This window comes from Chenopodium album, chromosome 1, assembly GCF_948465745.1.
Source record: "Chenopodium album chromosome 1, dcCheAlbu1.1, whole genome shotgun sequence".
Lineage (NCBI taxonomy): Eukaryota > Viridiplantae > Streptophyta > Magnoliopsida > Caryophyllales > Amaranthaceae > Chenopodium > Chenopodium album.
In genome coordinates, this window is record NC_137834.1 from 77210092 (window position 1) to 77275246 (window position 65155).

At 37.1% G+C, this 65155-nt stretch overlaps 1 protein-coding gene and 2 non-coding genes across 3 annotated transcripts; 2 read left to right on the top strand and 1 right to left on the bottom strand.

The window, feature by feature from the left end:
• Positions 1-14192: 14192 nt before the first annotated feature.
• On the bottom strand, positions 14193-14299 carry LOC145564953 (small nucleolar RNA R71). Its single transcript, XR_014094936.1, has one exon. It is a non-coding gene; the product is annotated as a small nucleolar RNA R71 (small nucleolar RNA).
• A 7262-nt stretch (positions 14300-21561) lies between these two features.
• On the top strand, positions 21562-21668 carry LOC145565612 (small nucleolar RNA R71). The gene has a single exon (XR_014095063.1). It is a non-coding gene; the product is annotated as a small nucleolar RNA R71 (small nucleolar RNA).
• A 15794-nt stretch (positions 21669-37462) lies between these two features.
• Positions 37463-46852, top strand: LOC145557943 (large ribosomal subunit protein uL15c). Its single transcript, XM_081619118.1, has 3 exons — positions 37463-37970; positions 43207-43358; positions 46468-46852. The coding sequence occupies exons 1-3, from the start codon at positions 37532-37534 to the stop codon at positions 46684-46686; spliced, it is 810 nt and encodes a 269-aa protein (XP_081475244.1). The 5' UTR covers positions 37463-37531; the 3' UTR covers positions 46687-46852.
• Positions 46853-65155: the final 18303 nt, after the last annotated feature.

Below are 65155 nucleotides of genomic sequence, written 5' to 3' on the forward strand. Positions count from 1 at the left end.
ACGAACTCCATAAGAAATATGATGAGCTTCCACTTCCAAAAGAAGAACCTAAAAGAGAATTCACACCAGTAAGAACGACTTATGAGGCAAAGCACTTTCCCTTACAAGTCACTGAAAAACCCAAGAAAAGCAATAGAATTTACACTCCAATTGGGATCCCGTATGCGCAAATGTTCGAAATGCTCTCCGAGAGTGGCGAAGTCAAACCTCTCGAACCGAGACCATTCGAGTCATTAAAAAGGACAGATAGATATTACTGCCAGTATCATCAATCAGGGGGTCACACTATAGGAAACTGTTTCAAATTCAAGGATTTGGTACAGAAAATGATTGATGAAAAGAAACTAGTCCAAGTTCAACAAGAAGAGGATACAACCATTAATGGAGTTTGGGACAGTAATGAAGAAGATGTCTATCTAAAGGACATAGTAGGACCTTCACCTTCCGTGTCATACACCACAGATGACATTTGGGCTGAAGAAGATTCATCAATAGATGTCCTCACAAGATCTGGGAGAATGCAACCTGTCGTTTCAACACAACCTATGCCAACCGTACATCAAGTTCCCATACCTATCATCGAAGACAACGACATTGTTAAACAGTTTAAGAAGACAAAAGTTGAGATGAATGTGTGGAAACTTCTGGCAACATCTCGAGAGCATAGGTTGGTTGTAATGAATGCCTTGGATAAAATCGGGATAGATTTTGACACTACTCCTGAGGGATTAGCCAACTTCCTCACAAGTGACCTTCCTAGTCCAATTAATTTGATCAATTTTTCTGACAAAGATTTACCCCCAGAAGGTGACAAACATTACAAGGCATTAAACCTCACGGTAGTCTGCAAAAGGATGAATGTTCCTATGACTCTTGTAGACAATGGATCGGCTATCAATGTATATCCACTTAGAACTGCGAGGATGCTCGGCATAAGGGATGAAGACTTAACTCCGTCCACACAAGGAATAAGAGCCTATGATAATACTCGTCGTCAAGCTCTTGGCAAGATTACCCTAAATGTAACGGCAGGAGCAATAGAACATGCTACTACTTTCCAAGTAGTGGACATCAAAACTTCATTCAACTTATTGTTGGGACGCCCTTGGCTTCATGATCTAAAGGTCATCCCTTCATCTCTCCACCAACAAGTGAAAGCTATAGTTGGAGGGAATTCCAATCACCATCGATGCTTCGCCAATGAGAATCAAATCCATAGAAAATCCAATTATTAATGTGGAGCACGACGAGGATGATGAAGACTTATGGGGCTTTAACGAAGAAGTCTCCTTAATCTAGGAGGATGAAAGGACATCTCTTTGCCATGACCCCCATTCCAACATGACCGTCAACGCCATGCTGAAGAAACAAGGACACTTTCCTGGGATGACTTTAGGAAAGAAGAAAGGAATAGCAAAACCGCTGGAGTCACCTGGCCTCCCTAAGTTAGATACTTTCGGACTTGGTTTTGAACCGACTCGGAAAGATCTCAAGCGAGCCCAGGAAAAGTTGAAAGCACGTAGGGACGCTCGCATTCAAAAGAAAGCAATTCCAATGGATCAGTACCCTCTTACGCTTAATGGTCAGTTTATAAAAGAAGGAGAGGACTATCCATGTCATGAATTTCCCGAGCCATTTGTTGTAAACGGCATAAGACAGCCGGGATTCGAGATTTTCTTGGATTGCTACTTCACTGATGAAATCCCAACTCCCGTCCATAAGGAGAAAGCACCCCCATGATTTGACTTTAACGTCATGGGATTACTGTTTGGGCGAGAAAAGAATGAGCCAACTCACGAAGAAGATAACTCCTCACTCATTCAAACGGTCCTACAAAGTGAAAGCTTCGATCCCTCGAAGCTAATTACTCCAGCTGAAGGATCACTACAAGGGTGGCGCAAGACTATAAAAGTGACTACTCTAAGCGGAAGGAAGATATCAATCACGACAGGGCAAGGACCGATGTTTGAAGAGTCGTCTGAGTCAGAGTCTTTCCCTTTAGAGTCTTCTAAGTCTTTAGTAGTGACACCTCCCCCTCCTATTTCTTCTCCTAGGATAGTTACTGATCCAGTCCCTGAGGACATATCACTCTTTGATGTAATGATCTCAGAGTATAATAATATTTCTCATTCTCCTGACTTCTTGTGTTCCTCCCTAACCCAAGATGACGAGCATTGCTTAGCTAACGATGAAAAAGACAAAGAAATTATTAAAGCAATGGAAACACTCGAAAAGAAAACACCGGTAATTGAAAAAACCGAAACAGTTGATATCTCGAATGATTCAACTCATAAAAGAGAAGTTAAAATCGGATTAACATTGAATAAGCAAGAAAAAACCGATTTAATTAACTTACTTAAAGAATTTATCGATGTATTTGCTTGGTCATATGAAGATATGCCAGGCATTAATAGAGAAATAGCTCAACACACTATACCACTAATTCCAGGAATGAAACCTGTAAAACAAAAGTTGCGTCGAATGAAACCCGACGTAGCACTTAAAATAAAAGAAGAAGTTCAAAAACAAATAACTGCAGGTTTCATCAAGGTATCCAAATACCCCGAATGGGTCGCCAACGTCGTCCCAGTTCCAAAGAAAGACGGAAGGGTAAGGATGTGTGTCGACTATCGAGATCTAAATAAGGCAAGTCCAAAGGACGACTTCCCTTTGCCACACATCATATTCTGGTAGATAACACGGCAAACCACGCACTTCTCTCGTTCATGGATGGGTACGCAGGTTACAACCAGATTCTCATGGCAGAAGAAGACATGGAGAAAAAAACCTTTGGGGCACTTACTGCTACACGGTAATGCCATTCGGGTTGAAAAACGCGGGTGCTACTTACCAACGTGCAGCAACTGCTTTACTCCATGACATGATGCACAAAGAAGTCGAAGTATATGTCGACGACATGATTGTAAAATCAAAAGACCGTCCAGGCCATCAAGTAGCCTTAAGGAAATTTTTCGAAAGGCTAAGAAAGTATAACATGAGGTTGAATCCATCAAAATGTGCTTTTGGAGTCACCTCAGGCAAGCTCTTGGGATATGTCATAAGCTCTAGAGGAATAGAGGTAGATCCAACCAAGATTAAAGCAATCATGTCAATGCCACCGCCCAAGACTGAGAAGCAGATTCGAGGATTTATTGGCTGGTTGCAATACATAAGTAGGTTCATATCAAAACTGACGACGATATGTGAACCAATCTTCAAGAAGCTCAAGAAGAATGTACCAGTAATATGGGATGACGAGTGTCAAAAAGCCTTTGAAAAGATCAAAGCCTATCTCGCAAATCCTCCCGTATTAGCAACAGCACTTCCCGGAATACCTCTTAGGTTATATTTGACGGTTACCAAAGAGACAATGGGAGCCATGCTAGCACAAGAAGTAGAAGGCAAAGAGAACGCAATCTATTACCTAAGTAAAAAGATGCTCGAATACGAAACACGCTATACACCGCTCGAGAAATTGTGCCTCGCCTTGGTGTGGGCCACAACTAAGTTAAGACATTACATGTTGGTGCATACCGTTTTCGTAGTCTCCCGATTAGATCCACTCAAGTATCTGTTCGAGAAATCTACACTCAATGGACGCATTTCAAGATGGATAGTCAATCTAGCCCAGTTCGATGTAAGGTTTATGCCACAAAAAGCTATTAAAGGATCTGTGGTGTCAGACTTTCTAGCAGATTTTCCAATAGAAGACTCGACGCCAATACAAGACAATGAATTTCCAGATGAAGACTTAATGGTCACTGAAGATGATACTTGGACCTTGTATTTCGACGGAGCCTCAAACCAAAAGGGATGTGGCGTTGGAGTACTACTAGTATCACCTAAAGAGGAGCACGTTCCAATCTCCATAAAGCTTGATTTCGACGTTACCAACAATGCTGCTGAATATGAAGCGTGCGTGGTAGGCCTTGAAACAGCTTTGGCATTGGGAGTAAAGAAGTTAAGAATATTCAGAGACTCTTCTTTGATCATCAATCAGATATCTAAAAGGTGGAAAGTAAGGAGCGAAAGCCTAGCCCCTTACCAAACCTATCTGGAAACTCTTACCAATAAGTTGGAGAAGGTAGAATACACATATCTACCCAGAGAAGAAAACCAATTTGCCGATGCCTTGGCGAGATTAGCCTCAATGGTTAGGATTCCCACGAAAATCGAGCAAATGCCTCTAACTATCGAAAAAAGGCACAAACAAGCATATATCCAAGCTATAGAAGACGACGACTTAGTCCAAGGCGAAGAAGAAGAAGAAGAAGAAGAACCATGGTACACGGACATACTCAACTATGTCACCAATGGAGAATACCCTCCTCATGTTGACAAAAGAGCAAAGCGAGCGTTGAGACTTTTGGCTTCTCAATATGTACTCATAGACAACGAGCTACATAAAAGGGTACCTAAAGGTCGAGCTCTCTTATGTGTAGGAAAGATGGATGCACAAAGAGTAATGAGAATAGTTCACGAAGGAATCTGTGGCACTCATGTAAATGGCAAAATGTTAGTCCAGAAAATAATGCGAGAAGGATATTATTGGACTACAATGAATAGGGATTGCCATCAATACGTAAAAATATGCCCTAAGTGCCAAATTTATGCCAATTTACAACATGTCCCTCCATCTTTGTTCTACACCTACACATCGCCATGGCCATTCTCTACATGGGGAATTGACATAATTGGCAAAATCACTCCCCAAGGAACAGGAGGCCACGAATTTATCTTAGTAGCAATCGACTACTTTACAAAGTGGGTCGAAGCGCAATCGTACGCTAAACTCACTGCAAAACATGTAGCACTCTTTATCGAAAGAAATATTATCTGTCGATATGAAGTCCCACATGAAATGATAAGTGACAATGGAACTCACTTTCAAGCCGAATGTGAAGAACTGCTACAAAAATATGGCGTTCAACATCATCATTCTTCCCCTTATAGACCTCAAGCGAACGGAGCTGTCGAGGCAGCTAATAAAAATTTAAGACTATCATCGAGAAAATGACAGAAAATTATAAGGATTGTCCTGACAAACTTCACTTCGCATTGTGGGGTTATGGCACGTCAATCCGTACATCAACAGGAAATACGCCATTTTCCTTGGTATATGGAATGGATGTCGTACAACCTGTTGAATTAGAAATACCATCTCTACGCATTGCGCTAGAGAGTAAACTCGATGAAGTTGAATGGACTAGGGCAAGATACGAAGAATTGATTCTACTCGACGAAAAACGACTAGAAGCTCTACATCAGACTCAGTGTTACCAAACTCGTATGGCTAGGCATTTTAATAAGAAGGTCAAGACAAGAAATATCAAAGTAGGAGATTTGGTATTAAAAGCACTAAGGAAAAATGTTTTAGACCCAAGGGGAAAATTTAGACCTAATTGGTCTGGACCCTACATTGTCAAGACAATCCTGTCAGGAGGTGCAGCAAAACTAACTAATATGGATGGCAATGAATTCTCAAACATGACAAATCTTGACCAACTTAAGAAATACTACCCATAATTACTTGAGTAGGATACTCAAGAGAGCTACGTTCAGCCTGATTCCTTAAGAAAGGATTTGTAGGCAACCCTTTACGGGTGCGGCCACTTTATTTTTCGACATCTCCGCGTTCCAGAATTAATTAAAATTTCAACAGAAAATCGGCGAATTATTGGCGTCGTAGAACAGAACCTAGCGCCAGCCAGAAGTCATCAGCGCCAGCCGATGGAATTGGCGCCTGGCGCCAGACTTCAATGGGAGGCGCCAAATGCCAATAACTGGCGCCAATCTGGAAATAAGCTCTGGGCGAATTTCGGTGTTTTTCGAAAAATTTTCGACTTCCGTACTCGAAGAATTTCTGGAGAATTGATTTTTTTTCGATTTTCATTGCTTTAATAAAATAAATTTTGAAGTAAACAATTTAATTGAAAGCTAAAATTTCATTAATAAAATAAAATTACATTATTAATGGAATTTAAATAAAACTAATATAAATTAACTTTAAATAAAAATTACAATCTAAGTCTAATAAATCTAAAGCTAAGCAATGCTCTTAATCTTTCTTTTCCTTTCTAGCTCTTTTCCAATTCTTGTCTGCTTCCTCCTCTTCATCCATAACTTTAGCTAGTAGGCATCCTTTAGAGGACCTACATTCAATTTTGGAGTAGATAGTCTCCCCTTCAGCTAACACTCCATGCTTCTTTTCCACCCAGGCCTTTTTATCTGTGGTGTTAGCTTTCCTTTTTCCTTTGTCTTTGGTAGTACCTTTCTTCCTAGGCATTGCAGGTGTTTTGAATTCAATTCTTGCACCTAAGCGTTCCTTGGCAGGAGTCACCCTGTCACCTAGACGATTCTTCACATCGGTTCTACCCTGATCAATCGAAGATTTCTTCAGCAACCACTTCTTTACATCATTGGGCAAAGAAGGAGGGACCTTTTGGGTAATCACTTCCCATAAAGGTCTAGCGCTCCAGTAAGCATCGAATCTATCTACTTCTTGAGAAATAGGGTACTCAAAGGGAGGACGAAGATCTCCGGAAGGAATATTCTGAAGCAAGCCGTATTGTCTTTTTACCCTGCAGGGGTAATAATAAGTTACACGAGACAAGCTTGGAAGACGGCAGTGTAACACCCTAGAAATTCCTTTATTTTAAAATACATGTTTTGCCCTGTATAAAACTTTAAATAGGAATATCTAAGACATTACCGCCACCGTGAAAACGGTTAAGGCAAATATCAAAGATACACAGCGGAAGACTAATTTTAAAAACCTTTCCAAAACGAACCAACTTGAAAATCTAACCAATCGAAAGTAAAGTTAAAACCAAAATGAGTGAAGTAAAATGAAAATCAACCTACAACTTGGAACCATTAAAGACCCTTATTAAAAACCAAACCAAATCCAAACTTGATATTAGCTCCACATATAAATATTAGCATAAATAATTAAAGCAGAAACACATTGTAACTAATATAAACTAGCATGATTCGCTCTTCACTCGTGCCCCATCATGAATATGCCTCAATACCTGAAAAGCTTATCTCTACTTGTCTCCACTACTCTCCATTAAAAATGGGTCATCATAGGGCCAAGATAAAGACATGGCCAAATACACAAACACACACACAATCAGCAAAGCTGAGTACATAAGCGTAAATTAGCCACACTAACATGCTTTCACCTATCAACACACACTTACCTCATTGCACATGTTCACAAGCATACACACCAATCAACAAGACACAATGACTAGACACTAATTAATTCATTTTGCATTGATTACGCATCGAACGGGTTTCCACCTATTAACCTCCCCCAAATAAATTTGAGGTTAACTGACACGGGAGCTAACCGTGCCAGCAACAAACCTGTGCCACACATAGGTGGCGGAATTCCAGCGCATAATAATAATAAAAAGGAATATACAGCGTCCTGTACTCCGTTAGAAGTTATGATCAAATATAAAGTCACATAACTCCCCCCATATGTTCATACTCAAGGTATATACGTTCCAAGAGTTTTGGTGCGTAATCTCTTTCACTTTACGTTATTTACATATTATTAGACTTGGTGATGACTTTCAAAGCATAATAAGTCAATCAACAATAATAATTCAATCAAACAAACATACCAATTTAATTCTTGAATAATTAGTGACCACATATTATTTAATGTTGAACCCTTTTTAATTCTACCTCAGTGTCAAAGACACCTTAAACGCATAATGCGCCAAAAATCCTATCCCTCGGTGTTAAAAACACCTTAAGTGCACAAAGGCACCAACATACAATTTATTCCTTGTGTACCTAGACACTTATATAGCTCTTTCCTCATGCTTAAAGCATCAATAAAAATTATTTGAACCATAATAAAATTCCTTTTCAATATTCCAAACATAATTAAACATGTAGTTTAATTAATCATGCCTTCTAACATGCCATAAATAAAAATGTGGTTCAAACACAACATGCCAAAAATACAATTTTCCAATCCATAAACCATCACAAATAATTCATGCTTCACCATTCAATCACAAACACCATAAACTCACAATTCCATACATAAACCTTAGCATGATTCTACTTATAATCAATTACAAACAAACCTAGCATGATTCTACATCACCAAATTATGCTAAGTACGCGTACGTACCTCAAATAAGCTCTTAAAATAACCGAGTACTCTACAACAATTCTCGAACCAAGTCTCCTACATAAAGGGACAATAATACTATATTAATTACCCTTGTATACACAATTTCCAGCAACTTAAACTCACTTTAAATAACTTATAATAATCTGAAAATTATTTAAAAACCCCTAATTAAACTCCTTTTTAATGGATAATCACACCCTTTTATTAAAAATCACAATTATACTACTTTAAATAAAATTCCAACATTTTAAACTAATCAAAAATCCTTTAAAACTTCATCAAAATACATCTTTATATTTAAATTATCCATAGGAACATTAAATTATCTCTTACCCCTTTTAATAACGTTGTTTTCACTCCAAAAACACTACTTTTTTATCAAAATCGGAGGAGTTTAGAACCTGATCGGGATTAAAACGAGATTAATATTAACGAACGGAAATCTAATTATTAAAACATGAATTTGCGTGTTCATATAAAAATTCCAGCATACTTTTTAAGGCTTAAACCCCTTAAATAAATCTGAAAATTATATTAAAACCACTTAAAATATTCTCTTCTTATGGGTAATCAACTCCTTTTAATTAATACACAAAAGTAGTATGTAAATAAAAATTCCAGCATTATTCTATTAACAAAAACCCATTAAAATTTCATTAAAACTCCATAAAGATACAATCTTTAAGCTTTATTACCACTTACAATCAATGGGTATGTAAAACCCCCAAATCAATTGTAAGTTAGAACCCTAAAAATCAACACTTTAATAATTAAAACCCTAACTTTTAATACTTCATAAAATCTGAAAATTAAACACTTTATAATCTAAAATTTACAACCTTTAATCATCAGAACACAATTGTAGAACATACTAATCATGTTTAAACAATTTAAAATCAAAACCCCAAAGTATATATTATAAGAATAATTATTAAAACAAAATAAAAGAGGAGAGAGAAGGGAAGAACCACCGTGGGTGGTGGCCGGCAAGCCGGCGGCGGCGTAGCAGGTGGTGGCAGCCGGCGATGGGCAGTGGCAGCCGGTGTTGAAATTTGGGTGGGTTTATGTCACCCAAAACCCACGTAAATGCAAGAATAAAAAGAAAGAATAAGAAAAGGAAAAAGGAAAAGAAGAAAGAAAGAATAAAAATAAAAAGAAAATAGCTTACCTTGACCATTTGACCTTTTTGGGTGGTAAAATTTTGGGGATAAGTAGAGTATTTATAGTGTAGAGTAGGTTAGGGTAGGTTTGGGATTCATAAAAATAATGGACTTAAATGATGAAGTAGGTGGCCCAAAAGTAAAAATAAGATGATTGGGTTCAATAAAGATGGGCTACGTTTGGATTGAATACTTATTGACCCAAATATAAATACTTGCTTTATTTATATATCAATAATTAAAATAGTTTGACCCAAAATATATATTATAATTAAATAAATAATTTATAAAATACATTAAAAATACGGGGTATTACAGGCAGAAATGTTGCTTGTTAACACCAACCATCCTTTCTTTTTTCCACCATGGAACGACCCACTTGATAGTGAAATCACGTGATTCAAAGACTTTTCTCCACCCATGGCGCCCAATTTTAGGGATGCGCTTCTTCCTTCTCACAAAGCAATTGGGAGTATACTTTTCAATGTCGTCCGGAGGGCTAATTAATCCTAGCCTCTCCATTAGCCACATCTGTGAAAAAATTGCAATGCAAATAAATTATTATTACAATACAAAAATATATTTTTTTATTTCTGTAATTAAAAACATTATTTTTCTACCTGTAATAAAATTGGAGAGCCGCGAAAAGGCGCTTTTGGGTCCCATTTCAATTCATCTAGACTAATCATGGTCTCTCCAACTATTAATGGCATTAGATTTCTCCCTGATTCAATTTGTTCTAGTACAGTGGTTATAATTGATTGACCCTCATTATTTTTACCACTACTAAGAAAAAATTGGTTAAGCATGCAAAATAAGAACGCCCTTCTTCTATATATATGAAAAGATTCAGAAAGAGGTTTATCAAAATAATGGCGTGCAAATTCTTTCAAATTAACTATGTTTCCATCTACTATTTTTGATAAATCCCTTTCCTTTAAATTAAAGAAGCGCTCAAAATCCTTATAATAATATGCATATACTCTAGGGATTGCTATAAGGTCTATTGCAGGGAAGCCTAAGATAGCACCAAATTCCTCCGGCAAAGGGCTAATCTCATCATACCCTATTCTGAAACAATGAGTATCAACATTCCAAAATTCTAAAGCGGTATGTATGAAGTCTTGGTCAAGATCTACCCCTTTGATGCCATAAATTCCCCCCAAGTGAAATAAATCTAATTCTTTTCTCTCCCTCGCATTAAGAGATCGACACCATTCGTGAGTGTATTGGGTGAAGGTTTTGGTGACTAAAGACATGATTATTGTTTTTCTAAAGACGAAAATTATTTTTTCGCTGGAATTATGAGAAGAATCGACTGGGCAGGGGGATTTTTATACACAAATTGCGAGAAATTTCAATCAGACTGAAATACGGTATCAGCGTCAATTGGCGTCACAATCCCGTGATTGGCGCCAACCGCCAGCGCTTGGCGCAGTGTAGCGCCTAGCGCCACGCGCCATAGTGTGGCGCCAACTGGCGCCAAGTTTCCAGGCCAGCCGCGCGTGCTCAGCTTGCGTTTTTAATATTAAACTCGAGTCGGTTAATGACTTTATGGCTCCGTTTAATTTTCCTAAACATCTTTTTTATCCTTTTTCTTAATTAATTAAATATAGCTATTATTTTTAATTTATATTATTCCTTTTGGACTTTATTCTATTCAATTTTTTCCTTTTTTATTTTTTCTTTTTGGGGGAGAGAGTCGGATACCCTCCATCAATAATAAAAATGACGGAATTTTTGCGCAAAATTGTTGTCACACTTTTCTTGCACACACTAACATACACATAACAATCAAATAAATTCATAATAGCATAAATATACAAAATGTGTCTATAAATAATGAGTCAAAGGCAAAGTTCTATAAAAAAGTCAAAATAAAATATACACAGGAACAAACTACGACGCCGGAGGACGTAGGCCCATCATGTCATAAAATTGCGCCGTACGAGGAGTCACCTCTCCACCAGCTCTAGCTCCAGCTCCAGCTCCAGTCTCCGTAGGAGGAGGAAGACTCAATATAGGACCACTCCAGCCAGGATCAACCTGAGGCTGAGGCCGCTGAGGCTGCTGCGATGACGAGCCTACCTCGTACATCCCACCACCTCTGAAAGCCGAGGTAGCCTCTCCTACCGGTGCAGCATGAGCACCCTCAGAAGAAGATCCCGAGCCCTCTGCAACGTCAGCTCAAGCAGCCTCAGAGTGACCGCCTCTACCCCCTGACGAAGTGCGACGACGTCTCGAGCTAGACCTCGCTGGATCCCTCCGCCCCTCAGGTCTCGTGCGGGTGTGAGAAGCGATAGGCTGACCCTGCAAAAAGAGTTAAATCATAAACAAAGAAAAATTGAAGCAGCAATGCAAAAATAATGTGTAAAGAAAGGCTACCTCTCGGATGAAGTCATCCCGACGGCAAGTGGCCGCGTTCCTCATCCGGACAAGCTGGCTCCGGAAGGCATCTATGCATCGTGCCATCGCCGAAACCACCTCGCGTGAAAACTGTCAGAAAAATAAGTCAGTAAATATACATGTGATGTGTCTATTTTATATAGTATTTTACCCCCATCCCTTGGTCATAATTAGTAGTGTTTTTGGCTCTTTAGAGCCACTTTTATTACTAATTGGTGTTTTCTAGTGTTTTCGTAGATTTGGTTGACTTTTGCAGGGATTTATGCTTTTGGAGTATTTTCCCGAGATATTTTGGAGCAATCACGAACATTGGAGAAGCACGACCAGATTTTATAGCCCAGGGCCGGTTAGAGCCATCGAACCGGTGATTAAGGGCTCGGTGTAGGTGATACCAGGGCATTTGGACCGAGTATTCAAGACCTAGAGAGGAAACCCAGATTGGCCCGAAGAGTTGGAGCCCAATCGAAGTCCAAATAGTGGCCCAAATGAGCCGCCCGGCCAAAAAGGCTGGCGCCCGAAGGCGCGCTCGGCCAGGCGGGAGAAGCTTTGGCTGGCGCCCGGTGACGCGCCCGGCCGGGCGCAAGTTCACTATTAGGGAGCAAAAAGGCACGCCCGATCGGGCGCGTGTATTTCTTAGGAGATGTTTAACGTAGTTTTAATTTGTTTTAATTTAGGATTTTGTACGGAGTATAAATACTCCTCCGTAATACGATTTTAGGATCCTTCTTCTTCTCTCTTTTTGCTTTTTCTTTACTCTCTTAATTATTCTCTTAGAATTCTCTCTCTAAACCTTTGTTCTTAATTCTACTCTTAATTCCAGATTTATTTTGGTAACGATTCCTCTTCTCTTAATCTTAGTTATTTATTCTATTCCTTTGATCATGTCTTATTTTATTGCTTTGATTTGTTTAGTTTTTAATATGTGTGAGTAGTTTTATTTCTAGGGTTTGTGGGGATCCATAAATAATATGAAGGGGTAAATTGTTGTTGTTAATTATCAATGCTAGATTAATTTCCTATTGATTGATTTAATGCTCTGTGACTAGATTTGCGCAGATCTTTTATGCATGAGTTTAACAATATTGATTCGAGATTCGACAGATGAGAATTAATGTTTAGGTCTAGTTTCAATTGGCAGGTTAATTTATAAATGGTTAAGTCGAGATTCGAGAGATGAGATTTAATACCGGTAAATTAATTGTGTGATTGTAATACGTAGCGAAAGCCCTTTACAATCTGGTTAATTGATGCATTGATGATTGACTATTATTGATTATTGGTATTGCATGATAATTTCTTATTGAATTGTTTTAACGTTTTACAATTGCGGCTTGTAAAAGTATAGCAATATTAAATTGATGAATCGAGCAGATATTAATTTGATATTAAAGGCTATTTTCAATAAGAACTTAGATATAGTAAATTGCGAGAGCCTGTTAGATCTATGTTGATTAATAAATTGCGAGAGCTTGTTAATCGTGGTATTTATGAAATATCAATGATTGATTACTATGTTTTACCCTGGAGTATTATTTATTGGTGAACCTATGCCCTAGATCCTTTTATTCATTGTTTTCTCCCTACTCTTAATCTTCGTAGTTTAGTTTCCTTTAATTACAATATATTGGTTACTTTATAATCTGGATTATTTTAATTAATTAGGAATAGAAAGACTCGTTTCTCTGTGGATTCGACCCTACTTCCCTATCTACGTTAGTTAGAGGATTTAGGAATTACTTTTGATTAGGGGATACGACTTTACCCTGTCAAAATTTGGCGCCGTTGCCGGGGAAACGGTTTTATTTTTATTTCAGATTGTTTTTGTAGTCTAGATTATTTCCCTTTTGTCTCAGAGAGCGTTAGTTCTCTGAGACAAATCTCATATTTGCTTCTAGTTTTTGTTTATGCCCAGGTGTTCCAGATCAGGTTACATCCCATTCGATCCTGAGATCGAACGTTCCTTCCATAGACAGAAAAATTTCTACAAGCAAATCCTGGCGGATTCTGGTGATAATAACAATAATCATCGAGATCCTCCAACTGGTTCTAGCGATTCAGAGACATCATCAGACGCAGAATCAGAGATGACGGCTCCAAAGAAGCTTAGTGATTATTCACAACCAAAGCTTACGGATTTTCCACATCTCACCCCTACTCCGGCTCTTGATGGGGTTCAATTTGAAATCAAACCTCAATTTATAACGATGATAGAGAGGAAGCAATTCAGTGGAGCCAAGGGTGAAGACCCGAATCTTCACATTGCCGACTATTGTCAATATTGCAACACCATTAGGCAAGCCGGGGTCACTCAAGACCAAATCAGGGAGATTCTCTTTCCCTTCTCTTTAACTGGAAAAGCTAAATTGTGGTTTAATGGCTTAAATAGAACTACACTTGGTATAACTGACTGGGAAACTCTTGTTTTGAATTTCTATAACAAGTATTATCCTGCAGAGAGAACAGCAGTACTACGGAGTGCGATTCAGAACTTTGCCCATGAAGCCGATGAATCTTTATATGAGGCTTGGGAGAGGTTCAAGGACTTACAAAGAGAATGCCCTCACCATAATTTAGCGCAATGGCAGTTAATCCAAGCCTTTTATAACGGCATTGGAAATTCCTCTAGAATAATTTTAGACTCTGCAGCTAGTGGGAGATTCATGAATCTCAATGTTGATGATGCAGGTCAGGTTATTGAAGATATGGCGATACACAATTCCCAATATGGGAATCCCAGAGGATTTGCTAACAAGGGGAATCATAGTGTCGACTCTGTATCCTTTTTGCAAGCTCAACTAACCTCTATTTGCCAAAAATTAGATAATATGAGCACTGCTAATGTAGCTAATGTTTCTGCAATTAATAATAATTCTAATGAGGCTTTCTGTGAAAATTGTGGTATTGTAGGTCATTGGGAGCAAGATTGCAGGAGTTCCGTGGAGCAAGTTAATGCCTTCCAAGCTTATAGGCAGAATAACCCATACTCCAACACCTACAATCCTGGGTATCGGAATCATCCGTACCTTTCCTACCGGAGCACTAATGTTCAAATCCACCACCACAAGAACCACAGGCGCCACAGCAGCAGAAATATTATCATCCCAATGCTAGCCAGAAGAACCAACCACAATAAACCCCCTCATCTTCCGACCCTTCTCTGGCGGAAATAAGAGCAATGTTGGTTAATATGCAAAAGCACATGGAGAGCAGGGATGCGACAATTGATCAAATTCTAGCGCATAATAAAATTATGGATAATCAAATTGCGCAACTCTCCGCTACTCTACAAGCCCGCCAACAGGGAGCTCTGCCGGCACAGCCGACTAGGCCTACGGATCAAGCATTGGCAATTACTCTAAGGAGTGGTTCAAACTATGAAGGGCCCTCTAAGCCCGGAGTTGATAAACCTATTTTATTAAATAATGCTAATCTTGATTCCATTAAACCAAACAATGTAGTTGATAGCCCTGCAGGGCTAAAGGATAATACTAACATATCTAATTCTACATTGCAGGGTACAACTCCAGAGAAGGTGGCTACTCCAGACAAGAATAATAATGCTCCAAAGCCAATTATCAAACTTCCTTTCCCAAATCGTCAATTGAAGACAAACTTGGATAAGCAGTTTGGTAAGTTCCTGGAGGTGGTAAAAGATTTGAAGGTAACAGTTCCCTTTACTGAATTGATCACACAAATCCCCTCATATGCAAAATTTATGAAAGAAATATTGACGAGAAAAAGGTCTATTAGTGAGGTAGAGACAGTAGCTTTCACTGTAGAGTGTAGTGTCGTACTTCAAAATAAGTCTCCACCTAAATTAAAAGATCCGGGTAGTTTTTCTATCCCTTGTCATATTGGAAATCTCTTGATTGATAATGCATTATGTGATTTGGGTGCTAGTGTTAGCGTCATGCCATTATCTGTGTGTTCTAAGTTGAATATGGGTAAATTAAAAGCTACCAATATAACTCTACAAATGGCCGACCGTTCTTTCAAATACCCCTTAGGTGTTTTAGAGGATGTCCCCGTTAGAGTAGGTAAGTTTTATATACCTGTAGATTTTGTTGTTCTTGATATGGCTGAGGATATGCAAACCCCAATTATTTTAGGTAGACCATTCCTCAACACTGCTGGAGCAGTCATAGATGTAAGAAGTGGTAAGTTAACATTATCAGTAGGGGATGATAAAGTTGTTTTTAATCTGAATAGGATAAATTTGGGAATAAGTGAGAGAAAAGCTATGCTTAAAGGAGCCATATCCTAATAAAACACATGATCAAAATAAATAATGATCATACATCTCCAACAACATAACTAACTCCAACAAAAACCAAATATACTCCAATCATAATAAACAATCCCAACTCTTACATATCACTCATAAAATATAATAATGAAGAAGGGGAGTAAATAAACAAACTTTATTTTCCAAACTTGAACTTTTTCATTGAAGCTCTATTATTTTTCTTTTGATCGACCTCCAACTAGAACATTTGAACATTTTTCTTTTCTTTTGAAGTTCACTTATTTTTTTCACATTTTTTTTCTTTGAACTTCTCTTTTTTTTTCATAATATCATGCTTTATTTTTTTCAAGAAAATATAACTCTCAAACTCATCAAAAATAAACATGATCAAAACAAAACAACTTCTCAAAACCCACCCAAATTGTGCAAATAATAAGCACACTACAAACTCCCTCACCTAACTCACTAACAGCTCCCCCAAGCCAAGCTTGGGACTAGTAACCAATGGAGCAAAATAGGCTTGTAATATGGCTAGTAAACACAAAAAGTCAAGGCAACAACATGGGTAGCAAGAAGGGAACAAATGTATCTACAATATCTGGAGGCTACCTAAAAGAACAAATGTCTTTGTCCTCCTCAATGTGCATAATAATGAATCATATAAAAATTACTAATAGTTGCAAACCAATACTCAAATTCATTGACATACCAGGAATTATGGAACTATCACACATTCCTTACCAAATCAACTAGTCAAGCACTATATTCACAAGTAGTTGGACAAAATTGACGCATGTTAAGGTTTCAAGGCAATCAAACATCAAATCATGATCAACTAATCCACAATGCTTATCATCAAATACCAGGAATCAAAACAATCTTTCAAGTAAGGGGCACAGGGAAGCATAATTTACAATTCATTGGAACGTATTTTTGGATTTTTTATTTTTTCAATTTTTTTTTATTTTTATATATATAAGAAAGCAATAAAAACTAACCTAGAAAGCAAGAAATCTAACCTAAGAAAACACACCAAAAATAAAAGAAAAGAGAAAAAGAAAGATACCAAAACCAAAATCTCCCCCAAGCCAGAATCAGACAATGTCCTCATTGGCTCGGGAACTAGCCCATCATAGCTAGTCCTGATCATCCTCATCCATCGAGCCGAAACCCGCACCTCCACTGCCACCTGCACCACCTGCACTAGAAGAGCTACCACCAAAATAATCAGCATGAAAACTCCCCCCCGCCGGTCCCCCGAAAGGAATGTCCTGGCCGTACCCATAGATGGAAGAATAGTCAGTGTAAATACCACGGGCAGTGGGATCCCTATCGTATCCCTGGGGTGGAGGCTGAAACCAGTCAGGGTGAATAGCGTCGTCGGGAATGTTGCCCCGACGAGCATAATCATCGTACATAGGGTAGAGAGCTCTACCCTTGTTCCTCTCTAGGTACCCTAACCTCTGGTCTAAGGAGCCTACCATCCTCCTAAGGTCAGTATGGGAATGCTCTATACGTCCTAAGGCCTGGCCTATACTCTGAAGATCCCAAACTGGGTCAGAGTCAACATGAGGGACGGAGTGAGACATGCGAGGTGGAGAGAATGCCACCTCGGGGTGAGGCTGGGGTGGTGGAACTGGTGGTGGTGGTGCCTGCCCCCTAGCGTTGGCAACTAAAACATCATAAGTGTAAGAAGGTTGCCCTGGGGGAAAGGCGGTCAAGTCAGGACTGGGAAGGGGAAAAATGGGCAAAGGTTGCTCGCTCCCAGTCCGAAAAAACCAAAAGGGTGTCTGCTCGCTATCCGGTCTAACCCACCCCAACTCCTCAAAATACCTAGCAGTCATATAGGTATCTGATCCACAGTTGGTCAGCTGGTGGGGTCCGTCCACTACAAAACCGGCCTTTTTCACTGCTATTCGAGTGATAAGGCCACCTAAATGGATAGGGGTCTTGGATGTGGTGCTGGCCGTGGCATGCCTACTCAAATGGTGAACTATAAACCTTCCTATGTTCAATTTCCCGTACCCATACACATAGTGTCCTATGACAGCTAGTTCGTTAGTTTGGGCATTATGGGGCTCGGCCCTACCTAAAAAACACAAACCCGCAAATCTTTGCCAGATTTTTGGGACAGGGTGGTGAATAGGTTTGGTACTAGCATGTTGGGGGTCGAGAGTAGGCAAACCAGTCAAAGCATTATAAATGTCACCCATTTTATAGTCTGCATGCCATTGGTGAGATAGTTCAGAATTTAATTCAAATATTTTACAAAATTCTACAAAAGTTAAACTAATATTTCTATTGTTCAACCTAAAAAATAAATTTGGCCCATTTCTACTACTAACAACATTTAAAGAAGACAAGAATTCACAAGTAAGTTCTCGGAATGTAGGATAGTGCATATCAACAAATTTTCTCATGCCAATGTCATTTAAAAATCATTTTACAAAATCAAACAAACCAAATGATTCTAGAGTAGGGCGGTGTAACCACCGAGAATGAATTACCTCACGACCGATTAAATGTTCTAGCCGCTCCTTTTGCTCTCGGCTAACAATGCGGATCGTCGGCCAGTATGGGAGTTGCAAATCTGGGTTGTATTCCTCCCTTGAACTGGAGCTCCTACCGAAAATGGACCTAGCCCTCTTTGAAGTCATGTAGAAAATGGGTTTGAAAATTTATTGAATTAAATCTGAAAAATTTTTATATGGAAATGTAGAGGATGAAGAGAGGATCACAAATATGTAAAGAGTTTTGAATTTAGTTAAGGGATGAAGGAGAAATCTTAGAGAAAAGGTAGACAGAATTTGAGTTTTAGAGAGAGAAAGTTATGGAAAAGTAAGAGTGAAATGAGAAAAACCGAAGGAAGAAGAAGAATAGAGGCGTCGGGTATCTCGCGCCCGGTCGGGCGGTGGGTCGCCCGGTAGGGCGATCTAATCTTTAGTTACTGCTGAGCTCTCGCGCCCGGTCGGGCGATCTATCGTTCCGATTTTATCCAACTCTCGCGCCCGGTCGGGCGCCCATCGCCCGGTCGGGCGATCTAATGTTCATAATTTTGCCTCTTCTCGCGCCCGGTCGGGCGAGAGTCGCCCGATCGGGTGGAAAATTAAGTCCGTATACGACAAGTTTCGCGCCCGGTCGGGCGCCCTTCGCCCGTTCGGGCGAAATTACTTATTTTTTGACCCTTGCTCTCGCGCCCGGTCGGGCGAGCTTCGCCCGATCAGGCCCGAGGCTAAATCGTCTAATTATTATTCTTCTTCTTTTCTCCAAAATTTGGCTAACTCTTTTCTTCAAACCTGTACAAACACTCATAAAACTCATTAAATTCCCTCATCTCTCCTCTCATAAGAAAAAGGAAAGAAAAACTAGTCTAAAAAGCATTAAAAATACGGGTTGCCTCCCGCAAAGCGCTGGTTTATCTAGGTCTCGCACGACCTTCTTACCAAGTACAATAACTAGGACCCTTGGCCTAACGCTTGATCGGGTGGTTTCTCACCCGGTCTAGCGGTGTTTAGGCTGCGATGCGGCTTCCTAGCATACCCTGTGGGACGCCAAATCACCTTATCTGGTGGATCCTCCTTGACTTTGACTGGGGGATCTTCAATGATACGCACTAAAGATCCTTCCTTGATCGAAAATTGCTTCAAATTGTCATTGCATTCAACACTTGCAACTCGATCTGGCGGAACACTTACCGTAGGCTCAAATTGCACAACTTGCTTGATCGGTTCCACCTTTTCATCCTCAAAACCAAGACCAACATTGTAGAGTGCTCTTTCTATTGCATCGACTTCCTTCTGCCATTTGTCTATCTCATCTGAAAAGGATACAACACAAGATACCGCCTCCAAGGGATCTTTTTCAAGAGCTTGGGGCTTGTTAGAATAATTTTCAACCACATTAACACTGAAACATTTCTCCTCAGTCATGGAGCTTTTAGGGGCATTATTCAGATTAAAAACAACTTTATCATCCCCTACTGATAATGTTAACTTACCACTTCTGACATCTATGACTGCTCCTGCAGTGTTAAGGAATGGTCTACCCAAAACAATTGGGGTTTGCATATCCTCAGCCATATCAAGAACAACAAAATCTACAGGTATATAAAATTTACCTACTCTGACGGGGACATCCTCAAAAACACCTAAGGGGTATTTGAAAGAACGGTCGGCCATTTGTAGAGTTATATTGGTAGCTTTTAATTTACTCATATTCAACTTAAACACACAGATAATGGCATGACGCTAACACTAGCACCCAAATCACATAATGCATTATCAATCAAGAGATTGCCAATATGACAAGGGATAGAAAAACTACCCGGATCTTTTAATTTAGGTGGAGACTTATTTTGAAGTACGGCACTACACTCTGCAGTGAAAGCTACTGTCTCTACCTCACTAATAGACCTTTTCCTCGTCAATATTTCTTTCATAAATTTTGCATACGAGGGGATTTGTGCGATTAATTCAGTGAAGGGAACTGTTACCTTCAAATCTTTTACCACCTCCAGGAACTTACCAAACTACTTATCCAAGTTTGTCTTCAATTGACGATTAGGGAATGGAAGTTTGATAATTGGATTTGGAGCATTATTGCTCTTATCTGGAATAGCCACCTTCTCTGGAGTCGTACCCTGCAATGTAGAATTAGATGTGTTAGTATTATCCTTTAGCCCTGCAGGGCTATCGACTACATTGTTTGGTTTAACGGAATCAAGATTAGCATTATTTAATAAAACAGGTTCGTCAACTCCGGGCATAGAGGGCCCTTCATAGTTTGAACCACTCCTTAGAGTAATTGCAAATGCTTGATCCGTAGGCCTGGTCGGCTGTGCCGGCAGAGCTCCCTGTTGGCGGGCTTGTAGGGTAGCAGAGAGTTGCGCAATTTGATTATCTATAATTTTATTATGTGCTAGAATTTGATCAATTGTCGCATCTCTACTCTCCATGTGCTTTTGCATATTAACCAACATTGCTCTAATTTCCACCAGAGAAGGGTCAGAAGATGAGGAGGGTTGTTGTGGTTGGTTCTTCTGGCTAGCATTGGGATGGTAATATTTCTGTTGCTGTTGCTGTGGCGCCTGTGGTTCTTGTGGTGGTGGATTTTGAACATTAGTACTCCTGTAGGAAAGGTACGGATGATTCCGATACCCAGGATTGTAGGTGTTGGAGTATGGGTTATTCTGCCTATAAGCTTGAAAGGCATTAACTTGCTCCACGGAACTCCTGCAATCTTGCTCACAATGACCTATAATACCACAATTTTCACAAAAAGCCTCATTAGAATTATTATTAACCGCAAAAACATTAGCTACATTAGCAGAGCTAAGATTATCTAATTTTTGGCAAAAAGAGGTCAGTTGAGCTTGTAAAAAGGATACAGAGTCGACACTGTGTTTCCCCTTGTTAGCAAATCCTCTAGGATTCTCATATTGGGAATTGTGTATCGCCATATCTTCAATAACCTGACCTGCATCATCAACATCAAGATTCATAAATCTCCCACTAGCTGCAGAGTCTAAAATTATTCGAGAAGAATTTTCAATGCCATTATAAAAGGCTTGGATTAACTGCCATTGTGCTAAATTATGGTGAGGGCATTCTCTTTGTAGGTCCTTGAACCTCTCCCAAGCCTCATATAAAGATTCATCGGCTTCTTGGGCAAAGTTCTGAATCGCACTCCGTAGCACGGCTGTTCTCTCTGCAGGATAATACTTGTTATAGAAATTCAAAACAAGAGTTTCCCAGTCAGTTATACCAAGTGCAGTTCTATTTAAGCCATTAAACCACAATTTGGCTTTTCCAGTTAAAGAGAAGGGAAAGAGAATCTCCCTGATTTGGTCTTGAGTGATCCCGGCTTGCCTGATGGTGTTACAATATTGACAATAGTCGGAAATGTGAAGATTTAGGTATTCACCCTTGGCTCCACTAAATTGCTTCCTCTCTATCATCGTTATAAATTGAGGCTTAATTTCGAATTGAACCCCATCAAGAGTCGGAGTAGGGGTGAGATGTGGAAAATCTGTAAGCTTGGGTTGTGAGTAATCACTAAGCTTCTTTGGAGCCGTCATCTCTGATTCTGCGTCTGATGATGTCTCTGAATCGCTAGAACCAGTCGGAGGATCGCGGTGATTATTGTTATTATCACCAGAATCCGCCAGGATTTGCTTGTAGAGATTTTTCTGTCTATGGAAGGAACGTTCGATCTCAGGATCGAATGGGATGTACCCTGATCTGGAACACCTGGGCATAAACAAAAACTAGAAGCAAATATGAGATTTGCCTCAGAGAACTAATGTTCTCTGAGACAAGAAGAAAAATAATCTAGACTACAAAAACAATCAGAAATAAAAATAGAACCGTTTCCCCGGCAACGGCGCCAAATTTTGACAGGGTAAAGTCGTATCCCCTAATCAAAAATAATTACCTAAGTCCTCTAACTAAAGTAGATAGGGAAGTAGGGTTGAACTCCACAGGGAAACAAGTCTTTCTATTCCTAATTAACTAAAATAATCTAGATTATGAAGTAACCAATATTTATATGTGAATAACAAACTAAACTACGGAGATTGAGAATAGGGAGAAAACAATATATAAAAGGATCTAGGGCATAGGTTCACCAATAAATAATACTCCAGGGTAAAACATAGTAACCAATCATTGACATTGCATAAATAACATGATTAACAGGCTCTCGCAATTTATTAATCAACATAGATGTAATAGGCTCTCGCAATTTACTAGATCTAAGTCCTTATTGAAAATATGCTTTAATATCAAATTAACATCTGCTCGATTCATCAATTCAATATTGTTATACTTTTACAAGTCGTAATTGTAAAGCATTAAAACAATTCAATAAGAAATTATCATGCAATACCAATAATCAATAATAGTCAATCATCAATGCATCAATTAACCAGATTGTAAAAGGCTTTCGCTACGTATTACAATCACAGAATTAATCTACCGGTATTAAATCTCATCTCTCGAATCTTGACTTAACCATTTATAAATTAATCTGCCTATTAAAACTAGACCTAAACATCAATTCTCATCTGTCGAATCTCGAATCAATATTGTCAAACTCATGCATAAAAGATCAGGTCTAATCTAGTCACAGAGCATTAAATCAATCAATAGGAAATTAATCTAGCATTGATAATTAACAACAATAAATTACCCCTTCATATTATTTATGGATCCCCATAAACCCTAGAATTAAACTACTCACACATGGTAAAACTAAACTAATCAAAGCAATAAAGTAAAACATGATTAAAGAAATAAAATAAACAACTAAGATTAAGAGAAGAGAAATCGTTACTAAAATAAAGCTGGAATTAAGAGTAAAATTAAGAACAAAGGTTTAAGAGAAATACATCTAAGAAAACAATTAAGAGAGTAAGAAAGAGTAAAAAGAGAGAGAGGAAGAGAGAGATATCTCCTAAAATCGTATTACGGAGGAGTATTTATACTCCGTACAAATCCTAAATTAAAACAAACTAAAACGACGCTAATCGTCCCTTAATGAATACACGCGCCCGATCGGGCGAGCCTTTTTGCTCCCTAATACAAATCTCGCGCCCGGCCGGGCGCGTCACCGGGCGCCAACCTTAGCTTCTTTTGGCCGGGCGGCTCACTTGGGCCACTATTTGGACTACGATTGGGCTCCAATTCTTCGGGCCAATCTGGGTTTCCTCTTCCGGTCTTGAATACTAAGTCCAAATGCCCCGGTATCACCTATACCGAGCCCTTAATCACCGGTTCAATAGCTCTAATCGGCCCTGGGCTATGGAATCTGGTCGTGTTTCTCTAATGCTCGTGATTGCTCCAAAATATCTCGGGAAAACACTCCACAAGCATAAATCCCTGCAAAAGTCAACCAAATCTACGAAAACACTAGAAAACACCAATTAGTAATAAAAGTGGCTCTAAAGAGCCAAAAACACTACTAATTATGCCCAAGGGACGGGGGTAAAATACTATATAAAATAGACACATCAGCTGCTTTGAAATTGAACATGAACAAGGCCTATGATCGGGTTCGCTGGGATTTTTTAGTTCATGTTTTAAAATTCTTTAGCTTTCCTCCACACTGGATTCATATTATACACCAGTGCGTCTCTACATTCTCTTATCAGGTGTTGGTCAATAGGGATGCGTCTCTGTAGTCAACTAAAAATGTCTCCCCAAAACCAAACCCGTTGATGAACACCTTTCACCGCCATTATTGGTCAATTTGAGTATTTAATCTTTGGAGTGCTTAAATCCATGTTCTATCCAATATACTTCATGAACCAATCCAATTTCTAGCTCATTTCCCTAAACCATAACCTATTTTCCACTTTTCGTGTCCACATCGCAAAACTGAGAGAAACTGATTTTATGGATATACAATTTTGATCCAATTATTAATTTTTTGGATAGGCCTTTAAATAATATTTCCAACCATATATCATAAGCCCAATTCCGAGCTACAACGAAAAAGATATGAGCAAAACACTAAACTCGGCCCAAAACCGACACCCTTCTACTAAAAAGGCCATATCTTAAAATCTAAAAATCATTTTGATCTGATTATGATTGGGTTGGAAAGTAGACTTGATAAGCTTTCCAATGATATATTATATTCCTCATTCCGAGTTACGGATCAAAAGTTATGATGGTTTTAAAAACGGGTAAAAACTTGGAATCACCGCGCACAGTGCAATTCCACCGTGTCACGGGAAATTGCACCATCTGACGGTGGGAATCCCCGTGACACGGTGCCCTTGCTGTGACGCGGGGTTATTCCGTTTCCTATTTGCGTTCTTCGTACCTAAACAACTCCCGCGTCACGGCATTTTCCACCGTGTCACGGGAATTTACACCGTCTGACGGTGGGATTCCCCGTGACACGGAGCTGTTTCCGTGTAATTTCCGCGTCTCCCATACCGTGACACGGTGTACTTTACCGTGTCACGGTGGATACTGCCGTGTCACGGTACCTGTGTCGTGTCACGGAATCTTCTCGTGTCTTTTCCGCGCAAACCCTTCACGTGTTTTTACTCCCGTAGGTCAAATATTTCCCGCGTCACTCTAATTTTCCCCGCGTCGCTCCAATTTCCCCCGTGACACGGTAGAATCTACCGTTTCACGGTAGAATCTACCGTGTCGCGGTAGCCTTTTTTAGGGTTTTTATCTTTTTAGGGTTCCGTGTGTCCCCTTTGCTCATTTTCCCTATAAATAGGACCCCCCTTTCTGCAGTTCGGGGCACCAATAATCATTCTCTCTCACCTTACACCAAAAAAATCATTCTCTTCTCCCTCTTTAACCTAATTTCTAGCCTCCTTATTCTTCCATAATAATTCCCCTAAGCACTCCAAGGAGTCTATACTTAACCCGAGGTTTCGTCCTTAAACCAAGGCGTGAAAGGTACAAATAACTGAGGGTTTGGACCAAATCAACTCTACTTTTAATTTAATTTAATTTCCATTTACTTTATATTTTTATTGAAGTTACTAACAGTTTATTCATGATGTAGCAATTTAAAGGAACGCGCGGAATGTGAGTAATTAATTAATTTAATTACTCTTATTTTATTTTCTTATTGCTAGTACCATGATTAGGTTATTTTGTATTTAATTTCACTAACGCTATTATTGTTGAATTGCTTCCAATATTAATGTTTATTCTATTATTATTTTTATGATCACCATATTACATGTTTAAAGGGAATATGTAATTGAAAATCACGCCTAATAAGATAATTTGGACAACCGGTTTAGGTTCCTTTTTAATCTTGTTGTTTAATCAAGTGATCACAAATATTTAAGAATTATGTGTTGCATTAATATTCAACCAATTTAGCATAATAATAGATTGGACCAAATTGAATCTTTGTTTGTATGCCTTTGAGATTGCAGGAATCATTTTTCACTATAAGAATCGAGTAGAGGCCAATACGGGCGAATGTGACTCCATGACTCACTTCGTATCATCATCCCTGATCCTCCTTTCGTGGTTCCGAACCATATGGTGTTAGTAATCTCATGGATTATGAATGGGGTGTAACATTCACGGGTCAATCGTTGTTGCCTTCGTTGTCTCTTATTCGTGGTTGCCTTTTATGATCCGTGAACGGTTCACAAGTTCCTTAAAAACTTGTTGGCGGCTCCCTACTTTCCTTGTCCCTAATCGTATATGTCAATTCCCACTTCCTATGAGTTCCAAGCATATTCACCACATGCTTTTAACGTAGGCGCACTTCGAGCGACGCCTACAATTTGGCGACTCCACTAGGGAGGATTCTTGGTTATTTATCGATTTGAGTGATCGGTATTTAATTAAGATGAGTGGATGAGACTTGAAAGATTCTTGAAAAATTATTCCTGTGATTAATTTGGCATTTTTGCATATGCATAGACGTTTTAACGTCGCATTTAGGTCTGTCCCGTAGGAAAAATTGAATAACTTGGTTGCGCACGAAGGAAAACAGGGCACCAGTCAGATCTTCTGACTGCCGTGTCACGGTACAGTGCACCGTCTGACGGTGCACAGTACCGTGGCACGGGAATTTTTGCCGTGTCACGGCAGTCCTAAAATCAGTCCGGTGGCTTATTTTCTCTTCTCACAGTCAACTTCCTTCAATTTTTCTGAAAAAACGTATGTGTTCTACATACGTCTTAGCCCCGGGGGATTTAAGCTCTATCAACCCAAAAACGCTCATGGCAATAAGGGTTCATCCGAGTTATTAAATCCACCCAAACCATGGAGTCGAGTTCGATTTCATCACGAACTCGCGGAGCCGCCCGTTGGCATACACCCTCAAGGGAACCTGCCTTGCTAACGCGTCCAAACTCTTAACCATGGTACCCTATTGACACCAAATAAACTTGACCATAGTCGAACATAGAACTTGACCTTAGGTTGCGAACTATTCTTTGCATCATTGTGCCTACATGTTTTATGTTTGGTCGTTTTGATCCTAACCTTAACGATCTTTCTTTGTCTATGGTGGATTATTGTATGACTAACAATTGCTGATGGACCGTACTCACTTAGTAATTAGCAAAAAAAAAGGGGGGGGGGGGGGGGGGAAGGGTTGCCGTGACACGGGACTGACCACCGTGTCACGGCACAGTCCACCGTGGCGCGGTGGACTTGCAAAAAAAAAAAAAAAAAGTCTGCCGCGCCACGGGAAACTCTACCGTGTCACGGCAACTTTCCACCGTGACACGGTGGATTTCTAAAAAAAAAAAAAAAAAAAAAAAAAAAAAAAAGGGAAGGGTTGCCGCGACACGGGAATGTCCACCGTGTCACGGCACAGTCCACCGTGGCACGAGAAAATTCACCGTGTCACGGCAATTCCCACCGTGACACGGTGGATTTTCCAAAAAAAAAAAATCGCGTCAGTCAAGTCTTCCGTGTTAATTTGGTCCTCGCGTCAGTCATTTTGGTTATTGTTCACATGTCTAGCCATGCGATCATACCACGAGTCTTATAACATCACTTAGTCACTCACGAGTCAAGTATAGTCCACACACTTTCTTTATATTCCGACTCGAGTCGTGCACCAGGTCGTTTATGATCGTATATTAGGTTCATGCACCCTTTTTTCGTCATAATAAAAAAATGAGTGGAGTTTTCTCACCTGTTTTCAAATGTCTATTTTTTTTCCTTCCTTTCCTATCTTGAGCAATGAGTCAAACAATTAAGTGAATTATTTTATTTCACAGTACTTGGTCAAGGAACAGGGATAGATTAATACGGTTCGAGTCATTACCGCAACAATCTCTCAGATCTAATAGGCGTTCAAAGAGAACTTTGCCATCTCCATTACTCATCACCTTACAATGGCCACTAAAGAAGATATTGAGAACATCAACAAATCCATCGAGGCACTGTCTTCCATGATGCAAACCCTTACCACTAGGGTCACTACCACGGAACAAAACAAGGTCACTGTTTCCACCCTTGACAAACTGAAGGAACAAATGAGTAAGATTTTTGAGGATTTCACTTATGTGGAACGGCCTCCCACTCCTTTGGATGTGAAGGACAGAGTCCCTGAAAAGTTCTCCACTGCTGATATTCCAAAGTTCAAGCCTACTGACAATCCAATATTCCATTTGAAGGCGTTCTCTGCAACCATGGCTCTTAAGGGATTGGACGTAACACTCTTCCCTACGGTGTTCCCTCTCTCCTTAGAACATGCTTGCCAACAATGGTTTTATTCCTTAGATGCGAAGCATACTGTGACTTGGCAAGATGTCACCGACAGTTTCATGAATCGTTACAAGTGTAACATTCAAAATAAAACTTCTGAACGTGAACTCTCCATTCTCAAACAGAAAGAGAATGAAGGCTTCACTGCTTACCTGAACAGGTGGAGGGAAACAGCTTCACTCTTGGTAGATCCTCCCAAAGAAAGAGAGATGGTTCGCCTCTTTATTCAAAATCTGACTCATAAATATAGGGAACATCTCAAATTTCTTCCACTGAACACTTTCGAAGCTGTATACGACATCGGCATCAATATCGAGGATGAGCTAATAAAGACTGCTGGTAGTAACAATAATAACACTTGGAAAAACAAGAAGAACGACCATCCTTCTTCTTCGTCTTCTAAGCACGAAAATACTACCAACAATATAAGCCAAGTTGATATCAATGAAGTGTTAGCTCTTGATGCTCCATTGCCCAAGAAGAAAAGAACTTACACTCATTTAGGAATGACTTATGATGCGGCCTTTGATCGCCTTTACGGTCAAGGCTTGATCACACCTATTGGACCATTTCCAGAGCCAAAACCTGAAGAAAGGAGCGCCAAATGGAATCCCAATGCCTATTGCAAGTACCATCAAGGAAAGGGACACACTAAGGAGCAATGTTGGAATTTAAAGGACGTCATTCAAGACTTGATGGATGCAAACAAACTTCCTGTCCTTCCAAGCGGCAAGAAGTAATGAGTACAAGGCACACAGATCCTTCGTGCAAGATTTCATGATTTCTTTCTTTATCATTCTTCTCCATTCCCCCATTCATGTCTAGCATAGGTTTTCCACTTTTAATTTTTTTATATGTTTCATGTGTTTCGTTCACCTTTTCCATTAATAAAATGAGCAATTTTCCTTTACATCTCGATCATAGAATTTTTCATTCATTCATTCATTCTCAATAAAAAAAAAAAAAAATCAATTGCCGAACTAAACACAAGGTACACCAATGACTTGAGGCACCTTTGCAACCCATTCATTCCCCATTAACCATTCAATCACATATCCATTTTTTCATCAACCATTTTGAGCCTCGTCTAACGTTTGGCCTTCATTTCTTCAACCCACATTCACTTAACCCTGGGATTGGAAGATGTGTAATTGTATAACATTCAAAAAGCAAGTACAAAAAAAAAAAAACCAGCAAAGCAACAATAAAACAATGTCTAAAGGCAAGTGTTCCAATGTCTTTGATATGAACACGTCTCAAATTGCGTCTCTCATCGAGTGCTTGGTACCGTGCCTGAGAAACATGAATGCTAAGTGAGTGATGGACCGCATGATCTGAGATTGTCTACATTGATTCAAAATAATAAAAAAAAAAGAAAAAAAGAAATTCAAAAAAAATATATATATATATATATATATATATATATATATTGAAAATAAACTTGCAAAATTCAAAATTTTCAAATTCACAATTACACATATTGGGAGCTTCTCTCGGGTCTTGAGCCTTTTACCCCTTTCTCCCTTAAACCATCAACTTAACCACATTACAACCCTTGAAAGACCTCTTTGAGGTATACATACACTTGTGCAAAGTTCGGTTAGAGCTACGTTCGGCCTGATTCCTAACGGATACGTAGGCAACCTCACATCGAGGTGCGGCCACATTCATATTCATATCCATGCATGATCGAGTCAAAGAATATCCAATGCTTACCCCTACCCATTTAGATCTAGACTTGGGGGCTTGAACCCACACCATTTAGCCTACTTAGCCTAAAGAGTCATCATCTTTGACTCTTCTCACATCTCTTTCCATCGCCATAACCCTTGCAGCCAGCCTTAGTATCACATTTACACACTTCACTCACACATTCATATCCATATCATCCTTCCCTTTAGGAACCCTTTATCATGATATCTTATTTCCTTACTGCGCATGCTTCATCATCTTTCAAGATAACATTCATTAGAAGAAACGTTGTATACTTGCTTAGCTTCCTGACCTGAGCAATATTCATTGTTTCATGCATCGCATAATGTGCTGAGAAACATTTATATATCAATGATTTTTAATCATACAAAGCATATCGTGCTTAGCTCCTTGACCTAAGCAACGTTCATTATGCAATAATCACTTCATCTGTATACGTGCTTAGCTTCCAGACCTAAGTGACGTTCAAGATCGTTTCTTTACACCATAAATGATGCTTAGCTCCAAGACCTAAGTTAATTCATCTATCGTGTCACATGATGTAATTTTCCTTAGCCTCCTAGCCTAAGGACATGCATCATGCATACATTACTTTCAAGAAAAGCAATTCAATCCATGCGATTCATTTTGTCTTGCTCAACGAGGAAGCTCAAAACTTCTTTCCTTTTTTCGCGTCTTTTCTTTTGGAAGGAAGTTCAAAAATAAAAGTTCAGTTTTCACATCTTTCTTTTTCGGGAGAAAGTCGGTACCCTCCACTCATGACAAAAATTGACGGAAAATTTTTGCTTTTGCATCTTCGTTTGCTTGTGTCTGCACACACACATATACACACACACACACACTCACAAGTCATACACATGTCATGTCACATCAAGTCAAACTTGGTCAAGTTAGTGGTCAAGTCAATCACAGTATATACGAGTCCATTGACAAATTTATTTTTGCATGTCTTATCTACAGCCCACGTCCGGGGACAAACGGACCATTTACAGCCCACGTCCGGGGACAAGCAAACCATCTACAGCCCACGTCCGGGGACAAGCGGACCATCTACAGCCCACGTCCGGGGACAAGCGGACCACCATCATTTCATGACGCAAGGTTCTCGATACACAGAGACTTGGAATCTCATCATCTTTCGATTTTCATCAAGCATGGAAAGTATTATCCGGTGGATTTTTCTTCAAGTATAGAAAACCGCCAAATCGGCTTTCCTCAAGCATGGAAGGCATTATCGGTGGAATTCTTCAAGCATAGAATGACACCATATTCATCAGTCGGCTTTCCTCAGGCTTGGAAAGCGTTATCGGTGGATTTTTCTTCAAGTATAGAAAACCGCCAAGTCGGCTTTCCTCAAGCTTGGAAAGCGTTATCGGTGGATTTTTCTTGAAGTATAGAAAACCGCCAAGTCGGCTTTCCTCAAGCATGGAAAGCATCATCGGTGGATTTCTTCAAGCATAGAATGACACCAAATTCATACGTCGACTTTCCTCAAGCATGGAAAGTATTATCCGGTAGGTTTCTTCAGGCTTAGAAAACTACCAAACTCCTCAGTCGGCTTTCCTCAGGCATGGAAAGCGTTTCAACAGACGTCATCCGGTGGATTCCTTCAAGCATAGGAAGCTACCAAGCTCATTTGCCACCAATACACTGGTGTTAGATAAGCATTCTATCCCTTTACTCTTTTATCTGTAGAACTAACATTTTTCTGCAGGTATCGGCGTATACAGAATGATTTAGGATCGCAGAACGTCTTTAATCATTCTCCGTCCCTATCGGCTACTTTGACTATCGTTTTTAAAACTGACGTTTCTACAAACTCAGTCAAAGTGGGGGCTTCTGTAGACACCTAAAAATGTCTCCCCAAAACCAAACCCGTTGATGAACACCTTTCACCGCCATTATTTGTCGAGTCGAGTATTTAATCTTTGGAGTGCTTAAATCCATGTTCTATCCAATATATTTCATGAACCAATCCAATTTCTAGCTCATTTCCCTAAACCATAACCTATTTTCCACTTTTCGTGTCCACATCGCAAAACTGAGAGAAACTGATTTTATGGCTATACAATTTTGATCCAATTATTAATTTTTTGGATAGGCCTTTAAATAATATTTCCAACCATATATCATAAGCCCAATTCCGAGCTATAACGAAAAAGATATGAGCAAAACACTAAACTCGGCCCAAAACCGACACCCTTCTACTAAAAAGGCCATATCTTAAAATATAAAAATCATTTTGATCTGATTATGATTGGGTTGGAAAGTAGACTTGATAAGCTTTCCAATGATATATTATATGCCTCATTTCGAGTTACGGATCAAAAGTTATGATGGTTTTAAAAACGGGTAAAAACATGGAATCACCGCGCACAGTGCAATTCCACCGTGTCACGGGGATTCCCACCGTCAGTGTCCTATTTGCGTTCTTCGTACCTAAACAACTCCCGCGTCACGGCATTTTCCACCGTGTCACGGGAATTTACACCGTCTGACGGTGGGATTCCCCGTGACACGGAGCTGTTTCCGTGTAATTTCCGCGTCTCCCATACCGTGACACGGTGTACTGTACCGTGTCACGGTGGATACTTCCGTGTCACGGTACCTGTGCCGTGTCACGGAATCTTCTCGTGTCTTTTCCGCGCAAACCCTTCACGCGTTTTTACTCCCGTAGGTCAAATATTTCCCGCGTCACTCTAATTTTCCCCGCGTCGCTCCAATTTCCCCCGTGACACGGTAGAATCTGCCGTGTCACGGTAGAATCTGCCGTGTCACGGTAGAATCTACCGTGTCGCGGTAGCCTTTTTTAGGGTTTTTATCTTTTTAGGGTTCCGTGTGTTCCCTCTGCTCATTTTCCCTATAAATAGGACCCCCCTTTCTGCAGTTCGGGGCACCAATAATCATTCTCTCTCACCTTACACCAAAAAAATCATTCTCTTCTCCCTCTTTAACCTAATTTCTAGCCTCCTTATTCTTCCATAATAATTCCCCTAAGCACTCCAAGGAGTCTATACTTAACCCGAGGTTTCGTCCTTAAACCAAGGCGTGAAAGGTACAAATAACTGAGGGTTTGGACCAAATCAACTCTACTTTTAATTTAATTTAATTTCCATTTACTTTATATTTTTATTGAAGTTACTAACAGTTTATTCATGATGTAGCAATTTAAAGGAACACGCGGAATGTGAGTAATGATTAATTTAATTACTCTTATTTTATTTTCTTATTGCTAGTATCATGATTAGGTTATTTTGTATTTAATTTGACTAACGCTATTATTGTTGAATTTCTTCCAATATTAATGTTTATTCTATTATTATTTTTATGATCACCATATTGCATGTTTAAAGGGAATATGTAATTGAAAATCACGCCTAATAAGATAATTTGGACAACCGGTTTAGGTTCCTTTTTAATCTTGTTGTTTAATCAAGTGATCACAAATATTTTAGAATTATGTGTTGCATTAATATTCAACCAATTTAGCATAATAATAGATTGGAGCAAATTGAATCTTTGTTTGTATGCCTTTGAGATCGCAGGAATCACTTTTCACTATAAGAATCGAGTAGAGGCCAATACGGGCGAATGTGACTCCATGACTCACTTCGTACCATCATCCCCGATCCTCCTTTCGTGGTTCCGAATCATATGGAGTTAGTAATCTCATGGATTATGAATGGGGTGTAACCTTCACGGGTCAATCGTTGTTGCCTTCGTTGTCCCTTATTCGTGGTTGACTTTTATGATCCGTGAACGGTTTACAAGTTCCTTAAAAACTTGTTGGCAGCTCCCTACTTTCCTTGTCCCTAATCGTATATGTCAATTCCCACTTCCTATGAGTGCCAAGCATATTCACCACATGCTTTAACGCAGGCGCACTTTGAGCGACGCCTACAGTCTCCCACCTTTCTCCCACGGTGTGGTCTTTGGCAGGGTAATCCGCTTTCTTCATACTTGTTTTTTCTTTGTATGGAAGTTCTTTTTTCCATGTTGCGCAGTGCGGAGGAGCAGTCGTTAATCAAAGGCATTTGTATTTTGCGGGGAGCAGCTTCTATTTCACATTTTTTCTTTGCAGACGATTCCGTGTTGTTCTTCCAAGTGTCTCCATCTGCTTGCGATAATCTGATGGGCCTTCTTTTGGATTTTTGTGGTATGTCTGGTCAAATGGTCAATCTGCGGAAGTCCTTTATTAAATTTATTTAGAACACTCCTTCAGATTATCGGGTTTATTTATCTTGTAGTTTCAGGCTTCAATGTAGGGACTCTTTGGATTCTTATTTAGGATTACCAAAGCGTCTTTTTTATTTTGCTTCTCTTCAGCTTTCTTTTGCCGCTAAGTTGGCGATTATCAATTCAGCTCTTGTGGCTTCATTCAACCATATTTTGTCTGTGTTTCAGATCCCTTCCTCGATATGTTAACATGTTGATCTAATGCTTGCTCGTTTCTGGTGGCGTTCCTCTTCTTCGTCTCGAGGGATGGCCCTTCGCTCTTCTTCTTTGCTTCATCTTCCTAAAGGCTTGGGCGGACTAGGGCTCTGCAGTTTACAAAGCTTTAATTCTTCCCTGCTTTCCAAGCAGAGTTGGCGTTTATATCAGCATCCTAATCTCCTGGTTTCGCGTGTGTTATTGTCAAAGTATTCCTCCCTTCAACCTTTGCAGCCTAATCGAATTTCATGGCCTTCATGGGTTATCGAGGTCTTTTGACTGGTATATCCACCCTAGCTCAGGGGATTGCGTGGAAAGGAAGTTCGAGGACTCAGGTTCGTCTTCTCGAGAATATTTGGGCCACGGGGGGGCCTACCTCCTTCAAATCCGGTCTAAGTGAGCCGGATGTTCCAACTAATAATGTTTCTTCTATTATTGATCCGCGTTCATACGCGTGGGATACTTCGAAGGTCCATCAATTTTTCGACAATATTACGTCTTCGAGTATTTTGTTTATTGGAAATTTGCACTTGACGGTCAGTTTTCCACTAAATCGGCTTATGCATTGCTAATTCGCCAGTCTATGGCGTCAGTGGCTAGTGATCCGGTACCGCCTTCGTGGTGGAAATGCTTTTGGGGAATGCCAATTATGTCCAAATTGAGGATGTTTTGTTGGAAATTGCTTCATGATGCTTTACCTCTTTCTGCTACTTTGCATTCCCAAGGATTTCCTATTAACCTCGTTTTTGTTCTTTGTCATGATAACTTGGAAGCGACTTGACATTTATTTCGGAATTGTTCGTTTGTTTCTCATCTCTTGATCACTGGCCCCTTGTGTAGACACCTAAAAAAGTCTCCCCGAAACCAAACCCGATGATGAACAACCTTTCATGGCCATTATTGGTCAGGTTGAGTATTTAATCCCGAGAGTGCCTAAAATTCATATTCGATCAAACTCAATTCATAAAATCAGTCCTAATGTTTAGTCAAAGCATAGTCCAATTTATTTTTTGGCCCAAGCCTTTTTTATTCATTTCATATTATTTATTATTTTAGCCTAACTAATAAATAATAAACCTAAATAGCCCGAAATTATGAAACGACACTTAAAAATGTAGAGCGTAATTAGGGTTAAAATGAATTTGGACGTAAAAGTTGAAAAAAGTCCACCGTGTCACGGCATATGTGCCGCGCCACGGTGGAATTTCCCTCGTCACGGCAAAGTTGCCGTGTCACGGTACACATGCCGCGACACGGGAATCCCGTGTTTTCTCCGTGTGAGCCTAAACGCGCTTTATCCTTTTTAGGGCTGCTGATTTCCCGCGTCACACCAGATTTTCCCGTGTCACACCAAATTTTGCCGTGTCGCGGCATTTATTTTTAGGGTTTTATCTTTTTAGGGTTCCGTGTGTTCCTCTGCTCATTTCCTCTATAAATACCCCCTCATTTCTGCAGTTCGAGGCATTAATTAATTCACTCTTCTCTCTTCTATGCTCTAGCCTAAACACTAGCCTACCTTATTCACTTAAAATACTTCCTTTAAGCACTATATTGTTGGATTATGGTTAAATTGCTTCCAATATTAATGTTTATTATGTTGTTATTATGATCACCATATTGCATGTTTAAAGGGAATATGTAATTGAAAATCACGCCTAATAAGATAATTTAGACGATTAGTTTAGGTTCCTTTTTAATCTTGTTGTTACATCAAGTGATTACTAATATTTTAGAATTATGTGTTGCATTAATATTCAACCAATTTAGCCAAATAATAGTTTGGAGCGAATTTGAATATTTTGTTTGCATGCCTTTGAAATCGCAGGAATCACTTTTCACTATAAGAATCGAATAGAGGCCAATACGGGCGAATGTGACTCCATGACTCACTTCGTACCATCATCCCCGATCCTCCTTTCGTGGTTTTGAACAATATGGAGTTAGTAATCTCATGGATTACGAATGGGGTGTAACCTTCACGGGTCAATCGGTGTTGCCTTTCGTTGTCCCTTAACAGTGGTTGCCTTAAATGATCCGTGAACGGTTTACAAGTTCCTTAAAAAGCTCCCTACTTTCCTTGTCCCTAATCGTATATGTTAATTCCCGCTTCCTATGAGTGCCAAGCATATTCACACATGCTTTAACGTAGGCGCACTTCGAACGACGCCTACACCTTAGGACTCCAGAGTACTTTAATTGCACACTCATTTACTCACTGGTTCACAAAAGCTAATTTCTGGTTATGGGAAGTCTCAAAATTGGCATAGTCTAGCCACTTTGGTCTCTCTCTTGTGGGCTATTTGGCTTACTCATAATCAAATTGTGTTTAGACAAGCGGTCTGGTCTCCTAATGGGTTTCACGTAGTTCGGAGGCTATACGCTTTCTAGCTCTATTTCGTCCTTCTGGAGACGTCAGCTTCCTCGTCCTCCTCCTGCTACATCTGAGTGTTTACACGGCTCGGATTCTAGTATTGCATATTGTTGTATAATCTTTGATGGTGCTTAGAATATTCATGATCAGAGTGCAGGGCAGGTTGGATATTTAGAGAGGAGCTTTCCCCTACAGTTTCGGGTGGGTGCGCTCGAGCCTGTCGGACTTCGTCGGCTTTACATTCGGAATTACAAGCTTGCCTAAGGGCTCTCCCAGCTGCTAGATGAAAAGGTTTTTTAAGTCCTCTACTTTATACGGACAACACAATTTTGGTTTCCATGTTATGTCGTTCGTGTTCGGATGATATTTCTTGTGCTTGGTTGTCGAGAGCTATCAGAGATATTCTATTACATTTTGATTCTTGTTGGATTTGTAAGGTTCTTCGTCTCTGGGTTGCTCCAGCTCACTGGTTAGTTGTTCGTGCTCGCCAACGCCGTTTTCTTTTATGGTCATTTTGATTGTTGTTTGTTTTTGCTATGTTGTGTTGCGTTTTCTTGCTTAAGTTTTCTCACATATTGTACTTCTGTTTCGTTATATGAAATCTTTGTCCAACAAAAAAAAATAAAAAAATAAATCCTACCAACCCTCAATTCTATTTATGGGCCCAAAAAATTGTAATAGAAAACATTACACACACAACATTCATTTTCCGATTTCAACCCATTTTTAAATTTAGCCCAAAAATACTTTAAAAAGAAGGAACCTCTAAATTCTGCAATCTCCATTATCCTATCCGTTAAACTCCACTCCCTCAAACTCACTTCTCCAATGGCTTCTCTCCTTTCTCTCTCCTCTGCTCCTCCTTCAACTGTAAATTCCAACAACTACCCATCTTCCAATTTCAAAGGAAACATCAACAATTTCAGAACAAACCCATTTAATTTCACTAACCTCAAACTCAATTTGAGGACCATAATCAAAGAAAAAGCTCTTGTTGTTGTTGCTGCTTCTTCTTCTTCAAATGTGGTTCAGAGTAGTGGGTCGGGTTCTGAGACCCGGTTCAGGCTAGATAACCTCGGACCGCAACCGGGTTCGAGGAAGAAGGCGAAAAGAAAGGGAAGAGGTCATGCTGCTGGTCAAGGTGGCAGTTGTGGGTTCGGAATGCGAGGTCAGAAATCGAGGTCTGGTCCTGGTGTTATGAAGGGTTTTGAAGGTGGTCAGATGCCCCTTTATCGTCGAATTCCTAAATTGCGTGGTATTGCTGGAGGTAATCATTTTTGTCTAATTTTTTGGATTAGTTTTATCCTCTAATTTATGTATATTTCTAGTTCGTTTGATTAATTTTGTTAATATTGAAGTTCATGTGATTGTTTTTGCTTGGTTGTTGATGTGAATTGATGGATTTTATGAAGCAGCTTTAATGTGGGATTCGAATTAGAATGTTGCTAAATGAGGGATATGTGTATGATATAATACTTGGAAACCGGAATCGAGATTGGAGAGATGTGGATGTGTAATGGTCTAATGGAATGTGTAATGTGTAATGTGATTGAGATGTTTAATTTAGCTGTATTGTGGTATGAGGGCAATAAGGTTGAAAAGTTGAAATTAGGATTTACGGTGTATTTGGATTGAAGGAAATGGAGGGAAAGGGAGGGAAGAGAAGTGGAGGGAAAGGAAGGGAAGAGAAATGGAGAGATGGAGTATCTTTCATTTGGATAGCAAATGAGGAAGGGAGAGGATTGGAGGGGAGAGAAATGGAAGGATTAAATTATAGAAAATTAATCCCTCCAACAATGGAGAGATTTGGAAGGAAAACTCACCATTCTTCCCTCCCCTCCCTTTCCCTCCCCTCCTCTTCTCCTCCCTCCCTCCCCTCCTCTTCTCCTCCCTCCCCTTCCTTTATCCAAACAAACTGTTAGGAATGATGGGTTTTCCTTCCCCTTTCTTTATCCAAACAAACTGTTAGGAATGATGGGTTGTGTAATGAAGATATGATTGTTATCCAACATGTTAAGGCCTTGTTTTGTAAAGAGTTTTTTGGAAAGCTTTTAGCTTATTGATCCCTATTTGAAGTAAGGTTCAAGGTTTAACAGTGGCAAAGTGATTGGTTTGTGAGGGGTACTGGGGTAGGGTAAAACCTAAGAAAACATGGAGGGTGATTGAGAATGATATGAATGTCATGGGGATTGAGGAAAATATGGCATTGGATAGGCAGATTGGAGGGAGAGAACCTATATCGAGGATATGTCGTGACTTTAAATATATGTATATGTATACTTTATTTCTTTTACCTAAACTCATTGTGTTTTGTAAAATCTATTTAGTTCCTTAGGGTTTTTACTCGCATGTTTTTCCTCTCTCTTTTATCTCCCCTTAGCCTTCTTTTATAATACTTTCTTAAAATTTATTTTTATATCCTCTTTTGTGGGTTTCACTTTACATTACCTTCATTGTTTGCTGACTATGTTTTTCCTCGTATTTCATCCACTTTCAATTTAGTACTTTTCTTCTTTTGTTCATTTTTCACGGATGGTTCTTGTCAAATAAGTTGGATGATACTTAAGCCTAGAAGATAGCGTATAATATGATCATTGGTTTTCAATATTCAAGTTTATGGTGTTTATTCCTTCTAGGGGAAAAAAAATCCTACTTTGTGGTACATTTACCAAACCATGAAGATAACCCCAACCTCCACATACTTTGAATTCCTAAATTATGTGTTATTGGCATTGCTGGAGGTAATTATCATTACTAAGTATTCTGACAACTATATGGATTTATTTCTTTGATTTTTTTAGATTTCAAATTCATTTGGTTATTTTTTGTAAGAGTTCATGTGATTACTTTTGCTTTGGTGTAATTGTAAATTTAAGGATTTTGTGAATTTAGATTTTTAGTTACTTTAATGCTCTAATGGAGCAGCTTTGAGGTGGGATTCAAAATTTCAAATTACAATATCCTTAAATAAGGGATAAATGTATATAATACTCAGAACTTGGAATTGAGATTGGAGAGATGTGGATTGGTATGTAGTGGACAATATACCGAATGAATGATGGCTTGTGTAATGAAGATTGATTCTTATCCAATATGCTGAATGTGCATAATCTATGTTGGTGATCAATTGACTCTTTATGCCCTTGATAATGCAACTCCAGCCCCCCGTATATCCCAAGTGCTTAATTTTCTTATAAATATTTATTATCACTCAATACCATTTTTGAGGTGGTATTGAGTGCTAATGGATACTACTTTTGTGGAGCTTGTCATTTCACACTTCTGACCATCAAATATCTTTGGAAAATATACATTAAGATGGATTCAACATCATTTAACATACTAATATTTGCTTTTGTATATTGGCAAAATAAGATGGTCAAATTGAAATGTGTGAATAAGGGAAAAAGTCAAAACGTTGTGTGTAAATTGTCACGAAGGGAGTGTCTAATTATTTATATGGAAAAAGATCCATGGAGTGGAGAAGCATTTTTTTCGTGGACATTGGCATGAGCTTCCTTTGTAAAACTACATGCAAACTCATTTTTAGTTTGTCATGGGTCAATAATGCATTCTTAATTTCATACAAATCTCTTGGGCTAATTTAAATTGTTCTTGTAGTTTTCATACACTTATTTGAGAATTCAAAGTTATTTATTTTCCAAATATACCCACCTTGGACAAGTCTCCTTTAGTCATTTCTAGACTTTGTAGTTTGATTTTCTGACACCCTTTGTATTTATTCATGTTTTTTTTTTTTTTTTTTTTTTTTTTCAATAAACTTTAATCCAATGAGGAGAGGATTTTGAGGAAAACTATTGTTCAGGAAATCCTTAGGGTACTGCCTTGCAATAATAGTATGCTTCATTTCAAGTGAAATTTTTCAAATTTGTCTTTTCTAAGAAGATGGAAATATTTTTGCAGAATTGAACATCTAGTTTTATAATTTTGAACCAGACATATACAAGTCTTATGTGAACTTAGGCTAACAAAAAGCATGTAGGAATGTGCAGCCGAATGAATAAAATGATACTGAGGCCTGGAAGATAACCTATAAGATGATTATGGTCTTCTATGTTCAGGCTTATGGTGCTTTCTGAATTTGTATCCTACTATGTGTTTCCATTTACCACATCATGAAGGCACAATCCAAGCACCCAGCCCCACTTTCCTCTACTACATGATAGAAGAACCTATCCAAGAAGCTCTTAAAGAGTCTTAACAAAGAACTCATTGTAGAAACAAACATAATACTTTCTCCGTTCTTTATTTATTTCAATAATTGGGATTATACGCATCCCAAGACACTAACTATCTTATTCATATCTTCAAATATGTGTAAGTAAGAGTTATAAAAAATTTGATACTATGAAATTATATGTCAAGACGAATTTAACAAGACTCAACTATTTTTTTTCCTTACGTAAAAATTCACAATAGATAATCACATGGTATCGTGTGAACACTGTAAAATTCAATTGTTGCAATGATTAAAGAACGGGGGAGGTATGATATATGTATAGAGAATTAACCTATGGCTATGGTACTTAGTAAAACAATAGTTAGTTTAACATCAAATATCTTATGATTCATCATCACCTAGTTATTGCTCGGAATTTGAGCAAGGGGAGTGTTGATGTATAGATGATATTTGAGAAACACGATTTAAAAGAATAAGGTAGCCCAATCAAAATTGGAACACTGAAGTCACAACTGTTGACAATGTTATTGTGGAAACATATAACATTTAACTAGTTTGAATATGCCTGCATGCATCTGCTTTTCATGTTCATAGCTGGCATGTATCCGCTTCAATGAATAAAATGGCTCAAGGTGCACTCAGGCGAGATCCCTTCGCTCTGTTTTAGGTGCCTCATTGTGCCTTGGTGTGCCTCATTAAAGTGAGGACACTTAAGAAAGTTAAAACTTTGGTGAAAAGTTGAAATATTCATGAGTAAGGAGTATTTACTCAAACAAGTTGTTTATGCTATAATTGGTTATTTTCTGGGAGCATAAACCTCTTATTGTGAGTGTAATTTCCTATTTATATTACCCATGATTTTTGTGATTAGGTAACAGAAATCACCACAACTCGTTTGACAAAGATTTTGCAATGATTTATCTGTTGAAGCATTGGGTGAACAACTAAAATGGAGCATATTCCCTCTCTTTTCCAACACACTATTAATATCTTTAATTCTTGACATTGTAAAACTATAAGAAATGGATATTAATAGTATATACATTGAGACGATTCAAACAAGATCCCACTTGACTATGTTTTATCGTAGTTACAAATCGCAAAAAGTAGTCAAAGTGTAGTTTGTGCATAGTGTAAATGTCAAATGGTGTTAACTAAAAAGAACAGAGGAAGTAGTACATTAATGTCCTTTGTGAATCAGTGACTTCAGTTCCAACAATGAATCACATGTGTATTGCCTCTCATTGAGTTCAGCTCCAACATTGACTTTTGTGATTTCTGATCCATATTGTCTTCAATCCCAACGATGAATTAGTGTCTTCAGTTTCAACAAATCCCCACTCTTACTTCCAGAGTTCCAGATATACCTAAATCGTACATAGAGTTTCTTTTAGAAAACATACAGAACCATTAGCTTCACCTTTGCTGCTAGTCAATCCAGTATAACACTCGATTTCTAGCTTCTCGTTCATCTCCAAGCTTTCTTGCTCTCCTAGATAAGCTATCAATCGATTCAGCTTCAAAGATTTTCAGATAGCCTTCAGCAAATGCTGAATTTATCCACCTACATATGTAGTCTTTTATTCTCCATTTTAAATTTCTAAATTTGTAGCGTGAGGATTCTCACAATGAAAAATGATGCTTAAGCTAGATAACTAGACGTTCATGTTATGGTGTTAGTGGACCTAATTTTAGGTTGCTCTAGATAAAATGATGGCCATGCATTCATTAAAACAATTTTTTTTTTACTTGTGTAAAATAATTTGTTTATGCAACATAAGTTCCATGATTTACTGTGTAATTGTGTAACCCTGCAACTCATATATATAATAAACAATATCGTCACACAATTACATTTATAACCTTAGGGTTACACACTTACACCATTAGATGGCTTGTGTTTGGCTTTTTACTATAAGTGATTATCGTTGAACTGCTGTATGCTTGGAGAAAGGAATTGCTTGTTCACTTTAGTCTTTATTTGTATACTACTTCAAAAGATTATTTTCAAGTTGATATCATTCAAATTGAATATTGTCTATCAGTTGCTGTGAAAGAAGTGCATTCAATGGATAGTTACTGTATTCTTGTTAATTAACTTAGTTGATCTTTTTTGAATTCTTATCCTCTACTCTTATCATAAACCTTTGATGGCTTTCTATTTTCTGGTTCTTGATCTTATTCTCTTGATCTATATTACGATGTTCTGTTCAGAGCTCTATTACTCAATGTTTCAACCTGTTTTGAGGGTGAAATTTTTTTTAAGTTAGCCATGTACATTAATGGCACTGTCTTTCAACAGGAATGCGTGCTGGGTTGCCAAAGTATGTGCCTGTAAATTTGAGAGACATAGAGGTGGCTGGATTCAAGGAAGGTGAAGAAGTATCAATAGAGTCCTTGAAGGAGAAGGGTATAATCAATCCATCAGGAAGAGAAAGAAGGCTGCCATTGAAGGTAAGGGTATATTATATGCTGAGAACTGAAGAAAGAGTTATTATTATTTCCAACTGCTGGTCTTATTTAGAGAATTAGAGATGAGATGACACTTCAATACCTCCATGTGACTTGTTAGTTGTGAACCATGTTTGATCATATAATGTTAGATCATAGTTTGCCAAAATGATAACTACCTTGGGTCCATGCCCTCCATGGTAACACTTCTTATCCTTATACCTCAAGGTATCATGTTAGTACTGTCCCCATATCATTAGTATTCTGACATTGTAGAAGTTTAGAACTATGGAATTTTTATTCGTAGTACCCATGGAACACTTTTTATTGGCGTTTTGTGCTTTTGCCCCTTAGTTGTTATGCCAAGCTATTTAATGTTTTGGATATTACTAGTCTTGATCATCCAGTGTGGGGTTGACCTCAATACATATATATAACCAAGCTTGACTCCAGCAGTTTGCTAGTAAAACATAAGCCTTCTACTTAAGGTCTAGTCAATCGGCCATCTATCTTCCTTTGGTCTATAGTTGCTTCATTTTGGAAAATTATAATTTGCCTTGTGTCTTATGTTTAAAGAAGGATTGATAAGTCTAGATCTGGTGTAATCAATATACAATACTAAAACTGACATCCTGGTGCAATATTTTCCCTACAAAACTATCCTCCCTATTTCTTGCCAAAAACATTTTAGAGAATATTTATGTAACATTTTTTTTGATGCAATATTTGAATAATATGATCGATATGATTTGTTATCGATCTTTTTATATCTTCTGTATATACACAATCAACTTTTTTTTTTTCTTTTTTTTTTTTGAAGAACTAAAATTTTATCCTAAATATGTTGTAATTCATATCTTTTCTTGTCAAAATCTTTTAAAAGAATATTTGTATAATTTCCATGATTTTTTTTTTTGGGTAATTATGCTTTTTTATTTAATGAGATGCAATTTATATTGTGTTGGGAAAAATAAACTAATTTTACTATTTTTCTTTTCCCCAAAAGATCGCAGGATTGTTGTGACTATCGAGCTAAACTCTCTTTCTTCTATATAATCTTATTTCATCCCCTATTTTGTTTTTTTTTTTTTTTTTTTTTTTTTTTTTGTCTTCCTCTTTCTATGAACGATTGAATTGAGTTAATAATTGAAGTATAAAACATTACTCTATATTATTATTGTAGTAAGTTACATATTGATTTTAAACTATTCCAATGATATACAACTTTAATTTACGCAAATTTTTGTTGGTTAAAGCACTAGCCTAGTTAACTAATAAGCTCATGTGTTTTCTTTGCTAAGGTGTTTTCAGGACAAAAGAAAACACCTTTTTTTTTTAAACAGGCAAAAGAAAACACCTTAAGCGTATAAGACATTCTAAATCATTCTTATCTTTTTGTTTTATACTGTATCATCAATGATCGGTGGCTACAAAGATTTAGGGCTGAGCAAAACTACCCGAAAACCTGATTCGTAACAGTTCCGAAAATTAGGGTCTCGATCCGATAACCATAACGGTTCGGGTACCCGTTCCAATAATTTGTTATCGGGTATCATTTTAAAATTAACTGTTACATGATCCGATCCGATAAGCATTTTTTTGTTTTTGTTTTCCTACTTAAATCTATTTTTCCAAAATCTAAACTCTAACCTTACTTCATAATCATTTTATAATATCAATGATTAGTAACACTATTAATAACTTGATCAAGATCATGTAATATTTTTGTTAATTAGTGTTAAATGATATCATAATAACTACATTATTAAGTTTAATTATCATTATTGGATATCTTATTGGGTACCCGATAACTGATCCAAAAATCTGATACCCGAAGTCCAGGTACACGAACTTATTGGTTCGGTTTATGGATATCACTTTTAGTGATATTGTTATCGATTACCCGAACCATTAGTACTAGTACCTGTCCCATGCTCACCCCTAAATCTACTTCTATTACTATAAATACTCCTCATATGAAGCGCAATTCAGTCTTTTTCATTATAATTTTGGTAAAGACAAATCGACCTAATTACTTGTGTACTTGGCATTTATTCACAGATAGACTAGATACTCGGTAACAATGTGTTGCAGAGTTATCAGCACCAATGATTTAAAATAAGTTTGTTTTTGTATCTATAGACGAAATTTCTGTTATACTCTGTATAATCTGTAAGAGGTAGATGAAATGTGTGGTCATAAAATTACCTAGTAGAAGAGTTCTACCGAAGATGGTAGGACTAAGTTGTGAAGGTATATAGAGCAAACCTAGAACCAGCCTTTTAGGAACGGTAGCAGATACTTGCAGATCATTAGTACATCTTCTTACTCTCAGTCCCCCGCCATACATAAAAGGAATAACATACAGAGACTCCAGATAACAGTTTTTCTTGAATTATGTGGGTAACACTGCCACTTGGGAACAGACTCTCACCTATATGAGCCTTTTGAATAATTCTCCAGATAACAATTCATCCTCAAATTCTTTTAGCATAAAATTTGCTATGATCCTCTCAGCTGAAATGTTGTAAACAGCAGCTGGATGTGGTAGTAGCAAGAATTACCCTCAAATCTCCTGAGACACTCTATTAACTTGTCATGCTGACTGGCCTAACCTGATGCAACCAATTACTTAATTTATAGTGTACTTTTGACCAATCAGTAGAAGACTTCGCAGGGGCCATTCAATTAGCAATTGCATTACAAACATTCTTACCTTTGTTAGCTAATTCATGAACATACTCTCCCTTTCTAAGTGCACAATAAGCAAGTAGCTTCATTTTCTTAGTCTTTTGTATGAAGAATTTATCACTAGTATGCTTATGAGCTTGACTTGTCTATTTTTCTTGAGGACTGCTTGACATTTAGTAGTTATCTATGCTAGTACTGCTTTTATAGCTTCAGGCCTTCAGTGATGAAAACAAAAAATTATTCAGAATTATGCTATTTTTGAACTTCTGTCCCTAGTTCTTATGGTTGTTCAACTGCTTCCCTCCTCTTTAATATGGGACTAACCAAATGATATAGTTTTTCTAATTAATGAACAGTCATCTATCTCATACTGTATCATGATTCTCTTTGGAACCTAATGTTTGTGTCGTCTTCTCTTCAGATTCTCGGTGAAGGAGAATTAAGCACAAAGCTGCAAATAAAGGCCCGTGCTTTCTCAGGTCAAGCAAAAGAAAAGCTTGAGGCTGCAGGCTGCTCTCTCACAGTACTACCTGGAAGAAAGAAGTACGTCAAGGAATCAGTAAGGAAAAACCTTGCTCGTGCTGATGAATACTTTGCAAAGAAACGAGCAGCAGCAGCCGGTGAAACTGAGTCTGCTTGATTTTGATATCAGTGAAGTTAAGATCTTCAAAGATGTTTGTAAAGTGTATTCATTCATTTTGCTCTTAGTGGTTTATTGTAGAGTTCAATTTCTTTTGCCCCGGGAATTCTAGTTTATGTTGTAATCATTGCTCTACAATTTGCTAATTCATCACTCAGTTGATTGATTTTGCCTTGTGATTAAATGTTTGACTGCATGGTCTTCTTGAGGGAAATGACTTTGGCACACCAAAAATAATTTTGGCACACCTCTATGTGAGATTATAATTTTCTATGCTCTTCTAACTTTGGGTGTGTCAAAATCAATTTCCTCTTCTTGAGTGTGTTTAGTCCAACTAACATAAAAAAGTTTCGTTTTCAGTTTCCAAAAAGTGTGACTATTGAATGATCTATGACTTCTTCTCTTCAGAATTTATCTATGGTAATCATACACACCCTCTGTTTTTAAATATTTGCTCAACTTTTTTTTTCCAAGTCGTTTTTAAAGGCTTGCTCTATTTCGTTATTTGGAAAGTTTTTACATTATTTAATTTATTTTTCTCACCTACTAGCCCAACATAAATCATATTTTATCAATTTCATATTCTCACCTCCAATTCTCTTAACTACTTTTGCTTTTTACAATGTTTTATTCTTTTTCTACCTCACTACCTTCACATTTTATTACTTTCTCCAATCTCTCCTGAACTCCGCGCATGGAGATATGGAGCAAGTATTAAAAAACGGAGGGAGTTCCATAATAAGTACTTCATAAAATACAACGTACGTACTTTGTAAGATTTTTTTAATTTTATTTTATGTTTATAGTACTCTCTCCGTGTTTTAATACTAGTAAGTGTTACACTTACCAAATCCAGTCGTGTTTTAATAAGTGTTACACTTCCTTTTTTTTTAGCAAAAAAATATATTTAAATATTACTAGGGTAGCTAATGCGCTAGCCATATCTAGAAGCTCTTTTGGTCTAACCTTTAAATCACAAATTTAGTTGTTGGAAAAATTAATGAGAGAAAATATGTAAACTATGTATAGGGGTATAAATGTCCAAGACAACTAAGATTAATGAGAGCAAATAAGTGATACTACCTCCGTTACATATTATTTGCAACGATTAGACATTTTTCCTCTCTACTTTATGTGAAATCGTTGCAAATAATGTGTAACGGAGGTAGTATTAATATTTTAGAAGGTATAATTGTCCAAACACTATTCGTTAAAAAAAATTATACACATCAGTGAGGGTGTGTATGTAAATACACAATTTAAAGGGTATAAGTAGCATCACACATTCACACTATTCATAAGAGTCATGTAAAACTTTTTATAAGGTAGGGTTATTTTTTTTCCTTTCATAATCCCATCTAAACCCACTACTACTTTTTAATTATATTTTTCATCTCAGATTCATTACTTTTCAATAAACTATTAATCCCACTATCTTTCTTGTATAATTTTTTAGACAAACTTTGAAATAAATCGTATGTATAACAAATATTGTACATCCTTTATACAGTTACCCCTAAAATGAGCAAAAGTTACCCTAATATGAATAAAAGTTACCCTGACATAAATAAAATTTATGAAGTATTTATGCTTTATTGATAAAAGTTATCCAAAAAAAGTGACCCTAAATTTGATAAAAAGTGACCCCCAATGTACAGTAAGTTATTGTACACCGGATATATACAAAAGTTATTCGATTTTTTAATACTCCAACTACCTCACTTACCTCTTATTTTATTTAAGTCAATCAAAAAACTATGTGTCGGTCAAACTGCAATACTTATTAACGCACGGAGAGAGTATATAGAGAACCTATTATGTACACCCGAGATCATTTGCTGATTCAATCAACAAATGAGTAAAAATATTACTTGCCCATTTGTTGATTAATTGAGAAAATGATATCGGGTGTATATAATAATTTCTAAAGGATATACAGACCACAGTATTCTGAAATAACACTAAGATTGACACTCACTTTTTTTACTTCTTTGTAACGAAGTGCGTTATTTTAGAGAACAAGTTACCAATCTATGAGCTAAGATTAATTCTAAAAACAATTTTTGAATAAAAAAAAGGAAATTTTCACTTTTGCTAGCATTCAAACACTCCTATTTTACTTTTATTACCCATCTAAAATTTTATTATATTTTGCTACCACCTGAAATCACATAATTTAGATTTCACTACCACTTAACACTTTCAGTTATTATTTCCATTAGTGAAATCCAGCCACCCTCACTGTCACCTTCCGGCCACCCCTCCTCAGCCACCCTAACTGCCTCCCCGTCAGCCACCAAAAACATTATTTTAAAAAACAACCAACCCCCACCTCATTAGCCATCCCTCCCACATGTCGGCGGTCGGCGCCAGCAACCCACCCCGTTCCCTTTCCCCCCACCTACGCAGCCCACCCCTCCTCCTTTTTCCCCTTCTTATTGCCTCGACCCCTACCCCGATCCGAAAACCACCTCCCTCCCCATTCGCCCATTCCGTCCTAGGGATGACAGTGGGTCGAATTAAATGGGAGACCCGCCACATCCCCGCCCAAGTGGGGCGGGGATGGAGGGAGGCTTGGCGGGTGATGGGGCGGGGATGGGTATAAAATGTGTACTCGCCATGGGTGGTGGGGCGGGTATGAATTTTAGAGTAGACCCGCCCCGCCCCGTACCCGCCTTATACCCGCACCATATTTCCTTTAGAAGAGTTTAGAATTTATGAAACTTTATAGCCCAATAAGTTTGAATAGTAAAATTCCCAATTTTTTTAACCTAATTTGATATAAGTGTTATTAATGTGAAACAATATAACATCATGACAATGGTTTTGGGACGGGTATGAGATGGGTATGGATATCCAAGTGGGTGATAGGGCGGGGATGGATCCTATCTTATACCCGGTGGGGTGGGGATGGATGTGGATATTGTACCCACCACGGATGGTGGGGCAGGGATGGGTATAAGAATTTTAGGCGGGTATGGGTATGGAGATACCATCATCCGCATTCGACCCGCCCCATTGCCATCCCTATTCCGGCCCCCTCCCCGTTCCCTTTACCAGAATTGATTTCCCATCCCCTTCCTTTACCCTTTTCGGCCACCCCTAATCCTAAACCACCCTAAGCAAAACCTTTAACCCTAAACCACCAGCCCGAACCCACCATAAGCAAAACCCTAAAATCAATTTAGGTTGGATGGTTTAAGGTTAGGGGTGGTCGAAAAGGGGAAGGGGGTCGATTCCGGTGGGGGAATGGGGAGGGGGGTCGATTCCGACAGGGCGCACAAATGGGGAGAGAGGTGGTTTCCTGATCGAGGCAGCAAGAAGGGAAAAGGGAGGGAGTGGGCTGCGTAAGTGGGGGAAAGGGAGGGGGTGGGCTGCGTAAGTGGGGGAAAGGGAGTGAGGTGGGGCCGTCGGGGAGGGGTGGCTAACGGGAGGAGGTTGAGCAATTGAAGGTGGTAATTTTTTTTTTTTTTTTTTATTTGGTGGTCAAATAAAAGTTTTAGAAGTTTTGGTGGTAAAAAATAATTTTTTGATTTTTTTTGTGGTAAAAGTTAAAAAATTCTTTATTTTTTGAATAAATTGAACGGAACCCTAACGGATTTCGTTAAATGGTAGTGAAATTTAAATTATCATATTTTAGGTGGTATCATAATAGAATAAAATTTTAAGTGGATAACAAAAGTGAAATAGGGGTATTTGAGTGGTAGCAAAAGTGAAAATTTCCTAAAAAGAATACTTTGTAACATGTTTGTACACATTGGCTGATAATGTGTACCTTTGATATGATTATATATCAATTAAATTTAATTTGAAGGACAGTTTAACTATTGTATCAACTACAAATAAACTTTGTAAAACTATTAAAGTAAGTAAGTAAGTAAAAAAAAAAATTGCTTAATAATAAGAAAAACTCACCTTTAAATTAAAATTAAGGGGTTATTATGATTTTCTAAACTGAGCTGAACTGAAGTGATTAGAGCTGAATTGAACTGAGTTGAACCGAATTGTTTATGAGAGAAGGAAATTAGGAACTAAACTGAATTGAACTGATTGGAGCTGAACTGATTGGAACTAAACTGATTGAAGTTGAACTGAACTGAAATTAAGCTGAAGAGAATAGGCCCTAAGTACGAGTAACAAAAATAATGGAAAATTAATGTTGATAGGTTAAGTATTGACGCATAGAGCTTAAATGCTTCATAAACAAATAGGATGGCATTTTTGTTAATAATGGGAACATGAGAAAAGTATTGGTGAATAATGAGTCAAGTGAGAGGAATAGGTGATAGATGAAACTTGAAAGGTGGGGGAAAATATTCAACGACATAGTAAAATATAGGATAGCAAAAATTATCACTACATGGTGAATAACACTATTATACTATTATAGTATTATTAAAACAACTTATGTTTTAATAAAACATAATACATGCATAATACTCCCTCCAATCCTTCATCCTTCTATTAGAGTTTCATTTCTAACATTTATTACTCATATACTGAGTAATAAAGAGAAGTGAAACTCTAATAAAAGGACAGAGAGAGTAGTACACAAAAATATACCATGTACTATTAAGAGGGAGAAATATCAAATAAAAAAAAAAACAAATTAAAAACCCCAAATTGTTCTCCTATATGCATACAAATAAATACTCCCTCCGTTTCTTTTTACTCGCACCAATTACCATTTTTAGCCGTTACACATTACTTGCAACAATTTTTTTTCTTTCCTTTTATGGTAGGTTCTTTTGTATGATTCTACAAAATTACCTTTACTTTTGTTTTTAAACACTCTAATTAAACTGCTGATTTTATCTCCATTAACTTAAACTTTACATTAATTAACTTCACCATTTCCACCAAAATCATTCCCCTCCCAATTAAATTCATCATCACTTTCAATTGCCAACCACCACCACTACCATCACCACCACTACCACCACCACCACCACTACCACTACCATACCCAGAATTTCTCTTTCTTTCTTCACCGATCTCCCCTCGTTGTCGCCGCCTTCCTTTCTTTTCTTCCGTTTTTCTTTTCTTCCTTGCTGCCGCCGTCCTCGTTGTGGGCTTTGTGGGTTTTGTGGGTCAAAATCGGTGGTGGGCGAAATAGGTGGTGGGTCAAAATCGGGGTTCTGGGCGAAATAGGTGGTGGGTTGTAAGTAGAAATCGGGGGTTGTGGGTCAAAATCGGGGGTTGTGGGCGAAAAGGTGGGTGGTGGGTCGAAATCGGGGGTTGTGGGCGAAACAGGTGGGTGGTGCTAGGTCGAAATCGGGGGTTGTGGATCGAAACCGGGGGTGGTGGGTCGAAATCGAGGGTTGTGGAGGAAATAGGTGGTGGGTTGTGGTGCAAAATCGGGGTTGTGGGTCGAAGGGGGTGGTGCTAGGTCGAAATCGGGGCGGTGCGCCGGTGCTGGGTCGAAATCGCTGATGGGTGGTGGTGGGTTGTAGTGGGGTCGGTCTTTGCTGGTGGTGGTGATAGGTGGACATGTGGTGGTGGTGGTGATAGGTGGACAGGTGATGGTGGTGTTTCGTGAATTCCAGTTTCTGGGATTTCAACTTTGATTTTTTTTTTTTTTATTTTTTTTTTAAAAAAAAAAATTAAAGTAGGATTAACACACTTAAGTGTATGCCCTTATTTTTCATAAATCATGGTTTCAATATTTTGCCTAGGAGTCCGTTCTTCCCCTCTTTGTTGCGAGTAAAAAGAAACGGAGGGAGTAGGTGTAATCCTGTAATGCGCCTAGATATACTATGTTCATGATAATACAGACTATACAGTAGCAATGTACTCGTAGCATGTATTGTACTGTATAGTCTAAAGAATAATAGGGTGATCCACTACTAATTATGGTAAGTAGGTACTTGTAATGTTTGTGACTGTTAAATATAGAATAGAAAATAAAGAGAGATGAGGGAAGATTGTTACGTTGTATTTCATATTCCATGTAGTACTGGATATATATAATGTACATTTCCTAGGGTTCCATCAATGGATAAGACCAAATACCCAACTCTAGAATATTCTAGATTGTACATGGGATAATAGTCATCCATATTTAGATATTATCATAACACTCCCCCTTGGATGACTATATATTGAATAAAACAATAACTAACATTTACTACAAAACCTGTACAAAATAATACACTATAATGCGCATAAGATGTTGCCTCGTTAAAAACCTTACCAGGAAAACCCAGTGGGAAAAAACCATGGTTAAGGAAAAAAGAGTGCAGCGCGCATTAACTCCCCCTCATGACTACATCACTTGAGATCTTTAAGACGACGCAATCCAATGCCGTAAGCTAACTTTTTGAATGTTGCTGTCGGAAGAGCCTTAGTAAATAAGTCTGCTAAATTCTCACTTGAACGAATCTGCAATACATTTATATCTCCATTCTTCTGAAGATCATGAGTGAAGAAAAATTTGGGTAAGATGTGCTTTGTTCTGTCGCCTTTGATGTATCCTTCCTTAAGTTGAGCAATACAAGCAGCATTATCCTCATATAAAGTTGTTGGTGCCTCTTTCCCAGATGATAAACCACAAACTTCTTTTATATGTTGAACTACCGACCTTAACCATACACATTCACGACTAGCAGCCTCGTGAATTGCTAAAATCTCAGAATGATTGGAAGAAGTAGCTGCAATGGTTTGTTTCATGGAACGCCAAGAAATGGCAGTACCACCATATGTGAACACATATCCAGTTTGTGACCGACCAGTATGAGGATCAGATAAATAACCTGCATCTGCAAAACCAATCAAATTTTCTTTGGACAACTTTGGGAAAAATAAACCCATATCCTTCGTACCTTGAAGGTAACGAAGTAAATGTTTAATCCCATTCCAATGCCTTCGGGTTGGACATGAACTATACCTTGCTAATAAATTAACTGAAAATGATATATCAGGTCGTGTATGACTTGCAAGGTACATTAGTGCTCCAATTGCACTAAGATACGGTACTTCAGGACCAAGAATTTCTTCATCATTTTCCCGAGGTCGGAATGGATCTTTCTCTACTTCAAGTGATCTTACAACCATAGGGCTGCTCAATGGATGTGCTGTATCCAAAGAAAATCTTTTAAGAACCTTTTCTATGTATGTTGATTGATGCACAAGGATTCCATTCTCTAGGTGCTCTATTTGTAACCCCAAGCAGAATTTTGTCTTTCCTAGATCTTTCATTTCGAACTCTTTCTTTAAATAATTGACAGTCACTGAAATCTCTTCAGGAGTTCCAATGATATTCAAATCATCAACATACACTGCAATTATAACAAATCCTGATCCAAATTTCTTTATAAAAATACATGGGCTGATAGGATCATTCTTATAACCTTCTTTCAACAAATACTCACTTAGACGGTTATACCACATACGCCCAGATTGTTTCAATCCATAAAGAGATTTGTTCAATTTAATACAGAAATGTTCTCGAGAACTAGATTTTGCTGCTTCCGGTAGCTTGAATCCTTCTGGGAGCTTCATGTAAATGTCATTATCCAGTGGTCCATATAAATAAGCTGTGACTACATCCATCAAACGTAAGTCAAGTCCTTCTCTTATTGCCAGACTAATCAAAAATCTAAAAGTAGTTGCATCCACCACAGGAGAATATGTCTCCTCATAATCAATACCAGGTCTTTGTGAGAATCCTTGTGCAACTAAGCATGCCTTATATCTTACAACTTCACCCTTTTCATTTCTCTTTCGCATAAAGACCCATTTATATCCCACTGGCTTTACACCTTCAGGTGTACGGACTACTGGTCCGAATACTTCTCTTTTTCCAAGAGATTTTAATTCTGCTTCAATTGCTTCTTTCCATTTTGGCCAATCATTTCTTTGTCTACATTCTTCAATAGATTTTGGTTCATGATCCTCATTATTATCCATAACATCTAATGCTACATTGCATGCAAAAACATCATCGACGTCGATTTGATTTCGGTTCCATGTAATTCCAGACATGATATAATTTATTGAAATTTCTTCATTATCAGGTACCTGAATTTCTTCTTGTATCATGTCTAAAGTCTCTTATGGAGATCCTTCGGAAATTGTTTCTTCAATTTGACCATCATCAATCAATGCTCCTTTTCTTTTCCGAGGATTCTTATCTTTGGAACCTATTGGTCTTCCACGTTTCTGGCGTGGTTTAGACTCATTAGCAATTTTATTTTGTCCTTCCGGGACATCTATTTTAAATGGAGCATTAACAGCTGGAATATGTGACTTGGTCACTCTTTTTGGGTCAGCAAACGAGTCTGGCAATTGATTCACTAAACTTTGTAAATGAATTATCTTTTGAACTTCCAGTTCACATCGTTTAGTTCGAGGATCAAGATAGGATAATGATAATTCATTCCATTTAATTTCATTTTCCAGCTCTCTCTTTTCTCCCCCTAATGTTGGGAAAGGTGACTCGTTAAAATGACAATCTGCAAAACAAGCCGTAAATAAATCCCCTGTTGTAGGCTCAAGATATTTAATTATTGACGGGGATTCAAACCCAACATATATCCCCAACCTCCTTTGAGGACCCATCTTAGTGCGTTGTGGTGGAGCTATTGGAACATAAACCGCACATCCAAAAATTCTTAGATGGGAAATATTTGGTTCCTGACCATAAACCAATTGTAATGGGGAGAACTTGTGATAACTTGTTGGCCTAATGCGAATTAGTGTTGTTGCATGTAATATAGCATGTCCCCAAGCAGAAATTGGGAGATTGGATTTCATAAGCAATGGTCTAGCAATTAACTGAATACGTTTTATTAATGAATCTGCTAGACCGTTTTGTGTATGAACATGTGCTACAGGATGTTCAACATTTATCCTAATGGACATACAATAATCATTAAAAGCTTGAGATGTAAATTCACCAGCATTGTCAAGCCGAATAGTCTTAATGGGAGTATCTGGAAAATGTGCCCGTAACTTAATCAATTGGGCAAGTAATCTCGCAAACGCCAGGTTACGAGTTGATAACAAAGACACATGTGACCATCTAGTTGATGCATCAATTAAAACCATAAAATACCTAAATGGTCCACATGGGGGATGTATGGGCCCACAAATATCTCCTTGTATACGTTCCAGAAAACTAATTGATTCAAAATTAATTTTAGCTGGTGATGGGCGAATAATCAACTTGCCTTCCGAGCAAGCAGCACATGAAAAATTATTATGAAGAATCTGCTGGCTCTTCAAAGAATGTCCACATGAATTCGTAATTATTTTTCGCATCATTATTGAACCGGGATGGCCTAACCGGTCATGCCAAACAACAAAATCATCAGTAAACTTCTGGTTTACTATAGCATGAGCTTCAATAGCATTGATTTTTGTGTAGTACAAACCACTAGAGAATGTAGGTAGTTTCTCCAAAACATGTTTTGAGCCTTGAGTTATATTTGTGATTTGAAGGAATTCGTTATTTTCTTCATTGATTGTCTCAATATGATAACCATTGTTGCGAATATCCTTAAAACTTAATAAATTTCTTTGAGACAATGGGGAGTATAAAACATCAATTATTTTAATTTCAGTTCCCCAAGGCAACTTTATAGTGGCTCTTCCGGAGCCCTCAATGATATTTGTACTACCCGATATGGTACTTACATTAATCCTTTTCATCATCAAATGAGAGAAATATTTTTTATTTTTAAGTATTGTATGTGTAGTTGCACTGTCAGCAAGACATAATTCTTCACCATTCATAGCAAATTGAACTTGAGTAATATCCATGTTCTTCATGAAATAAAATACATGTCAAAATATTAAGCATAAAAATAAAGATGATAAAACAAATAAATCAATAAAAACACTCAAATAGTTCATAAATTTATAAAGCAAAAATCCTTATTACAACGAAAGAAATAAACTTAAATAAATCAGTAGAATAAGCAAACATAAGTCTAATACTTAAAACTAACATAAAACAATATAATTTTAATTATTCCCTTCTGGGGCAGTGAAGAAATCGGCAACTTCTAAATGAGTTGTACTGCCAAAATCAAAATTATTCCCTTCCGGGGAAGTAAGTAAATCACCAACATCAAATTGATTGGCATTGCCAAAATCAAAATCACCTTCACCATCTTCAAGAACAAGGTTTGCCTCAACTTTCTTTCCTTTCTTCAATGATTCTTGGTAAAGTTCAATAAGATGCTTTGGAGTTCTACAAACCCGAGACCAATGACCTTTTCCTCCACAACGGTAACATATATTGTTATCACTTTTCTCTTTTTCATCCCTACGTTTCCACTTCTGGTGGGAATGTGAGTTTGTGAAATGACCTCCACGACCTCTACCATATCCACGTCCACGACCCCGGCCGCGCCATTGGCCACGACCACAACCTCTACCTCTACCACTACTGCTGGAATGGTCTCTGTTTTTAGTTTCTTTCCCGTTATGGGTTGTCACATTCGCTTCAGGGAATGGAGTAGAGCTAGTAGGACGTGATTCATGATTTTTCATTAATAGCTCGTTATTTTGCTCAGCCACAAGAAGACAAGATATTAATTCAGAATATTTTTTAAAACCTTTTTCTCTATATTGTGTCTGCAGGACAATATTATTAGCATGGAAAGTGGAGTATGTCTTTTCAAGCATTTCTGCATCAGTAATATTTTCTCCACATAATTTCAATTGAGAAGTTATTTTAAACATAGCTGAGTTATATTCACTAACAGATTTAAAATCTTGCAATCTCAAATTCAACCATTCATAACGAGCTCTAGGGAGTATCACTGTTTTTTGGTGGTCATAGCTTTCCTTTAGATTACTCCAAAGGATTTGAGGGTCTTTCACAGTTAAATATTCATTTTTGAGCCCTTCATGGAGGTGATGGCGAAGAAAAATCATGGCTTTAGCCTTATTTTGAGGTGTTGCCTTATTAGCCTCTTTTATTGTTTCACCAAGCCCTTTAGCATCTAGGTGTATTTCAGCATCTAACACCCATGATAAATAATTCTTTCCGGTAATATCAAGGGCCACAAATTCGAGCTTGGCAAGGTTCGACATTTTTCACTATACAAAATAATATTAAAAGATAAGTATATATAAATAGTATCCAAAATATGTACTAAACGTTATAATCATGCATAAATAATCCTGATACAAGTCATGCATAAATAAGTACGAAATAGAAGATGAGAACGTTAGCATGGAGAAAAATAAGAATGGAACCTTAAATTATTTATCATGCTCTGTATTCGTTATATATGTTGATATTCCAATAAATAAGCATGCAAAATTAGATAAATGTCAAATTATAATTGTTATGGGCTACGATCATACTTACATGATAATAATAATATGGGATTCTAGAAAAATGTTTGGTAATCCTACTCAGTTGACTAGCGGGAAGATTGTTACGTTGTATTTCATATTCCATGTAGTACTGGATATATATAATGTACATTTCCTAGGGTTCCATCAATGGATAAGACCAAATACCCAACTCTAGAATATTCTAGATTGTACATTGGATAATAATCATCCATATTTAGATATTATCATAAAGTCACATCAATTTTAACTCTTTCTCGAATTAATGCAATCACATGCACACATGGCACATGTGTTATGTGTACACGTGAGTTTACTGCTTAATTGTACTAACAATTAACATTTGAATTTAAGTAAATCCACGATTTATGTTACGAACCAGCTGTGTAACGAAAATGACATCTTAATTATAAAAAACTTTGTAATTAAAATTAAAATTAAAATTAAAATTACTCTTTGGAACTATAATTGTAGCATATGGTATGGTCTTAATAAATATGACAAGCTACCAAACTTTAACACGGAATATAAGTTAATTATGCTCCACTGGCAGGCAACCATTGTGGAGGGACTCATTTTATGGTGGTGTGATGTCCCACAATATGGGTTTTCTACGTTGACATGTTCAATTATCATTTATTTCTTTTAATTGATTGGTAAAATAACGTAGCTTACACAATGTTAACTTTTGGTAATTTTGCCCAAAAAAAAAAAAAATAAATAAAAATTGGTAAAAACGCAATAATTTCCAATGACACTGTGGGGTATGTAATGTAGGAGGTTTTAAGGAAAAGAAAGATCCGCAACACTTTTATTTTACTTTTAGGAGATGTTTTGTTCAGGTTAATTTTATTTCAATTCACTTTAAATATAATCAGTTTAATCTTATTTTCCTTTTTTAAACAATTTATTTCAGCTTTATTCAGTTTAGTTTAGCTTTAATTAGTTCAGTTTAGTTTATTTCAGTTCAACCCCAATCAGTTCAGTTCAATTGTTTTCAGTAAATCAAAACAGACCTTTAATCTTTTTGAATATTGCCCTTTTTTTTGGTATTTAGAGAGCCACAAGAGCGGGGATGAGAATCGATCTCGAAATCTCCTGCAATTGAGAGAGAAGCTCTAACCACTTTTTATGGGATAAGTAAAAACAGTTTTAAATTATGAGAATTTTATGGATAAATAACACGTAATGTGGATAGTGGCAAATTTAGAAAGCTTCTTAAGTGGGTGGTGTATTAGTAGATGAATATTAAGTGGGTGCAACATATTATAAATTCGTATAAAAATTAAAAATGATATAAATAGAGAATTATTTTTTGGCAAAAGCTAACGAAACGTCTCCGGGATATTGGATACATCAATCATTAATTACAAATATTTAATTAAAATAAACATTAATTACATCAATCAACGCGTGATTTTGTCATTATTTCTCAAATTTATAGCACTTTTGGTAGTGTTTTAAATGATTATCCAACGTCCTAGGGGCGTTCGTCAACAAAATCCTTTTTTTTTTTTACCATCAAATGTATACAAAAATAATAAACTTTTCAAGATTTGAACTTGTGACCGGTTGACCACTAGGTTAAAATTATTATCTAACCATTAAACTACATACAATTAATATGAAATTTAGGAACTATTTAATTTGTATACTTAATCAAGTAAGGTCAAGTGACTCCTCTTAGCAGGTCCGTTTATAGACATGTTTTTTCTCACACACAGAACAGGGCCCCCAAAAATCAAGGGCCCATAATTTTTTTTAAAAAAAATCATAACCTTAGATATTCACCTTCTTCTCCGTAAAAGACCACCATTTAACTAAAACCTAAAAATTCATCCTAAATCGACTTTGTCTTTTAATTTCAAAAACAAAATTAAATTGATTATGAAGTTATAATTGAGGATTTTGCTTTAAAAAATATTAAAAGGATGACACTTTTTAAATAAAAAGTTTTTGTTTGTTGTTTTATTGAATATTTTAGTTCTATAATAATTGGTAGTATTGTACTAAAAAAAAAAGGCATTTTTTAATAATAATATTTTTAATCTTTTAAAATTGTCCTCTAAAAATTAAAGGGCCCAATTTTAATGGTTAGAACAGGGTCACCAAATTGGAGACGGCCCTGGCTCTTAGATCATGTTCTCACTTCAGCTTATTTTCAGTTCGGTTCAGTTTCTAATTTCCTTCTCTAATACTCCCTCCGTTTTTAAATACTTGCTCCACTTTCCTTTTTCGGCCGTTTTTAAATACTTGCTCCATTTCCTTATATGGAAAGTTTTTACAATATTTAATTCAATACTACCACCTAGTGAACCCAACAAATATCATATTTTATTCATTTCATATTTTCTCACCTCCAATTTCTCCACTACTTTTGCTTTTTACAATTTTTTATTCTTCCACCGGCCCCACTACCTTCATATTTTATTATTTTCTCCAATTTCTCCTAAAACTCCGCGCATGGAGAAATGAAACAAGTATTTAAAAATGGAGGGAGTAAAATATTTAATTTAGTCCAATTCAGCTCAATTCAATAAATGAGAACAGACCTTTACACCCGGGTGGATCTGTCCCTGATTATGGAGTAGTAAGCCACAACCATAAGATTTTTAATCTTTAGATAGCGTAGTTGACATATGACATGAGAAAACTGAAACTCCTCACCTTATGAGAAAATCATGAGCAAAACATACGAAGTGGCCTCCATACATATAATAGACTAGAGTATGTCAGTATGATGCACATGTGGGTCCCTGAATGAGGGGGGAAGAGGGGGGGGGGGGGGGGAATTTGCATAATTTTGTGATTCTAAATACCTCGTGAATAAAGTGATGTTGATGAGAGGAAAAGTTGTTAGAGAGAGAGATTTCTTTGTGAATGAAAGAGCTTTATCTTGAAGCCCGGTTTGTTTTCCCCAACTTCGACTACGTAAGAGTTTTTGCAAACAAAATAAATCATTCGAACTAAAGATGGGCACGGGTTGTGCCGGGCCCGCACGATTCCAGCACGACACGGCACCTGTGGCTGTGGGCCGTGCCGGTCGGCACGGGCACGGCACGAGGCACGGTGGACGGCAACCGCACGGTTGCCGGCCCGTAATTTTTTTTTATTATATGTATTGTTATTTTTTTGTTAAATTAATAAAATTATTTATATAAACTTAAACATAATTCGATATATAATTTATATAACATTAATTAAAATAAAGTTGTTCAAAACAAAATATATTAACATTAACATTAACATAAATTAATAACATTATTTATATAAAATTAAGTTGTATTAAATATATATATATATATACCGTTTTTTATTTACATTTATTATTAAAAAAAAAAGGGCACGGTTTGGCTCGCGATCCGGCACGGCACGACCCGCCAGGCACGTGGGTCGTGCCGTGCCGTGGGCTGGGGTGTGCCAAATTTAGACACGGCACATCCACCACCGCGGCACGGCACGACCCGTTGCCCATCTTTAGTTCGAACAAACATGGTTATAAAAGAAGCCAAAATTAAGAATTTAGATATGGAGGATCATTTGCATGGAAATGGTATGTAATAACAAAAGTTAGACTTCATTTGCTTATAAATTAAAAGGAAAATTTACAAATTGCAGCTATTTAAAGCTTGTATTTTGTAAATTACATCCATTTCAAAAAAAAATCATATTGCAGCCCAAAAGTTGTTATAAATTGTAAATTGCAGCCTAATTCAATTTTTTCATCGATTTGTGTATTGAAAAATGTTCGTTTAAGGTTTTAGGGCCATTTTAGTCCTTAAGGTTCCGAATTGAGCTCGAAATTGGCAAAAAAATAATATAAGGGCATGTTCTCTTCCGTTGAAATTCAGTTCAGTTCAGTTCAGCTCTTAATTTATGTCTAATGATATTGCTAATGATATAAAGCCAAATTTCTTAATAATAATAATAATAACAACAACAACAATAATAATATTTAATAATTAATAAATAATAATAATAATATTAATCATCATCAATAAATAATAATAATAATAATTGAAATAAAAATACTAATAATAATAATCAATAAATAATAATAATCATCAATAAATAATAATAATAATAATAATAACAATAATAATAATACTAATAATAATAATCAATAAATAATAATAATAATAATCATCATCAATAATTAATAATAATAATAATAATAATAATAATAATAATCATCAATAATTAATAATAATAATAATAATAATAATAATAATAATAATAATAATAATAATAATAATAATAATAATAATAATAATAATAATATTGATACAATTCATTGTTATAGTATATTTTTCGTAAATATTTTAATATGTACATTTAAACATATACACATATGTATAGTAATAAATAATCAATAAATAATCAAAGATCACTAATCCGTAGTTAAAAATCACTAATTAATAAGTTCAGTTTAGTTCAGTTCAGCTGAGTTCAGTCAATCGGAACAGGCCCTAAGTGCCTCGTTTTGCGTAATAAAAATATATTGGTTTGTGGGCAACTATTTTTTCCTTGTAAAAATGACACTTATGCATGTTAATTTTTTGCCAATTTCGAGCTCAATTTGATCTTTTAAGGAATAAAATGGTCGCTAAAATCTAAACCGAACATTTTCCAACATATGAAGTTGTGAACCGATGAAAAAATTAAATTGGATTGCAATTTACAATTTATTACAACTTTTGGGCTGCAATTTGAATTTTTTTTTTAATGGTTGCAATTCACAAAATAAAAGTTTTAAATGACTGCAATTTGTTATTTTTCCAAATTAAAACAAAAAAAATATGCAGGATCTAGCTGTACATTTTTATAGCTATGTATATCATACTTTAAATTTCCGAACAATATGTGCAATATAAGGGTCTGTTCTGATTGACTGAACTCAGCTGAACTGAACTGAACTTATTAATTAGTGATTTTTAACTACGGATTAGTGATCTTTGATTATTTATTGATTATTTATTACTATACATATGTGTATATACAAATGTACATATTAAAATATTTACGAAAAATATACTATATAATTATAAAATTTATGGAAAATATATTAAAAACTTGAAACCTCTAAACATTTTAAACACATATACTATTTAATTTAAAAATAAAATAGTATTATGACAAAAGAACACAAAACACTTACATGTATCTAACCCATTTAAACAAATTTTAAAAAAAATATTTAAAAAAAAAAAAGAAAAGAAAAAAACACGAAAAGCTAACAGAGGCAACGGCCCAACAGTCCAACACCCTAACCCACTCTCTTTAATGTTTTAATTAATACATGTATCTAACTAGTATCTAACCCCAAATTATTATTATTATTATTATTATTATTATTATTATTATTATTATTATTATTATTATTATTATTATTATTATTATTATTATTATTATTATTATTGTTATTGTTATTATTATTATTATTTATTGATGATTATTATTATTATTTATTACTTATTGATAAGTTTTAGGGAAATGCGGATGATGTGGACGATCCAAGATCTTTTAGATGTGGGGCGAAGGCTTAGAACTTGCATCATATGGAAAGTTGGGAGGGATCAAGTTGCTAAGGCACATAACATAGCGAATGGGTGTAGAGTCAACTTAGATAGCTTTATTGTTTAGTTTTTTGGTTATTTGCCGTTGTCAAAAAAAAAAAAAGAATAATATCTTTTTTAACAAACTGATTTTAAGAAATAAAACTTATAGAAAATATTTTCCTAAAATCTATCTTTTTATCTTTTCCATTTTTTAGATTATTTGCCAAGCAACTTGTCACTCTTCTAATAGATTTCGTGCAAACCTTAATTAACATATTTAACAACCGATCTAGAAGATAAAATCTAAAAGAGTTGCTACGCCGATTTAATCTGCACTTGAGGATTACTTGGGCTTCACGCAGACAAGGACAAGTTCCTGCTGTCTTCAAGTCCTGTTAGGGAACGTTCCTGTTAAGAAACTTTAAATAGTTCTTGTTAGAGAACTAAGTTCCTGTTAGGGAACTCTTCTTTTGTTTTAATCATCCTTCTTTAAAAACTTCTTCTTTGCGTTCTTCTTAGGTAAGGATACTCTTCCACCACCAAGGTCTACTTCACCTGTTGCTAAGTGAAACACTGAAAGAAATCTTTAGTTAAGTTTGCTTGAGTTTAAGTATATCATCATCAAAACCTTAAGCTTCAACATGACTGTAAATACTTTTTTATGGCTATGCATATCATATCATACCTTTATTGTCTTTTGCACAAACACGTATGAAACTTTATGTATTATGTGCCACCGTATGTAATGATCATGATTATTGTTTCAGTATCACCGTATAGAATAATCACAGTCATCGTTTCAATAGCTCTAAGCCTCTAACTTTCTCTTTTAAGCAAGTTTAAAGTGCTTTGGATAGAGAAGTGAAACCTAAGTGTGAAAAAGTGACAAATTAAAGAATACTTTTGAGCTTAGATTTGAAAGATATTATCAAGAGCTTGGGTTATTCCATAGTAACATCATTTAAGTAGTATTTTCCTTCAATATCTTCCCTAACCTCCTCCTAGCTTAGCCATGTGACTAGTTTCGTGTGCCATGAATATAGGCCCATGAGACTAAAGGACTATTGTTACACTATCACTGAGATTAGCCTTTATTATATTGATGATTTTTTAAATAGGTAGTCGTTTAAGCATGCCCTTGACCGCATTGCTTCCCTTTCAAATTTTGAATAATGCCCATTACTTTTGTAAAAGAGTTTCAATGAAGCCCTAAAAATATCATTGAAAAGTTTACTGTACTTTGTAGATGTATTCTTAATGCAATTATTACTCTCGAGTCTTTGCTTATTAAGAAGCTAGTTTAAATTGCGAGTTTGTGACACGAGAAATGTTCCTCTTATTCTAGAATTTCTTGAAAAAGGTGCTCAACCGACAGAAACTGTTTATGAGGACAATAGGTATTGCTCTGAATTTGGAATCCTTTTTTTGAGGAACGTATCGAGAGATAAAAGGATCGCTACAAATGCATCGTCCAAAACGACGATTTCTTTGAGCTGTAGCAAAGAAAAAAACTGATAACGAAAGTGAAAATAAATCGAAAAATCCTGAAACACTACAATAATCAACACAATAATCAAAAAGGCTCACACTAACCCGTCAAT

Excerpts from the sequence above, each read along its gene's own strand:
- LOC145557943 (XM_081619118.1), top strand. The coding sequence starts at position 37,532 with ATGGCTTCTCTCCTTTCTCTCTCCTCTGCTCCTCCTTCAACTGTAAAT. Across the intron at positions 37,971-43,206 it reads ATTGCGTGGTATTGCTGGAG|GAATGCGTGCTGGGTTGCCA; the intron begins GTAATCATTTTT and ends GTCTTTCAACAG. Across the intron at positions 43,359-46,467 it reads AAAGAAGGCTGCCATTGAAG|ATTCTCGGTGAAGGAGAATT; the intron begins GTAAGGGTATAT and ends TCTTCTCTTCAG.